Here is a 54,142-nt window from a genome sequence, read left to right as displayed (position 1 = left end):
GTACGCAACCTTACATCCAATTTACTGGACAGGCCTATTCCCGTACTCAAACCAGTGACCAGTCACTTTTGGTGAAAGACACTTGCCACCGCTCAACCTCAATAAATACTTTACAGAAACTCCAATGCATAATGACCACGGACACGGACATGGACATGACATGATACAAGACATGGCGACATGTCAATTCTAGAAAAATTAGGACAAGACATGTTGGTTGTTGGATACCACAATTAATTAATACATTTTTAGGTATATTTTTTACATTTGCAGGAATATTTATATTTTTGTTTATTTACAAGTTTTCAAAATAAATAACTATCAAAATCTTTAAAAACATATTGAAAATTAAAAGAATTATTTTTCAATAATTTTTTTTCCTCCCATCATAACTAGGACACACTGATGCAGAAGTGTCCTCGGCATGTCTTGCAAGAACATGTGTTGGACACAGGCACACCAGGGGTTTGTTTGTGCTTCTTAGGGAAGATAGCGGATCATTTGCTATTCAGTTGTAATTTTTTTTATGCAACGTGGAGCAGTGTGTTTGGAATTTTTGGGTTCATTTAGGTGATACCACATACAGCAGGGGACCTACTGGTTGGTCGGCAAAACTGGTTTGGAAAACGTTCTTTTGCTGTGTGGAATATAGCTCCATTACCTTTGGTGTGGATTTTGTGGAGGGAGCACAACCGCCAGACTTTTGAAGTGTGGACGTATTGGAGCCTCAGCTAAAGATTTCTATTTTTTGATAGGTAATAAGAGTTTATTGATAAGAAAAGTACAGTAAAATGTGTTTACAATATTAAACACAGCACTTGAATCGAGTATTAGTTAAAGATTTCCTTTGTTAGACAACTTAGTCCATGGTCAAATGTTTTGGGTCTTATCAAAAAAGTGATACTAGCACTATTACAGAGTTCACCGCTTTCATTTGTTTGTAATATTTGATATATTTTATAAGTTTTTTAGGCTACCTTATGTAAATTTTTATGCATTAGGTAGTTCTTTTGTAATAAAAATCCTTATGCAATAAAAAAAACAAAGCTTATTTAAGGTTTAAGTCAGGGCAGTCCACACTTATTAGAAACCATATTTCCCAAATTCATGTCATGTTCAATGTTACTGTACAGAAATAAAAATAAATTAGGCTAGATTTTTTTCCACTAAATCAGTACTGCATAATAAGCAACAAATGTAAAATCTAGTTATTAATTAAATTCCCTAATTTCTACGCCCACAAAACTATCACAGCACTGAAAACTAAAAATGTAGGACAACACATTGAAATTAAAATTAACTCAATTAATAATCTATTAGATACTTCACCATAGTTTTATCTAGCAAGAAAATGATTGTTTCCTTGCTATTAAACTAACCTTCATAATAGCACAACAAAAGGTTCAAAGACAAGCACATACACTAATATCGACCGATGCAACCTATATATATGTACAGAGACGACCTTAACCAATTAACAAACTATGGTTAACGTTGGTTATCATCATTGCCACTGCTCAAATAGTTTCCAACTGTGCCAACTACCAAGAGAGAAATGGCTATCATCATTGTTACTCTTATGTAGAAACAAGTTGTCAAGTCAACCAACAAAAGCTAAATTCATTCAACTCTATGTAATCAATCAAATTCCTCAAAAAGTGCTCAACAAGTACTTAGCTGATGTAAAATAAAATCCAAACAATAAAATAATCAAAAAAATTTGTACAAAAACCAAAACCAAAAAAAAAAAAAAAAACAAAAAAAATATATTTGAATTGAGAAAAGATGATGAAATCAAAATATGGTACAGGATTGGAGGAGAGATTTGAAGGGTTTTGGAAACGAAAACAGAAGAGAAATCGCCGGAAAAAAGGGCGAGATCGGAAGAGAGAGAAAGTTATTTTAGAGAGAGAAAGAGAGGGATTTGGATAATGGAAGAGAGAAAAAATAGAAATCCATAGACTATAGAATTGGTATTTTTATTTTTTTTGTGTTTGGAAAATAATAAAGTCTCTCCGATTACGTCTCTGTCTCTATAAATAATAAATATATAAGGTTTTTTTTTTTTTTTTGGCTTTAAGGAATTTGGGTTGGTTTGGTTCTCTATTTGTAGTTGCTATAAGACCTAGGAAAAACCAACCTTCTATGAGATAAAAAAAACCTCCCACACACGTCTTGTCTCTTGTCAAAGGCTGTCAAACGGTTTTCACTTGAATATCAAATGGACCCATCTCATCTCCCCCTAGCTAGCTCCAACATCCAAATACCATAATAAGCCCAAAATTAACAAAAAACCAAAGGCAAAAAAGTAAAGTAAAAGACACATTTTGTACCGTCAAGTTCATTTTGTTAAGCCATGGGTCTTGTCCTCAAATTGACACATTTTCATTCATAAAATATTTAGGACATATTTGATAGATTGTAATAAGCATTGTAATATAATAATTATTCTAATAGTTTAATTATTCTTTAGTTTAGTTATGTTTTTATTACAAAAAATAATCATTCCTTATGAATAGCTATTCTTCAAAATAAAGAATAATTATTCCTCTTTAAAATATTGTATTAATTATTCCTTAGTAAGTGCAATAATTTCAAAATTTAATATATTTCCAAATAAACAAACTTTCCATATACATCTAACAATTATAAAAATAAAAAAATTATAAAAAATAACACATATCTCTCTTTATTTTTATTTTTTTTTTTTAAACAACTTTTAAAGAGATATAATTTTTTTTTTTGAGAAAGTTAAGGAGATATAATTGTATTAGTAAGTGTGGGGCCAGAAAGTCAGGCAGCCCCGGCCCCCTTCTAACCGGGCCCAAAAGCCCATGCTAAGGATGTATGTAGGATCCAAGGATGAAAGTAAGAAGCCTAGTGTCCAAGGAGCTGGTCCGAGGACGACTCTGTCCTCGGACATCCGAGACCACAGAAGTGAACAGGCACCACACTATCAAGAGAGGTCTTCCTGAATATCCAAGGAGGAAAGAGCAAGTACCACGCGTCAACAATGGAAGCACGACGGAGGAGCAAGTCTAGAACGAGCTGTCACCTCCACATTAAATGCCCACAACTAACGTCCTGGCCACATTAATGAGGAGGTGATTACAGAACAGTGTTGCCTTGGTTGCTGCAACCCACAGGAAGAATGGGAAGGTGGCTGAAGGGACAAGTATTCAAGTAGTGGCCTGGTTGCTCAACAAATGTAGGGCTAGGATCAATTGAGAAAGGAGTATATAATGTAAGGGATCCCTCTTGGGAAAGAGGGGAGAAGAGAAAAGAAAAAGGAGGAGGAAGGCAGTAGCAATCTGCATTCTCCAGGAAGCAATTGTAACCAATCACCAAAGAAGTAATAAGAATTGCAAGCTCCCAAGAGAAAGGCCGAGGAGCATCATTATTCACTTTCATCTGCGTTCGCACTATTTAAATCCACGAGTTACCACGCATGGTCGTTGCATCCCTTACTATGGCCTAGTTCTTGACCCCGCTCTCTACAAATTCATTGCAGGGTTAGCTAGGCTTGGGTCCACTCTCTCAACACGCAGGAAGGTCCGAACCTGGTCCCTACAGTAAGATATTTTCTAAAATAAATATTAAATTTCATTTTAATGTTATAACTCATGATCAAATTAATGAATAGGTTTAGTTATTACATTACAACACACTTTATTACTAATAATAAAGATTATAATTCTTATTGTAATTCTTATTTAGTATACCAAACGTATCCTTAAAGTCTAGAGAAAAAGGGTTTGAGGTGGGAGCTCTAATCAGAAGCAGATGTCATAGGTTAAAAACTCGTTTTCAAATCTCAACTTTAGCCCTCCTAACTATCTAAATATCCAAAAAAAAAAAAATCAAATTTCATTTTGTTAAGGATTTAAGGAAAAAAAGACATTTTCCCCCCTTTTATTTATGGCTAAATTTACAATTCCCTTCTAAACTATAAAATAAATAAATTTACAATTCACTTAATCTTCTTTGTAATCTAAGTTGAAGCAAAATAAATAAAAATAATCAATAAAGAGTAATTAATATATGAAGTTAAAATGTAACTCTAGATATAAAATATTCCAAAAAATCATATGAATATTTAAAAGTAGAATGAAAAATGAATTAACTTAAAAGTATTAACAATATACGAAATTGAAAAAAATATATGTATGCCTTGATTTTTCAATGACATTTTATGAAATTTTTATTTTGAATTAACTTTAAAATGTCAATATTATTTTTTTTCTATCTTAGATTTAATTTCTAACTAAAAAAAACTTAATTGATTGTAAATGGGCTTAAAAAGTATATAGCATTGTTATGGGTGTTATCTAAGCTGCTCAAATTGTACTACCACACCCAAACCGACCAAAATTGCCAACAAGATGAAGTAATTGCACCAAATTGCAAGTGGCAATGAACTATACCACATGGTGCAGTGCGGTGTGCGGTTTATATCTCACACTCTCACTCTTCTCTCTTAATGCCCTTAGACTCTCAACTCTCAAGTATAATTGTGTATGGTTTACTGTCATGGATTATTTTTTGTTTTGTATATATTTGTGGTACTTTTAATTTACTATCAATCTATTATGGATTTTTTTTTTTGTCTTGTATATATTTATGTTACTTTTTTTTTTGTTACACATGTTTCTTTTTTTAATTTACTATCATTGTTATTAATAATAAACTAGTAATTGACCATGACATTTTGAAAATATATACTAGTACAAAACTGACAAAACTGTACATGTGACCACATAATTAAGATGTAGTATAATGATAGTGTAGGGACTCAATTTGGATTGGACCCAGAGTATGAATGGGTTTTCAGCCCAACAAGCCCAAACAATAAATTTTTAGAGCATGGGTACAAGAACTAGTACCGTTTGACAGGAAAGGTTATACTCATCAAGTAACAAGGGATATTTTAGGTTGATTCAATGAGAAAAACTCTCTTCGGCTATGTTTCAGTCCGTCTCTCCTTTCTTTTTTTTCTGGAATCTCCTCCTCTATTATCTCATTCGTTTCTATGTTATATACTCCGTTCTCTCCTCCATTTCCATCGTACACGTGTAGTTCTTATCTTGGGAGCTCCTTTCTGTCCCATCCAGCACCTACCGAAACTTTTGCTCAGTGGCCATAAAGTTGCTTAGTCACTGTTCAGGTATCACCTCCACATTAATGCAGCCAGAGGGTTAGCTGGAAAGCATTTAATGTGGAGGTGATGGCCTTGGAAGATATTTGCTACCTTCCCCGACTCCTCCTTAGGTTTATACCCAATTTCCAGTTCAGATACAACTTTGCGGAGTCTCCTGAATAAAATGAAAGTTACATTCACCTCGGACTTTGGTGTCCTCGGACGTGCGTTATGCCGCTATATACAATATCCACTCCTTTCTCCTATATTATCCATTTAATAATAATAAAATTTTTTAAGCTATCCTCGGATAACTAAGCGTCCTCGGATTGGGCCGTTGGGCCATTAGCTGGAAAGCATTTAATGTGGAGGTGATGGCCTTGGAAGATATTTGCTACCTTCCCCGACTCCTCCTTAGGTTTATACCCAATTTCCAGTTCAGATACAACTTTGCGGAGTCTCCTGAATAAAATGAAAGTTACATTCACCTCGGACTTTGGTGTCCTCGGACGTGCGTTATGCCGCTATATACAATATCCACTCCTTTCTCCTATATTATCCATTTAATAATAATAAAATTTTTTAAGCTATCCTCGGATAACTAAGCGTCCTCGGATTGGGCCGTTGGGCCCCAAGCCCACTTCTGAGGATTCCTATATCTTTTTAACTAACAGGCCTCACAGATAGTTTTGGCCAAACTGCTGTGCAAAATGCAAAGCTGAAAATGGCCTAAAACTGCACCACAAACACCCCTAAGCATTGTAAAAAATAATAATAATAAATAAATAAATAAATAAATAAATTTAAAAAACATATATAATTCAGCAAATTGATTAGGAGATATTGCTATGATGTATCATCTTACAATTTTTTTCTTTACTACATTAGGAAAGATAAAAGTTATTTTTAATAAATAAATAACTTTTGAGTTTGGAATTGTGGAATATTTTTATTTTGTAATATTAATGAAAATTTGATATCTAATTTAAAAAATAAAAAATTATAATTTTTGGGACCTTGGGTGGGGTAGGGGGTCATTTGCAATTCCGTTCTTAACTATTGAGTCATTTGCAATTCCTCCATCCAAGTATTTTAGTAATTTCAATGTGGAATATCCCAATTATTAAAAGATTCTACTACGTTAACTAACAGTAAGATATTATTTTATTTTCAATAATTAAGGGGGCATTATTCGACTTCATAGTTTATGAGAAAGTTATGAACCACCCCACAAATAAAAAGGGAAAGTGCTTTTTTCTCAAGATTTAATTTTCATAAAAATGTTGAATATGTTATTTTAAAATCTCATTGATAAATAATATCTAATTTTAAATAACATGACACTATAAATACTTACGAAATATTATGTCTTGATTATTATACGCATTCATAATGCTCTAAAAATAAGTCAAGATTTTATTCACTTAATAAAAGAAGTTAATATTTAAATATCACAAAGAAGAATACAGTTTTCTTTTTCTTTTTTTATCCGTAATTATGAAGCACCTTTCAAAAAAAAATATTATGAAGTGATTTATAAGATTATCGACATTATCACTACGATCATTGTCAAAAAAATATTATCACAACGTATCGTATTCATGAGAAAATAAAATAAAAAATTTAGAAAAACATCATAATTTGTAAAGTATATTTTTTATGAACAAAGTTTGGCAACAAACTTAGTTATAACTTAAGACTACAGCTCCACTTAATATTTTTTTTATTAGATACAAATTTGGACTAATCTACCGTTGGATTACATTTTCTTTTTATCTCCATTTTTGCAAAATGTCAAGACGATTAAAATCAATAGCTATGTCATCAATCAAATGTTTAAATTTTAAGTTTTATAGTATAAAATTATGCATAAAAAATAATTTTATAGATCAAATAGTCGATAAAATCCGATTGACACGAAAATTTACAAGTGCTTCAAGAACATAAAAAACATGCAATATTCCAACATATGGATTTTCAAAATTTGTAATTATGTTAATTTTAAGTGAGAGTTGTAGCCTTAAACTACAACTAAGTTAGTAACTAAATTTTGTCTTTTATTTATTTCTTACAACAAATTGGGAATTTTTTTTTTAATATCTTTATACAATATAAACAAACAAACAGATCCCTTGTGTGTGTTAGTTTCTTAAGACAAAAAATAGGAAATTTTCTTACACTTAAATAAAGTGTAATGTATATAGTATAACTTGTTATACTCTCTCGTAAAAGTTACGAACTTACCATAATTAACTATAGAGTATAATTTATTAATTCGTGGTGTGTCTTCGTGTTATAACCACATTTTCTCTTCCTTATCCTCTTTTTTTTTTTTTTTTTTTTTGAGAGGATTCTCTTCCTTATCCTTGTGTACGTGTTTGTATCTCAATAATAATAATAATAATAATAATAATTAAACCCATCCAAACATACATTATAGGCATCAAGACTTATTTAAGGTTGCTCTATGGGTATTGGTTTAGAAAATTTTTAGTAGAAAAAAAAATTGATTTTATTTATAACTTTTTATATTTCATAGAAAATTTCTATCAACACTTTCTTAAAACAGTCTATTAACAAATGCAAGGCACCTGTTAATAACAAAAAATACTTACTTCGGTTTAGCTTTACTTATTTTTTTCTTCTTGAGGGGAAGTTTAGCTTTACTTAATTAGTAAAATAAATTTTTCTAAAAAAATAGTATAATAAATGGCAAGAGCCGGTGGCATTTGGATTTTTTTTTTTTTTTTTTTTTTGACAAAGAGGTGGCATTTGGATTTGAAACTTTGAATTTCTCCTCCCCTTTATTGAGGAGGAAAAGGCACAATTAAATTAAATGAAAAGGAGTGGACAACTTGTAACTGTCCATATATCTTTGACCACAATTTGAGCAAAACCTTTTTTCCTCTTTTTTTTGTTTTGTTTACAAACTATATGCAGTCGTGTGCACTAAGATTTTGATGACACATCAATTTTTTTTAGAAACATGACACATCATTTTTTGTAAAAGTGATTAAAAATGATAAAACTAGCTTCTTGTCCAAGATGCAAACCGTATTTAATTAGATAATCTTACAGGTAAAAAGTTACAAATTTTGGTTTAAGACAATATTCAAAGTATACCTAAATAAGAAAAATTCAAAGTATAATGGAACATCATTATGTAAAATATAAATATAAAGTATCTAATATTTTACATTTTAAACATTTAATATTGTCAAAATATTAATTATTATGCATATATGCATAACTTAATTTCTCGTAAGACGTTTTGGTTGAAAACATCTAGAAATACTGGTTAAACTATAAGACTTTAAGCACATAATTTAATTATTGCACAAGCAAATGTTAAAAGTTTAGGACGTAATATTTTCTTAAATTTTTATTATTATTATTTTTGATATCCTTTAGTGCATAATAAAATTAATTTTATAATGAATATATATATATATATATATGAAATTTATGTTATTCTAATCATATTATCACAATGTATCATCCTTTGAAATTATGAAAAAAAAAAAAAAACTAGCATTGCTTTTAATTAATTGCAGCATGTTGAATGAAAGCAAAAGAGACTGTTTGTTAGTCTTTTATACCAGAGGAGACGTATGTAACACCCTCTTGTAGCAGTAAATGAAGGGTAAGTTTGGTGGACAGGTGTTCATTCGGGTCGTACATTTTTGTCAAATGGATAACATAACACAGACGTAGCTTTTCCCACACACCACACAGCACAAGGTCTATTGAATAGAGTCTGAGCTAGCTGGTAACAAGTTTCTTGTACCCGTGAGATTTGCGTGGAAAATTAGAGTTATAGAAATCTATGTAATGACGATGATGCTTATCCAACGGCGTAAGTCTTGGAAACACTCGTAGTTATTTTGAGTTTGTATCGACTATAATAATGTTTCCTGGACTTGGCTGTGACTTCCAATAATGGGACACAAAATATGGAATCCTATGAAGTTTTGTACGACTTGCTGTTCAAGCCAAACTTTTCTTGACAATCACGAACACACACAGTAATATCTTCCCTCGATTTTTGTACTTTTCCTTTTCTTTTTCTGGTTTATTCTTTTCGTTTTGGAGGAAAAGGTCAACCAATTTTTTTTTTTTTTTGATAGAACAGGTCAACCAATTTGGTATATTGTATTTTATTTAGTACAATTTTAATTTATATTAAAAGGAATTTACTAACAAATGCACTTAAGAAATATATTAATAAATTATTTTAGAAATTTTTATGAAAAAATAAAAAAGTAATTAATTATTTTGATAATTTTTTTAATTTTTTATAAAAAATTTACTAAAATTGATGATTAGTATTTGCCCTTAGAAAATGAAACATATCAACCCAACTCATATTAAAAAAAGGATGTAAAAAATAAATAAATAAATAAAGAAGGTTTTATGAAGATGTAAATAAATGAAGTTGTTTTCCTCGGAAACAAAATTTTAAGAAATTATTAAGTAGGGAATTTTTATGGGTTTAAATTGTATCATTTCTAATCGAGGAAAAGGACAAAAAAGAGTGATAACTTTGTGTGGTTACTCGGAGTACTTATAAAACTTTAACACAACTTGATATATTTTTCGCGAAGAAAAGAACTCCGCATTTTGGTCAACTTTGAAGTCAAAGACTCTTTTAAGCTTATTTGATTTTCAATTTTGTTTTGGTATATTGTTTTGTCGAAATATACATTTTCAGTGAAAAACTGTTTTTCCCAAGAGATGTTTGCATTCTTGAGAAAACACCAGAAAAAATAATTTCTGCATTTGGCTTGTAAAAAACATTTTAACATGTTTTATATAGATATTAAACAACTTTAATACACCACTTATACAAAACAACTAAAAGAAACTTAAAAAATAAGAACAATCAAAATAAAATTATTGAAAATTAGATTTATAAGCACAATATATATATATATATATATTAAAAGGTAAAATTTAGAGAAAATCCAATTAGATTCTATAATTGAAATCCAATTTTATGTCATGTGTCATAAATTATTTATTTTTAGAGAGTTTTATTTCGTAATTTTTGAGCCAAATGTGAGACCACATCATAAATATTTATTCAAGTAAGTTATTGAATACAAAAATTGAAGAGTCTAGAATTAGTGAACTATAAACAAATAAGAAAAAAAAAGTGCTTCACAATATCAAAAATTAAGAATTAATAAAAAATATTTTAAAAAATATGGATAATTTATATTTTCTACCTAATAATATTCTTACAAGATTTTTTAAAGAATTAAAAAAAATATAAGGATGACTATATATCAATAGTATTTAAATTATATATATAGGAATTCTACTATGCATCTTAATATATTTTTTTTAAGTATATCCATGCATATGCATGAGATTATAAGCTAGTCTATATATATATATATATATAATAGATGAAGTTAAGGGAAAATCAAATTAGAATTCTAAATTAGAATTCCAATTTTGTGCCATGTGTCATAAATTATTTATTCTTAAAGAGTTTTATTTTTAATTTTAAAATCAAATGTGGGACCACATCATAAATATTGATCCAAGTAAGTTATTAAGTAAAAAAAAAAAGAGTCTAGAATAAATGAATCGTAAAAGATAAAATTAAAAAAAAAAAAAAGTGCTTCACAATAATTAAAAAAAAAACATGGACAATTTACATTTTATACCTAATAATATCCTTACAAAATTTTTTAAAGAGTTAATAAAATATGAATTAACTATCAATAATATTTAAATTATATATATAGGAATTATATTATGCATCTTATTGTATATCTTTAAGTGTATTAATCCATATGCATGAGGTTACAAGCTAGTCTATATATATATATATATATATCAATAGGTAAATCTTAAAGAAAATCCAATTAGATTTTACAATTGAAGTCCAATTTTGCGCCATGTATCCTAAATTATTTATTTTTAGATAAAATTTTATACCTTATTGTGAAGTCAAATGCAGAGCCACATCATAAATATCCATCCAAGTGAGTTATTGCGTACAAAAACCAAAAAATTTAGAATTAATGAACATAAAAAAAATGGACAATTTACATTTTTTACAAAATAATATTCTTACAAGACTTTTTAAAGAGTTAAAAAAAAAATATATATATATATATAAGAATAAATTTTAATAATATTTAAATTATATATGTAAGAATTATACTGTGCATATTAATGTATATCTTTTAAGTATATTCATGCATGTGCATAGAGGTATAAGTTAATATATATTAATAGGTAAAGCTAAGAGAAAATCTAATTAGATTTTAAATTGAAATTCAATTAGAGTCTAATTTTGTACCACGTGTCTTATCTAATCTAAATTTTTAAATTTTTGCGCCAAATGTTAATTCAATGTAAAAATTGGATTTCAATTAGAGTTTACTTTTACGTCATGTATCCTATCTAATCTTAGTTTTTTTAATTTTTGTGCCAAATGAGTTAATTTAGTGTAGAAAATGAGGAGTCCAATATAAATAAACCATAAAAAATATATAATCATATATCTATATCTATATATACAATTAGAGAAATAGAGAATTTGAATGATTTTATATTTATATCATTTTTTTTTTGTATAACTAAAAACAATTCAAATTTATAAGTCTTTTATGTAATATACGATGACTATGTACGGTTCATTATTAACTAGGTAATATATATATATATATATATTTGCTTTTTTAAAACCAAAGTTTAAAGAAAATCCAATTAGAATCAAAATTGGATTTTGCTTTTATTAGCTTTCCATACAAATTAAATTGTTTAGATTTTTTTTTTCTCTGAACTATGAGCAAATTTTTTATATTGTTTCTATTCAGATATTTTGTATGCGAAGATATTGAATACAACAAATTGTAATTGAGCTAAATGATCCCATGCACCTATCCCAATTCAATTTAAGAGATACTATTTGATCAATTTATTATTTTATTTTGTATTATATTTAGTAGAATTTCACGACAATAATTGTGAATTGATATTGTATACATAGTATCTAATAGTAATTTTCAAAATTATATATGTAATAGTAATATAATGAGAAACTTGGTGTAGCTAATATAATGAAAATTGAAATGAAAAACTATTTTAGTACCTTCAAATGTCCTGGTTAAACTATATCTTATATATTTAATAACTCAAACTAATGTAAATGGCACACTACAATTCATCATTCCCATACGTAAACACAGGTTACATACTAATTAAAATAAAAGTACAATAGAAAAAGTGGAAAAAAAATTAATAAAAACTATCAATTAAACAATAAATTAATATCCATCGCATATTCAACTCATTTATTATATATAAGACCCAACCCATCCATTTACCTTTTTTTTCTCAACCCATCCATTTACCTAGTTACAAATACTTGATTTTTTTTTTTTTTTATGACTTTTAAAAGTTCGAACGTAATTTGATTCTAAAAAAAAAAAAGTTTGGACATAATTACTGAAGTTTTCTGGCATGTTGACCTAGTAGCGGCTTTAAGAACTTTGTTTAGGATGGTTACTAATAAATTTAAATTACCACTTGTCTTGGTACCATTTTTTAAGGAAAAATGAAATTATAAGTTATTTTTATTGAATAGCTTAAACGAGTTACAAATTTTATCCTTTTGTTTTACAATAGGTTTTTTGTTGAATAATTTTTTCACTTCTTGTTGTTTGGTCTTGTATTGATTTTGTTTGGTTTATGTTTGTTGTTATTTGGGCTAATATTTATTGTTGTTATTTAAGCTTTTTAAAAAAAGGGATTAAGAATTATGTTTGGAAGCAGAATTAATTTTAGAGTAATGCTACGTCTACAATATTTTTACAATAAATCTTATGCAAAAATCTGTTATTAGTTGGTAAAAAAACAATATTAGTATTTGACCCAAATTAGAATCAACATCTTGCCACATTAGATTTGTTGTGAAATTATTGTGAAAATGTTGTGAATATAATAACACTACTCTTATTTTTGTTGAACTTAAATTTTTGTAATTTTCAAATTCAGAGTGTTCAAAATTTTTATTAAGATAGTTGCAATAAGTTAGCTTAACATATAACGAGCACCCTGGCTTGCATGTAGAACTACCACAATGTTGACTATCTCCGGTACATACTCTCTTGAGGAACCTTTTAGGTACCTTCTCTTTGACCCTTTTTGGCAACTTCTCCCGAGGACGCTCACTCTAAACCCTTGCGGCATCTAGCTTCAGCAAAGCTTTTTCGATTAACAAATTTATCAAATTTATCGTAGAAAAGTCAACTAAATCATATTTGGGCACACAACTTATATGGTGTATTTTTTTTTTTTTTTTTTTTTCCATATAGAAATATGCATAGAAATCCGTAGACTATAGAATTGGTTTTTTTTTTTTTTTTTTAATGTTTTGAGAAATTAAAAAGTCTCTCCGATTACGTCTCTGTCTCTATAAATAATAAATGTATAAGGCTTTTTTTTTTAGGCTTTAAGGAATTTGGGTTGGTTTGGTTCTCTATTTGTAGTTGTTATAGGACCCAGAAAAAACCAACCTTCTATAAAATATATAAAAAAAAAAACCTCCCACACACGTCTTGTCTCTTATCAAAGGCTGTCAAACGGTTTTCACTTGAATGTCAAATGGACTCGTCTCATATTATATATTACATAATAAAAAGCGAGTCTGAAAACCATGATTACAATAAATGGTTATCTTCTCTATGCGACAAATGGTTAAATTCTCATTAATTAAGATAGCTCAATTTCGGCAAAAAGTCTAAAAGCTAAGTTTCAAGAAAGTTGAAATTAATTCTACTCCAACTATAATTTAGTATAGGTAAAACTATATTAGTTAAGTTTCAAGAAATTTAGAATTCTACTTCAACTAAAACTTTGTTTTGAAAAAATTTAAGAACTTTAAAATAAATTGAGGTTTTTGAAAAATTGTACATGAAAAAATAAATTTAAAAATTTAAAAGAAAAAACCAATCCAAACTCATAAAATGTTAGGTAAAGAACAAAGTAAATAATTAGAAAGAAAATTTATAATGAATTTATAAAACTACTCAATGTTAGTAGCAAATCTATCACTGAATACACTTATATTTGAGAACAATTTTTCGTCAAAATGATAGGTAATGTCAATAATAATTTCATCTAAAGCATTGATTTTTATTATATAATTTTAGTATACAAACATACATGTTGTTAAGTAATGTCATTAATATTTTCACCTACAATATTTAAAATTTTAATATAAATTTAGTATACAAACATACATTAAAAATGAGTCAATAAAAAAATATTAGTTTAAAATTTTATAATAAAGGCTTCTCCGGTCATCTTGGGTATGAGTTTGACTCACTTGGATCGATTTGGTCCAAATTGAGTGTGGATCATAAACTTATTGGAATAAAACAGATTACTATCCTATTATGCAAATCCTATGTTTTTTTTTTCAGTTTTAGACAGGTTAATCAGTTAATGGATCTGAATCTAATTCTGCGAGGATATGGAATTTTGATGAAGTTTAGTTGTTAATGCAAACTGTTAGGGAATCATGTTCATGTTTGGTGGCAATTTGAGCACCGAAGGTGTCCATGAGTCACTTTCAAGTTTCAACTTTTTCAACTATACTTTGATGCCCTTTTCAGTTCTTTCCCAAATTGGGAGCATCCTTATACCCATTTTGATGATGAATCGAGTTCATTACTAAATCAAAACAAGCAAACACGATTCACATTATTGTCACAAATCATTGCCGTTGGAGCAAAAATAAAGTCTTCCTAAATTTCCTTTTCTTAATGATGCCAGGTTCTTATCAAATTTGGCAAATTTTGTTTGAGATATATGTATGTGATTGTGATGGGTTAAGGTTCGATAATAACATATATGCAGTGCACGCAATAAAATAGTATATGCTTATGCTTAATTAACAAACTCTCTATTGATTAACTTTTCTTGCGGAATAACTTTTCATCCTTAACTTATTTTTGTCAATGGCGGCCACTTTAAAGGTTATCAAGACCTTGACAACATACAAGAGCAAAGCTAGATAAGCACTGACGTAAAAAAGCATGACTAATAACAATTTCTAGGTGAAGCATTTGAAACGGTAATATAGTATACAATAAATATAGCCTAACCCAACCCCAAAATGCATGGACACCCTAAATATTAAAATAGATCTACTGCTGCTAGATGTTTTGTAAAATAAGTAGGTAAAATAGATAAAGTAACTTTTTGTGACGCCAAATAGCTAAAAAAATAACTCCACTGCTGTAAATGTTCTAACTCCACTTTATTCTCAACTTGAGTTTTTTTTTTAATAAAAAAAAATGCAAATTCTCAACTTGAGTTTAGACTTTAGATTGGCTTATCCGTGGATTTGCTGATTTGAAAGTAGAGTTGTACTTTAAAAATAAAACATAAAACATAATAATCGGCCAAGATTAATGCAACCTAGTGGTTAAATGCATAGGGCGAGTTATGGACTTAGACATCTTGAGTTTGATTCCAACTAAGAGTTCTTCTGAATTATCTGATACATGGTTATGGCGGATGAGATTGTTTATTTGTGGTTTACTCCTCAAGAGTGGGTCCAAAGAGCCATGACCTTGGTGAGGTTCCATCTTTCATGTGTTTTAAAAAAAATGTACTTTTTAAAATATTTTTCTAAAAAATTATATTAATAGAGTGTATATATGTCAAGAGCTTTATAATTCAACTGGTTAACACTCTTAGTGTTTACAACTGATACATCCAAGGTTTAACTCCCATTCCCATTTTAACTATGAAATTATCAAAATAAATAAATAAATAAATAAAGCATATATATGCTATTAAATTAAAATATAATAAATGAAATAACTTAACATACATAACCATTATTTTAGTTTTGATTTTTTCATTCAAAATTGTAACATAGCCACAACTACATCTCTTTAAGCTTTTCTCATTTCCGTTTTTCTTGCCATACTTTTACATGTTTTAACTTTTGAACAAATAAAACACATATGTATATTCCATATTATATATAAGGTTTAATTAACGAGTGCTCTTAGAGTATTTATTAACAGATCATTTTATAAATGTTTTCATACTATTTTTGTGAAAAATATAAAAAGTTGTCAAAAAAGTTAATTACTTTTTTTTTCATAATTTTTTTTTAAAAAATAGTTTATAAACAAATTCTCTTAGGGCATCCATTAACTTTTTTTTCCTAGATATATATATATATATATATGTAGGGTCAGTTTTTGCGGCCCATGCCCAAGGAAGTATGGATTAGGAGCCCACCGAGCCCAAAGCAATAAATTTTGTAGAGAGTGGGTGAAAGGGCTAGGTTAATAATGAAAATAACAGTATTAAACGGCAACACCAATGAGAGGATTTGAATTAATGTGTTCTTGGACTAATATGAGTGCTCTGTCCGAAGAGGTGCTTTTCATTGATAATCTAGGATTACAATTCCTGGAGCTACAATAATCAAATACCTCTATTTTCCTTTTTCGCCTCCCCCCTTCTTTTCTCCCTTTCTTCCTTTATATAGCGTTGCCTTCTTACATCTCCTCCGTCCACTTGTTCATCATCCAGGCACCCATTTGAGTGCAAGTCCCATCACCCCACTTTTAGCCGTATGTGAGTGGCGGTAGCTGAGAAAACACTGTTCAGGGGTCTTATCCACATAAATGCGGCCAGGAAGGTAGGTGCACTGCATTAAATGTGGTGGTTGAAGTATGCCTCCTTGACATTTCTCTGTTCCCGTTATCTTCATGTGTGTCCGAGGTTCCTCTCCCTCTAGACACTTGTTCAACAGATCATTTGAACCTCCCGTGCTCGTGTTGGGTCAAACCTCTTCGGATCCGAGGATGTTGGACTACTCGGGCACATGATTACCTCCTCGGATGGCACACGTGCTCGTCTCAAGGCATTCCCCTTTGACGTGGGCCTCTGACTGAAGGTCACACCTCCTCGGACGAAGAGTATTCCTCATTCAGGGCCTTGGGCCCAATAAGTTGGGTTGGGTTTTTCTCCCCCCACAATATATATTTGTCTGTATATTATTACTTATGGAAGGAACTCAATAAAGTTATTTATAAAAGGAACTAAATTACAGTACATTGGAAATTATATATTTTTTGAAAAGTACTTATATGAATTTATTTTTAAAAATTTGTTAATTTCTTATCTTTTGGTAACCAAAAAATAACTTTTAAGCTTGAAATTAATTCACCGTTGTTACCGCCTACGGAATCAAGAAAGCAATGTTTACTGCGGAGGATGAAAGTGAAATTTAATATCACAGTGAAAATCACTGCAACTAAAATAATGTATGTATATCGGAAAAAAAAAATGGATATCAAATATCAGCTCAACTTGTTAATTGATACTAGCCTCATCATGAGGGTTTTTTTTTTTTTTTTTTTTGAGTTTAATGTAATTTTTCAATTTGAATTTATATACTGAGGTTACACACAAAAGAATTTTTAATAACTAAAAAAATTTTAAATGGAGTAAATTGCTTGATTTAGTGTATGCTAGTTTTTAGGAAAAACAAAATTATATTTAAATGAATAAAACTTATGTACAATACTTTAGGTGCTGTTTCTTAAATTCTCCACTTAAGAATTAAGATTGAGTCATATGGTTATTTAACTAAAAAATACACTTCAATCTTATAGGAAAAAATCCACATGATAGAATTTCAAAAAGAGAACCTAAGAAATAACACCTAAATACTGTACCTAAGTCTTGTCCTATTTAAATAGAGAGTGTCTTAATTTTTAGGAAAAAAATTTTCGGGTAGTTTTTTTTTTTTTGAATTATAATTATAATTCTATTTTTTGTTTTTTAAGAATAAGGATTATCTAATTATGTTAGGAATATTTTTGATATTTTTTAAAGTCATAACTAATTTTCTAAATTCTCTTAATATATAAAGATTAATTGAGATAGCTCGTGATCCAATTCAATTAGGAATGAGTAATTATTTGTGCCACTTTCGCTGGGCCCATAGTTTTCATTTACCAAAAATAAATATTTGGACTTATTTTGTTATGGGCATTAAGGAAAGGAGGAGATATTCTAGTTAGCTCAATTGATAAAAATTTTTATAGTTAAATAAGAGATTTGAGTTTAATTCCTACCTATACTAAAAACTGATAAAAGAAAACATCATATGTTTGAAACTCTCTAAAAAAAAAAAAAAAAGTATATTAAAAGCTTGGTAAAATATTTTTATAAATTATCATGAGATGATGTATTTAGGAGCTAGGAGGAGATCACTTTACTGTTGAGAGGGACGATACAGAGACTGTGAACAGCGAACGTCGTTTTACCATGAACGAAGCTTGAAAGAGATGGTGCCAAATGCCATGTGCCATTACGAGTTGGCATTTTCGAAGTGTCTCTGTCAATTGGGTACTTTGGCTTAAGTAGGAAAATGTTAGTATTTTAAAACGAAACTTCAAATAAAGCTGCTGGCCTAATTAATAAACTCTTATTTTCTAACACTAATTTCTCTCTAACAATCATGCATGCATGTTAGAGAGATAAAAGTTGCATGGTTTTATTTTATTTTTTTTATTTTTATAACTTTTATATATGTTTTATAATATATTGGATAGTATATATGCATATCATAGTCCAAAAGAGTTCTCAAGCTTTGTGGCTGGATTATGGGTATATCCCTATATGTTTTCTTCTCAGGAAAATTATATGAGCGACTTTACAAAGACAAGACAAACAGAGTAAAATAAAATAATCCAAGGTCTTCCATAATAAGGAAGGGAAAGAAATTCAAATGCATACATTGTAAATGATTAGTCAGAGTCATTTTCAAACAAAATTAAAGCACAGAGATCAAAATGTTTACATCAGTTTTCATTTTAATAATCCTTCATGCCTTCTTTTTTCACTTTGTTAATGCTGTCAGTCTCTCAAAAAAAAAAAAAAAAGTCTCTCACCTATCGGTTTTCACAATAAGTGTACGTTTGGCATGAATTATTTTTGCCAACTTATTTTACTATTCAGTTTATTTTTGTTATTATTTATGGATCTTACTGTATTTTTTGATACTATCATGGATATTACTGTATTATTTCAACTAATTTTTACTTTAATTTATTTACAGTACTTTCAACAAAATAAATGGACACTAAATTCACGAGTCCATTTAGCTGGACATCATTATTAAGTTAGAGAAAGATGAGCATTCTGAGTGTGCCAATAAAAGATTTATACGTGACATACATGGAGAGTTGGCCCCCCTTCCTCAAACTTAGCATGCATTGGAAATGCGGTTTATCTTAGAGGAAGAGTAATATTACGTTGTTGTTGTTGTTGTTTTTTATTTTTTTATTTTTTATTTTTATTTTTTTTACAATAAATGGAGAGGAGATTATTTGAACTTAAATCCTGTTTATGGCAGAGATTCATTTTGCATCGACTTATTTGACTTTTTGATATTTATTTTTTATTTAGGGAAATGTTAACGAATGCCCTTAGGGCACTGGTTAATAATCTATTTTAGGAAAATTTTGATACCACTTTTATAGGAAATGAAAAAAGTTGTCAAAATATTAATTACTTTTTTTTTTCATTTCCCATAAAAACTTTCTTTAAATGGATTATTAACCAGTGCCCGAAGGGCACTCGTTAGCATTTCTCTTTTATTTAAACTAGGTTAAGTATAATTATAAAAGTGAGGTTTTAAAAAAAAAAAATTTAAAAAGAGAAAATTCTTAATTTACATTGTACTAGTAATATAAACCTATAATTATCCAAAAACAAAATAAGATAAAAGTAAATGATTTTTTGCTATTTCATTTAGAATTAGCTTATTGATTATATTTTACCTTTTATTAAAAGTAGGCTAAAATATACTTATATTATAAAAAAAAGTGACATTTTAAAAAGTCATAAAAAAAAAACTAAAAGTTAAATGAAAAACCTAAAACATTTTCATTAAATAACAAAATTGTTACAGTTATTTAAGATTTTCAAATTAATTCCTCATTTCTATCAAGTAATTCTTAGGTACTCTTGAAATAAGGTAAATGATGCTCTCTCTTCTCACAATTATGGTAGGGCCACTCATTAAATTTATAGTGAGATCCATCCTGAATATGAGAAGAGGGAGCACCATTTCACTATACTCTGAAACTACCCAAGTATTTTTCCAATTCTATGTTATATAAAGAACAACATACTTAATCAATTTGATCAACTGAGATCCATAATAAAAAGAACTTATATTTTTTAAAATGCAAAATATTAGACTGCGTTTTCGCTTGCTTTGGAGTTTTTAAGTTTTGAAAAATATCCTTCCCAATTTAATTATTTTATGGGATAAAATAGAAAAAAAAAAAAAAAAAACTCATTTAAAATTCTATTATTCCAAACCATTGGTGAGATTATGATTCATTTTAAATTACAAAAGGCCTATTTCATTAATATAATTTTTCAAAATTAAAATATGTTCATAATACTGTGTCATTTGATTTTAGTTTACAAAAGATAAATAATTTTTAAATGACATGCATGCTTAAATATTTAAAAGACTATTTTTTACGATAAATGTGTTACGTCCACAGTAATTTCATAATATTTTCACAACAAATCATAGGTGGTTAAATATTATTGGTTCAAATTTGAACTTGTGGGGTCAGAGAACCTGGTAACCCGGCCCACTTTGTACCAAGCCCAAGGCCCATGCCGAGGAGGAAGGACGCTCGAGGACGAAGTTTGAAAGTCCAAATTACCCAGGAACCTTGCCGAGGACGACCTTGTCCTCGGCCAACCGAGACCATAGGTGGAGGAAGTAACGAGTCACCAAAAGCAGCCCTCCAGGGCATCTAAGGAGAAAGACCAAGCACAACGTGTCAGTCATGGAAGCATGGTGGAGGAGCAAGTCCAAGATGAATTGTCACCTCCGCATTAAATGCCCACAACTAATGTTCTGACCGCATTAATGAGGAAATGACCCCTGAACAACGCAGCTTTGGTTGCTACAGTCCACATAAAGAATGGGAAGGCGACTGATGGGACAAGCACTCGAGTAGTGACCTGTTTGATCAACAAATGTAGGGCTAAGATTATCTGAAAGAGGGTATATAATGTAAGGGATCCCTCTTGAGAGAGGGACGAAAAAAAAAAAAAAAAAAAAAAGGGAAAGGCCAGCAGAAATATAGAGCACTGTAACATTCTGTATCATCACTGAAGTCTTTGTAACCGATCACTAAAGAAATAAAAGAACTTCAAGCTCCCCGGAGGAGAGCCGAGAAGCATCATTGCACATTTTAATCCAAGTTCATGCTGTTTAACTTCTATGCATCCATGCCCAGTCATTGTATCCCTTACTAGGGCCTAGTTCTTGAACTCGCTCTCTACAAATTCATTGTATTGGGCTAGCTGAACTTGAGTCCACTCACTCAACAGTAGAAGTGCTCAAACCCAATCCCTACAGAACTTAACACTAAGATTACTTTTTTCCTTTAATAATAATAAGGGTCATGCTAGAGCACTCGTTAATAATCTATTTTAGGAAAATTTTGATATCACTTTTTATGGGAAATGAAAAAAATTGTCAAAATATTAATCACTTTTTTTTTCCCTATAAAAACTTTCTTTAAATGAATTATTAACTAGTGCCCTAAGGGCACTCATTAGCATTTCTCTAATAATAATTGTAGGGGGCCTTTTTTGGTACCAGGCGTTGGGCTGGGCTGCCTCCTGCGGTGATGGGCCCGAGTATTCTAAGTAGGAGAGTTGAGACGGGCCCAACTGTAACCCACTTTAGGTCGGCTTGTGCGCAAACTAGGTCTCGTCTGCCAAGAGTGTACTTATAGCAGGCATAGCTGTTTCAAAGGATTTACCGTAGGCAGATATAACAATAACAGAAGAACAAAAATATGGTGACCTTCTTTTAATGAAAAATGACCAAGTAATCTCTATTTATGACAATCACAGTAATAACCATAACTTTTACAAAAGAAGTAAAGGATTAAGTGATAATATGAGTTAATTGAAGAAATAATATCAAGTCAAGTTTGGGTCTGTAGAGGCAAAAACCAAAGAGGAAGAACGTCTCCTTTCAATGAAACTAATCTCCCAGGAAAAGATCTTGTCGTAGGGATTAATGACTTTGAGGGAACCGGACCTAAATGATTAGTGCCCAAATGAATCTTTATTGTTTACTTGCCTCAAAGAGAGTGGGATTTCGAGGGGGAGCGAAGGGAACTGACTTACTGGTGCATGCCCATTATATTATCTTTCTTTTGTTTTCTGTTTTCTCTCTTATCTTTTTTTCTTTCCTTTATTTTTCTTTTGTTTTCTTTTCAATTCGTAATATCTCTGTTTTTCGATCCCTTTCACAGGGCACGGCAAGGGTCTTCTTGTAGGGCCTGTCGTGAATAGATTTTACCTCTATGCCCTTTAACCGCCTTTATCTGGTCTAGGTGTACTTGCCGACCACCAAAGAGTTCGTTTGTGTACCACTTACCCTTACCAGACAAAGGTAGGTTTGTGTCGCTTATTAGTCTGTTGTGGCATCCTTTCCTGCCACGGTGTAAATGATTTCTCTCTCTTTCCCTCATGGTATGCACCTAGCGATTCTCACCTCAACCTTGCCTCTTTTGGGTGGTCTATCATCCCAACGGGACGTACCTCCCAAAAGGGTTTGGGCAGGAGCCACAGAATAGGTTTTTTCCCCTCTCTCCACCATCAAACCATACCCCCCTTACTTCTTACCTCTGACCCATGACCCTACCATGTCCCATATTGGTTAGGTACAGACTAGTGGTGCCTGGGCCTTGCGCGTACTTCCCTTTCATATATGTCTAAAATCTGCCTGCTACTCATGTGTTTGCCGCGATCTGGAGCTTTGTTTGCACAGTCTGCCGCACCTCTTCGTTCTTTTATGTGGGTCGTTTTATAATTCATTATTCCCTTTAGGGGCTGGGCTTCATTTGATACTGGGTTTTGCATTTCTCTTAACCCATTTCTTAATTGCCATAATTTCCTGCCATACTATTCTATCATTCCTGCTGTAATGACTTGGTCCTGCTGGTCTTCTTTTAGACCTGCCATTTACTCTCTTCCCCAAATAGCTTTGCATGGCCATGAGCTTTCTTACTTAGGGGCTCCTGTGTCCCTTTGGGCATCCTCGGCTCATTTACTTGTTTTAGGCCTTGCCACTTCTATTTGCTGCTTGCGTTACTGGGTTGGCCTCCTTCCTTCTATTTGTATTTTACAAAAATGACCCTTAACAATAATTAGTAACAATCTGCTACTTAAAATTTATTGTAAAAATATTAAAAAAAATGTTATGGACGTATCATTTATTTAGGATATTAATGGGCTCTCACATGTTCAATTGTCCAAAGTGTCATGGCCCGGACCCAAAAAATAATGCCTGAGCCGAGTGCCGCTACTGAATTAGGAATAGGAAGTTTGTGGCGCGTGTTTTGCAAATAGCAAAGCGCGAGTCGACGCCGTTATTTATTTATTTATGTTTTTAACTTGTAAGTACTGTTGTTGGATTGCGTCAGTTTAAGTTCTTGGTCTGATAATAAACAGCAATTATCAGGAGCGGACGCCATAAGTTGAAACTTTCTCAAAAAAAAAAAAAGTTCTTGGAAACCACAAACGTACGCAAGTTGTCGGAGATGAATGTGTATACTCATATGCTTGTTAATTAACCAACCCACCACGTGCACTCACGTGTCAGTAGCTCATATATTTTTAGCCAAAATTTTACCGGTCCTTCCTACCCACGTTGCCCAAATGATTTGTGCTAACTAATCATCCTCTTACCCTATGTTTGGTTTGAAGGAAAAGAACGGGAGAGAACAGAAAATGAATTAGGAGAAGAGAAAAATGTGAGCCAAATGATAGATTTCTTAGTAAATTTAATTCATTTCTTTTTTTATTATGATATTCAAATAACGGAAAAGATTTTGCATGTGTTTGACATTGATTATTTTTGCTAATTTATTTTATTATTTAGCTTATTTTTTCGTACTATTTATGAGTTTTATTGTATTATTTTAGCTAATTTTTATCTTTAGTTACAGTATTTTCTGTAAAAAGTTTTTAGTTTCAGCTAAATAAGTTGTTCTCAAATGGACAATTTAGTGTGCGTTTGGTAAAAATTATTTTTGTCAACTTATTTTACTATTTAGTTTATTTTTGCTACTATTCATGAGTTTCACTATATTTTTTGATATTATTTATGGGTCCTACTATACTATATTAGCTAACTTTTATTTTTATCTATAAAACTTTCAGTAAAAAATTTTCAGTTTCAGCAAAATAAGAATATCCCAAACAAACACTTAATTTCTCTTCCCTTTCCTCATTTTCCTTTCAAACCAAACAAAAGGTTAATATTAAGTAGAGTTTTTATTTTTTGTTGGCATTACATGAAAGATATTTTTTTTTGGATAGTTAGGGATGGAAGATTCAATATTGGTTATATCAAGAATTATGAATTGATCTTCAATACTCTTTGGCCATTATATAAAAAATTAAAAATAATGAATTTCATCTACACTCCACTGGGGAACAAAGTTAATTTTTGTTATCTTTCTCTCTCAATAATAGAAAAAGAAGTTTCTGGTATCTAATTCATGATTCCTATAGTTAATTATCCTATGAAAGAGATTAATAAAATGTAACTTAAAGCATGCATTTTATTCTATTACTATTAAGTAGTCATTAGTATAGAAAAAATTGATAGAAAAAATTTATATATTTGCTTAATATGTGTAGTTATTAAATCCAAATCAGCCCGGCTACTTGAACTAGTAATTTAATGAACCATTACCAAAGTCGACCTGGTTATTTAATTGGACCACTTATGCAACCCACGCAACCATGATGAGGTTTTTTTTTTTTTTTTTTTTTTTCACCCAACTGATTTTGTAATTTTCAACAACATTACATTTATAGGTTTAAAATTAGAGCATAATGCAAACAAAGGATTTTATAGTGAGGTTAATGTTGAACTTTTCAAAAAGACCATATATTAGTAAATTATTTTAGGAAACTTTTTATGGAAAAGTGATTAACTGTTTTGATAACCTTTTCAATTCCCCATAAAATCTTTCAAAAAATGGATAATTAATAAGGCATACTTTAATCGTACACTTTCAATAAAAATAAGGGTTTAAGTTGTAGCTCAAATCGTAATCAAAAGAATTAGAGTAACTAGTGAGATATGCAATATGCATAGAATATAATTCTGAGTTTGAAAAATATTTTTACTTCTAGAATTTTAATACATGTAATGTAATAGGATTTTATCTAACCACAATTTGACTACAATTTTATGATTTTTTTTTTTTTTTTTTTTTTTTGTGTTTTCTTGTATTGTTAATTGTGAAACTTGAGTTTCAATATATTAGGTGACTAGTTTTTTAGACTTAATTTTAATTAGTAATTTGGTATACCTAATTTACATATTTATACACTATGATTTCTCAAACTTAATTTTTTTTATGTATTTAATTATTTTATTTTTATTCAACCTTGTTGTTCAATCATTAACCCACTAGTTCAAGAACAAAGTTTAGAAACTCTTCAAACTTCTCATATATTTATTTTTTGGGTGTGAATTTTGAAAATCTAATTGTTAAATTTCATGTTCCTTATGTTCTTAATATGCGTATCAAATTTTGTTTAAATTGAATGTTATTTACTATTTGATCAATTAACTTATTTTTTATATACAACTTTATATCAAAAAAACTTGAAATTATAACATTTATTTGATGGCACAGCAATTAATCTTTGATCTTCTTAAAATTTTATAAGCATTAAGGATGTAATAAGAATATGCAATCTAATCGTTAGATTTTCAAAATTCACACTCAATATAAAAATATATGATAAATCTATAGGGTTTTTCTCCAAACTAGTTTGGAGAGAAACTTTGTTCCTAGTTCAACCAATATCCAGCAACCTAGCTCTTAGACTAAGTTAGCGTCTAGTCTGAGTTTAATAAATACAAAATAAACTATTTGTATACTATTCCCACTAAATAAAACACATTATTATATTTGAGCTTAAACTTGACTAATTTTCTAAATAAAACATAAACAAACCTTTTCCGCCTTTATGCATAATCAATTTCGTTCACTTTACAGTCCAATTATATGCATAAAGCTTGTCACATGTGAGTATGTGATGAGAGACTCAAATATATGAAGGAATGTAGAAACTAGAATCCACCTACTGTAGCGGCGTGAGAGGCCGGAGAATCTTATATGAGAATGTGAATGAGGTAATTTTCCATCCCCTATTTGCTGCTACACGTTTTTGACCATTTACACAAAACAACTAATATACTTCATTATACTTTGCGAAAATTTTGCGCTATCACTATGCCTACCTCGGTACCTCCTTGCTATATTTTATAGAATAGTTACACGTCGAAAGAGAATTTGATCCCAAATTGACTTCTTCCTATTAGGAAAATTTAAATTTAAAGTAAAATTTTACCCAAAAGTGATAACATTTGGCAAGTTAAATCTGTCTAGTGTGTCAACGAAAGTAAAAGGTTTAATTTAGCCTACAAGCTAAAATAGTAAAAGGAAAATGAGATTTTGATGATGAAAAACATATTTGTCACGATGGTGAGGACCAAGAGTATAGAATTAGCCAAAGCAGAAAAAAAATAAAATAAAATTTAAGCACTCAAAAAATATTAGGAACAGATCCAGATCAGAATTAAACAACTCCTAAATCCCACAAAGCTGAAAGACCTTACTAGCTGATTTCAATCCCTAAGATAAAAAAACAACCAAAAGAAACCAAATTAAAGCTCAAGACTATGGTGGAAGATTATGGTGGCCGATGATCCAATTTGGGTCGGCAATGGCCGTTCTTTGGGTTGGATCACACAGGCCGGCAAGGACAATGCGTCCAGTGGTGCAAGGATATGGCATGGCCATGATTTGACATTTTTTTAAACAACTTATTTGGTGGGACTTGGATGAGTTTGATAAGAATAAAGATTTTACTAGAGGCAAATAATGTTGATTTTGATATTATGANGCTTATCAAATTTTGTTTAAATTGAATGTTATTTACTATTTGATCAATTAACTTTTTTTTATATACAACTTTATATCAAAAAAACTTGAAATTATAACATTTATTTGATGGCACAGCAATTAATCTTTGATCTTCTTAAAATTTTATAAGCATTAAGGATGTAATAAGAATATGCAATCTAATCGTTAGATTTTCAAAATTCACACTCAATATAAAAATATATGATAAATCTATAGGGTTTTTCTCCAAACTAGTTTGGAGAGAAACTTTGTTCCTAGTTCAACCAATATCCAGCAACCTAGCTCTTAGACTAAGTTAGCGTCTAGTCTGAGTTTAATAAATACAAAATAAACTATTTGTATACTATTCCCACTAAATAAAACACATTATTATATTTGAGCTTAAACTTGACTAATTTTCTAAATAAAACATAAACAAACCTTTTCCGCCTTTATGCATAATCAATTTCGTTCACTTTACAGTCCAATTATATGCATAAAGCTTGTCACATGTGAGTATGTGATGAGAGACTCAAATATATGAAGGAATGTAGAAACTAGAATCCACCTACTGTAGCGGCGTGAGAGGCCGGAGAATCTTATATGAGAATGTGAATGAGGTAATTTTCCATCCCCTATTTGCTGCTACACGTTTTTGACCATTTACACAAAACAACTAATATACTTCATTATACTTTGCGAAAATTTTGCGCTATCACTATGCCTACCTCGGTACCTCCTTGCTATATTTTATAGAATAGTTACACGTCGAAAGAGAATTTGATCCCAAATTGACTTCTTCCTATTAGGAAAATTTAAATTTAAAGTAAAATTTTACCCAAAAGTGATAACATTTGGCAAGTTAAATCTGTCTAGTGTGTCAACGAAAGTAAAAGGTTTAATTTAGCCTACAAGCTAAAATAGTAAAAGGAAAATGAGATTTTGATGATGAAAAACCATATTTGTCACGATGGTGAGGACCAAGAGTATAGAATTAGCCAAAGCAGAAAAAAATAAAATAAAATTTAAGCACTCAAAAAATATTAGGAACAGATCCAGATCAGAATTAAACAACTCCTAAATCCCACAAAGCTGAAAGACCTTACTAGCTGATTTCAATCCCTAAGATAAAAAAACAACCAAAAGAAACCAAATTAAAGCTCAAGACTATGGTGGAAGATTATGGTGGCCGATGATCCAATTTGGGTCGGCAATGGCCGTTCTTTGGGTTGGATCACACAGGCCGGCAAGGACAATGCGTCCAGTGGTGCAAGGATATGGCATGGCCATGATTTGACATTTTTTTAAACAACTTATTTGGTGGGACTTGGATGAGTTTGATAAGAATAAAGATTTTACTAGAGGCCAATAATGTTGATTTTGATATTATGATAAATTAACGGTTGTTCTAAAAACTTAAACAGCAAATTGAACTAAGAATTTATTAACTATGAATCCATGATTCATGTGTTGTCGGTGTTCACTATCCACTTTCACTCCTCTTCCATGCAGCCTTTTTTTTTTTTTTTTTTTTTAATGAGATTCCATTCAGCCTTTTGTTCCCTCACATGTGACAAATTCAAAACTAGAATATAAAACCAAAAAATCAAAATCAAAACTAACTTCACATAATCTATCAATAAAACTAATCAGGATTCATCAAATTCTAAATGAATTTATTTGGATCTATCATAACAAATCTATTAAAAGTAATAAAAGTAAGACACGTTTCAGTACACTTCAAAATTTTAGATGCTTGTATCTGTAGCTCAAATCACTATAGCATTTTTGGTGACACAAGTTGGCACCATTTCGTTCTGCGCAGCTCTAGAGCTAGCTTCTCAGTCTTTTTATCCTACGTATGCAGATTGCAAAGTTGATAAAGCAGGGTAAATATTAGTGCATACTGTTTATTGCACACAATTGTACCCCTATTGCGTTGAAATCGTGATGATTGTGTGTGTACGGTTGTATGCAAATATCAACGTGAAATAAACATTGCCAAGAAATTAAAGAAACAAATTGAGCATCAAGAAAAGCATCTCCAATAACTGTCCTATGTACGGAATGAAAATGATCATTAATAGTAGTCCTACAAACCAAAAGATCTTATCATGAAAACGAAGTTGTATGAAACATTCTCTTATCGATGTTGTTGTTGAGCACAATCTCCCTTACAGCTTCATTGAAAATCCCCCACTGCTCCTCTTCATCATCTTCGAATTCTTTTAAGACATCCTTCTCTTTGCTCATTGGCACACTAGCAGGGTAGACCCAAAGAAGTGTGGCCCCTTTCATTGTGCATCCGTGCATTGGCAAATCCAAAACAGGCACATACCACATCTTGCAATTATAGTACAATGTTGTTGTTGTATCCAAAACATGCCAACTCCTCCTACACTCCGCAATATCTTCTTCTCCCATACACACCTTTCCTCGATTCTCCGAGTCACAAACCACGACTTTTTTAAGAATGCAGTGATTATCAGAAATTGTCTCTTTAACATAGCGATGCCTTTGTAATGCTTCTTGCAAATGAAATCCGCCAAAAGTCCAAAGAAATTGAAAAACTTCTTCACCCTCTTTGTCATTGCTATGCATTATTGTATTCTTTATAGGGTCATCATCGTTTTCTTTGTGGACCAATGGTGCAAAAAGAAAGAGGCAATAACGAAATTTAGCCCCAAAGAATGCCTTCCACATGAGGAAGCCTGCAACAAAGGGGTTTTTCACTCCAGCGGAGTGACTTTGGATTTTCAGACATTTGATCTCTCGAAAGATCTTTAACACGTCAGAACTTCTTATCTCCCGCTGCACTAGGTACCTCGGCTTGGACTTGCTGCTGAGTTTGCTTAAGATGTTCTTGAATAAACTTCGTGAGGTACCGCGGCTTTTTTTGGATTGAGGAATATTGGCAGGGGCTTCCATTTCGATCAAAACAGTGTTGGTGTTGGTTTGAGGGATGAGGGAAGCAAAGCGCTTGGAAACTAGAAAGCAACTCACTAAGGCTTTGGCCTCTAGGTCTAAGATTTTGTCGAAGATTAAGAGCAGGAGATTGTCTGGTAAATGATCAAAGGAATTAACCTCTTCATGGTTAGAATCCATTCCTTTGATAATGGTGATCAATGAGACCTAACATAGCAGACTGATAATGATATTAGATCTAGGATCTATGGAGTGGAGAGAAGACTTTTTTTGTTTAAAATTTTTTAGAAAGAGATTGGAAAGAAGACTTGGTATTAACTATTAATATGTTCTACCTCAAACTCACGTTGAGTGTAGAATATAAGGTTAAGGAGATTACTATAATGAGCCTATGAGCATGCTAGGAGTGTGTTATAGTACTTAATAAATTATTCAGTGCCCCAACAGGATTCCTCGTGAGATTGTCTAAAATGGTGCATAGCTTCTCTTCTCTTCCCTGCAGGTGTTTGAGAGAAATTAATTTTCTGCTGTTCCAAATATACATAGTCCCATGTCTCACTGGATAGTTTCATGACTAAACTCATTGGATATTTCATTATTTATATCTCTCACAACACCTTATGATGTAAACCTTAAACCTATATTAATTATGTTATAATAAATGTATAGATGCAGTTGTTTTTATGGATGAAAAAGGTAGTTCAAACTTGGGCACAGCTTATACCTTGCTTTTGAGATCTCCTCTCTAGATGGGATTTTTATTTTCATCCACTTTTCAGGAGTGGCTGGAAATTCTTTTTACCATTTTCAATAACACCAATTTTCATAATCTATCTTTAGTGCCATGTGACTATGAGAATGAGATAATTATCCCTGAAGCCTACGAAGACCCAGCTATTTCTTTTTGGGCTCCAGTCTGAAACCCATCTACAATTCATTTGGGTTGGTCATCTCGAATTAATGCAGCAAAGACTGGCCCATTAAGCTATTAAAAGTTGAATAACGTGAACTCCTTTGTAAAGCAACGTATAAGAGTTAAGACAACCCAACTTGCACCTTTAAAAAGCAGAGAGAGAATTTAGGCTCCGTGAGTAAGCATGTTACCCCAAAAAAAAAAAAAAAAACTCATTGAGTAAGCATGCTGATTCCACTATTCTACTCCATTTAAACAAATCTTCTATCTTTGGACACAAATCCCAAAGCTATCACTTTCTTCCCTCCCTTCTTTTTGCTGATACACGTTTTTGACCATTTGCACAAAACAACTCATACACACCATTATACTTGGCTAAAATTGTGGGCTTCACTGTGCCTAACTCGGTACCTCCTCGATTGCTACTCCCAAAGTGATTTTGATGAAATTGCCACCTTTTTTGGTTGAAGCCTTTGAAGGGATGTTACTTTTAATGAGAGATTGGGGCTGAAATTGGTATACTAGCACTGTCATGTGTTGTAATAAGCCTAATGATAGGTACACATTTTCTACACCTAACGCGTGGAGTGCGTTCTGGACCAACTCCTTTATTACAAAATTGTGGATTGCAAGAATAAGTTGCGAAATTTTTTAGCTCACATTGTTGTCTGATTTAATCCAAAACTGGATAAGTGTGTCCAGTGAAATTAATCCATTTAAATTGAGGGAAAGCAAAGTAAAGTTGGTTAAAAATAAATAAATAAGTTAGATCTATTTTAGCCAACTCTACACTCTCCTTCTCTTCACCCTTAATCCAAACAAGCCCTAAAGTCAATAGTTACACCCCTCGAAAATTCTTGAACAAATTTTCCTAATTGTTTGATGGGTTTAGATCATTTAGGAATGCATAAAACAAATTGGGTTTTTTTTTTACACTATTGGCTAGTAGTGTACAAATTTAACTCCAACATATTCCACTATTCCATTTTATTTTCCCATCTAATAAAATTATTTTTTTTTATACAAAAAATTTAATATAACATCCTTAAAAAAATATATAGTTTTTAATATTATCATTCGTAATTTAACTTCTTACAATTAATGTATAACATAAAGAGCGCAAATTAATACACATTGAAAATACAACTTCAGTTAAATTATGAAAACATGATTTTCAATATGCAATATACAGATATGTGTGCTTTAATTTGTTGTGTGCAAAAGAACATTATCGTAACATAAAATATATTACTTTTGTGTCAACATACATATAAAAAGAATTATTAAAATTATCATTATTGAAGTTTTCAAAATGAATAAGTATTGACACATCCTGAAACAAAAAGAACAATGAATTGGAGTTGAAGGAGATGGGTGAACTTTACTCCCCTTCCCCTCCTCCAAATATAAAATAAAGCTGATCGGATATGCAAGTTTTGAAAAAGAAAACAAAGAAGGGAAAGGAAAATGTGACACTTATCTCTGCATGTTGCATGTGCTACCCAAATCAGAATCATTTGGCACTTATATTGTGGACACTACTCCCCATGCCCATTCCATGTTTTCTTTTTCTTTTTCTTTTCTTTTTTTAATTAAAAAAAGTGGCAATTCCATGTTCTCCCACTATAATAAATGAACTTTTATTTTTTTCCTAAATTATAAGAAATGAAAAAAATTTGCCATGATTCATACGCAACCAAGAGAGAGAGAGAGAAGAATCATAGCATTAGGAATAAAGAGAAAAAAGAAAAAGGAAGGTGTATCAATTCGTACCTCCAAATTCCAATTCCAATTCCAAAGTGACAATAACCTTAAAAATCCCAACTTTTCCCAAACACGAAGCTACACCACCACCGACAAATCCACCCTCTGCACTCTGACACTGCCGCCCGCGAGAGATCCAACGCGCTTCAGTCTTCACAAACATTCGCACGTGCCACACCTCTGCACGTGCCAACTCACCCCCTCCGCACCACTGTTCTCAGATTCCCACACCTGATAATTTTCCACTCAATACAAAAAAAAAACACTTCTCTCATTTCTCAATGCTCTCTCGGACCCGAACCCGAACCCGACCATCGCCTCCGCCGACCCGCATTTCTCCGATCGGATCCACCACCACCACAACTCTCTCTATTTCTCGAAGCTTCGAGAAATAAAATAAAATAAAATGGAGTCGATACTGGCGCGAGCGTTGGAGTACACGCTCAAGTACTGGCTAAAATCCTTCTCTAGAGATCAGTTCAAGTTGCAGGGTCGGACCGCACAGCTTTCCAATTTAGGTAATTTTCACTGTGATTGATTTAATGCTCAAATTTTGGGATCATTATCTATTTGATTTTCATTAGGGTTAATTGCCGGAGCTTTTTTGTGTTTGAATTTTGGCGGCAGATATTAACGGCGACGCTTTGCATTCCAGCGTCGGATTTCCGCCGGCGCTCAATGTCACCACTGCCAAAGTCGGAAAATTGGAGATTATAGTTCGTCACTCATCCATGCCTCTCATTTTATTTTATTTTATTTTTTTAATTATAAATTTATTTACTCTAATTCTCTGTTTGGTTGCTAAGAATCACTAAGAAAATGGTTGGAAAAATGAGTTTCTTCAGTTACTAATTTATTATTGTTAACTGTTTATTAGCATGAAGATTGCAAGCATTTGAATTTCAATATCAACTCGGCTAACTTAGTGTGTAACGTTTGATTCAGTTGAATTTCCAATCATCAATAGAAAAAATTGAACTAAATGTCAGTAATTGAACCGGATTTGTTACTGTTTATTTGTTTTAATGTCTTTAGATATTTCAAGTTTATGTTGTTTCTGATTGGACTTGATTTATGTTCTTTTGTAGTTGCCATCATCGCTTGGTAATGTACAAGTGGAGCCAATTGTGGTGCAAATCGATAAACTTGATTTGGTTCTAGAGGAGAACTCTAACTTGGATGAATCTACAAGTCAGGCCAGGTATTGTATGTTATCTGCATTTTTTTTTTTTTTTATTACAATAGGTGGGAGAGGGAGAGGGGGGGTGTTTGAATCCCCATAAGGGAGACCAGCCAATGCCATTGAGCTACGAGGCACTTGGAAAGTATGGTGTTGTTAATTACGTGCTATCTTGCTTAGCCTTAGTGTTATGGTGTGAGTGAGATTTGTTAGTTTTTAGTAGAGTGATGTTTGTGTTGTAGTTAATAGTGTTTGGTTTTGCTTTCATGGCTTGCAGTACCCCAACATCTGCTGGGCTCGCAAAGGGAAGCGGTTATGGATTCGCTGATAAGGTGTGTCTCTACCTTGGCTAAATTTAAATTTATTTATTTGCTACTTAGGGTTTAGTGATTTCAGTCTGTGTAATGGAACCCGGTTATAAATTAACAAAATTAAGAGTCTAAGACCTATGCTCAGCCCGTCCTAGAGCTTTATCATTTGTGGCAAGTTAGGAGGGAAATTTAATTTGTTATGTTCATTATCTTTCATTGCCCTGGATGACTTATCCTACTTCAAATTTTCAGCTCGCATATATTCATTTTCCACTTTAAACCTGAGAGATCTTAGATCTTCCTTTACTTCTTCTATCCATGTTCCTTTTGTGTAGCTTTCCTTGTACTTTCGACTTTTTTTTTTTTTTTTTGGCTTACTGTGCTTCAGCCATAAGGTAATTAGCACACAGAACTTGATTGAGGAATTCATGTCCTTTAGGATGCTGGTAAAGGTTTTATGCCAGTTGCCAGCTTGATACAACTCTCCCTTTTGTGGTTTTGTAACTGCTCACATGCACACAAATGCAGGCATTGAATTTGAAAGAAACTTCCTATTTAAAAAGAAAATATGAAAGAAAATTCACCTTATATGATTATCAGATTGCAGATGGAATGACTGTAGAGATTCACACTGTCAATCTTCTACTTGAAACTCGTGGAGGTGCCCAAGGTCAAGGAGGAGCAACTTGGTAGGATCTTGTTGCCTTCATCTATTTTTGTGTTTAATATCTGTACTTGTAAATTAGGCATGCAACCTTGGCACGTGGTCCACGAATTGGCTGTAACTTCATTTTTAAAGTATGATTTACTTGCTTAATGTCATAAATCATATCACCTTGCCTCAATGGTAAATGTATGTCAAATTTAATAGGAATAGCTTGACTTCTGAATTATGACCTCACTTCATGCTGATGATGCTTATATGTATGCTTTGACACGTGAAAAAAGATTGGCAATAGCTGTAATTTATCTAACAATTTCAGCTCTAATGTATACTAGTGGAGGATCCACTCTGTTGCTTTGCTCTTTATTTAATTTTTAACTATGCTTCAAAGTTTGTGATATCTGTGACTACTTTTTTGTGATGATACTAGAAATTTACAGAGGTATAATTTTTCAATGGTTTTTGGCAATAAAAGAGAGTGGGTTTTTCATTGTTTCTGCACATGCTCATTATAGCTACAAGGATAATTTGGTCACATTCAAATAGTACCATCTGTCTGTACACTTAATGTGTCATGATGCTATTTGCAATTCAAATTATGTGTCAAATTGTCAATGTTTAGACCCAAATATAGGTTTGGTTTTCTTTTCTCCCACCGGATTCATCTTCCAATCTTGATTTGTGTGGAATGTTTAATGCATATGGTAGATATTGCTATTAGTGACATAACTTATAATGAATTCATATACCCTTAATGTGTTATAATATGTTAATTCTGATCAATAACTTAATTGATTTCTCTAGCAATGACCCCTATAAATTTGTGTTGAGGCTTAGGTTGGGTTATGCTATGAAGCTGTATTGCTCAATGCCTATATACACACATTTTTTCTCATATATGTATATATGTTAAACCATCCCCAGGGCATCACCTTTGGCATCTATCACTATACGCAACCTTTTGCTGTATACTACAAATGAAAATTGGCAGGTAATTTACTGATTAAGCTTATGCGATGGTTTATTGACTACTTTCTTTTGTGCAACTACTAACAACCTTTCCTAACAGGTTGTAAATCTTAAAGAGGCGCGGGACTTCTCCAATAATGAAAAGTACATCTATGTGTTCAAAGTAATATAATGATTTTCTATAATATCTATATTGATGTATCTGTCACTTTGTGTCACTTTGTGTGTTGGGCATTTTTATTTGTGGGGTGGGGGAGTTGGAGTTGGTGAGGGCTCCCACTGCCTTTGTTTGAATTGCTCTTCTGTGTTGTAAACTTATTTTTCTATGATAAGGTTGTTCTGTCCTGATCTTGCATGTTGCTCATGTTTACATGAGTATCTAACAATACTAAATTCTTTCTTCACAGAAACTTGAATGGGAATCTTTGTCTATTGATCTCCTGCCTCATCCTGATATGTTCATGGATGCTAATTTTTCTCAAGAGAGAGGAAGCCAGAGAGATGATGATGGTGCAAAGCGAGTTTTTTTTGGCGGAGAGCGCTTTCTTGAAGGAATATCGGGACAAGCTTATGTAATGTGAATCTGATATTTCAAGTTGATTTTTATATTGAACTCAGCCATGTAATACTAGAACATCTAGATTCTTGTGGGGTCCACATTACTTATCGTATCCTGACTTTGTGATGATCAGATCACAGTGCAAAGGACTGAACTAAACTGTCCACTTGGGCTTGAGGTCCAGTTACATATTACAGAAGCTGTTTGTCCTGCATTAAGTGAGCCAGGTAAGTTGTTTAGGCTTTCTTGTTCACTATTGTAATATATAACAGTGGGCTAATGTAGCATCATGCGAGCAGGACTACGTGCTCTTCTACGATTCTTGACTGGATTATATGTCTGTTTAAATAGAGGAGATGTTGATTCAAAGGCCCAGCAGGTTTTATCTTGACTTCGTTACTATTCTTCCAATAAGTCTTATCTTGCTAACCTGTTTTATAACAATCTCTCTCTCATGGAATCCTGGCAGCGATCTACTGAAGCAGCAGGACGTTCTCTAGTCTCTATTGTTGTGGACCACATATTTCTCTGCATTAAAGATGCTGGTTTGTCCCTCCCACCCCTCCTCCCTTTCCAAAAAAGGGTTGTAGCTTTTAATTTTTTATTCTATGCATTTCAATAACCCAAATATTTGAACTATTAGTTTGATCTCTCTCTCTCTCTCTCTCTCTCTCAATACCTTCTATTTTTACTGAAAAAAAATTCTTCTTCTGTTTCAACTTGCAGAGTTCCAGCTTGAACTTTTGATGCAGTCACTCTTATTTTCACGGGTATTTTTTAATGACTTACTCTTCAACTTCTTGGTGACATCATCTTACTGTTTTATCCAAGTTTTTTTTGGCTAAAAATCAATCCCATCTTACCCAAAACAAAACAGATATTGTGAGCAATGCTGAATTTGTTTTCTGTGTTATGTGTTTCACATACTCTGTCCTATATAATGTTATAACTAAGATAATCAGTGCTTGAAAAACATAGAAAAAGAGCCAATGAGCTCTAGCTCAAATGGCACCTCCTTTCCTTGTAAGAGCAAGGTGGAGGGAGAGGTCATGGGTTCAAGGTACATTGGCTGCATGTATAATTACCAATGAAAAAATAGGGAAAAGAAAAAGTGACATCAGTTTCAGATTGTGCACCATGTCCTTAGAAAGTTCTTTCATAAGATTTTATAGTTTCATTGTTTCTTTGAGATAATTTTGTTCAAAGATGATTTTCATGTTAGGACTTAGATGCTTCTTGACTAGTTTGATAATTTTCTTATGAGGAGTTCTGCTGTTGCCTTCTTTAAGTTGTTTGGACTATTGGATAACCCATCCTATAGTTTTGATCCTTCCACACGGAAGCTTTGAGATCCCTTGAATTATTCCACACGTATGCAGTAGTTTTTTGTGCAGTTCCATGCTTTTAGTGTTTTAAGACCTTATTGGAGATGTACTTTTCTCACAGGCCAGTGTCTCTGATGGAGAAAATGACAATAACTTATCTAGGGTCATGGTTGGTGGACTATTCTTAAGGTGAGCTTCATTTTATTTCTGCTTTTCCACATTTATTTTTCTCAGTAAGTACCAGTGAATATTCTTTCTCGTCAATATTCCTTGAGCTTCTTTTTTGTTTGTTGCTGTTTGAAGATTTTAGCATTTTTGCATGTAGTTTTATTTCACCCCCTTTTCCTCAGATACAAATTCCACTCAACTTTATCAAATTTGATTTTGTCATTGATATAAAGAGAAGAAATCCACGGCTCAAGAAGTATACAATGGGTGACACTGACTGACACGTGTTCTGTTGTAGAGTTTATAGATTCCCTTTCTTTTGAATGCAATTGTTGAATATTGTATGGTTTTAGGAGAGCTTTGTTTACACATCCTGCGTACATGAGAGTTGACTGTTTTCTAAAAAAATTAATTTTTACTTATGAAAAAAATAATTTTTTTTGATAAATACTTATGAAAAAAAAATTACAATATAGCATTCAAGAAACCTATAAAATCTACAAAAGGATTAGAAGTACAGTCAAAGGCTCTATATTTAGAACTTGAATGTTTGTTGATCACCTTGAGGAGTGTTTTTTATTTACTAGATGTGGATATGATCTACTCCTACTGAATTTCTTCAGCATCTTTAATCGATTAATTTGAATATGATTTTTTTTTTTGCTGGAGCAGAAACATGTCTTATTGGATATCTTTGCTGGTCCTCATTTGTGATGAGGATTATTTTTTATTTATTTGTCATTTTTATCTTGTAACTGAGATATATGTTACCTCGCTGGTGAATGCAGGGATACTTTTTCACGCCCTCCATGCACCTTAGTGCAACCATCAATGCAAAGTGTGACAAAAGATCTTCTACATATTCCTGAATTTGGTATCAGTTAAATTTATTTTATAATTTTAAGAACGTAATTTTCAGCTCAATTTATGTATATTTGGTTAGGATTTGAGTATATGAGTGATATAGTTGACATTGTTCCTGTCTGTTTGGCCAGCAAAGAACTTTTGCCCTCCAATATATCCTCTGGGAGAACAGCAGTGGCAATTGATTGATGGTGTTCCTCTAGTATGTCTCCATTCTCTTCAGATCAAACCCTGTCCAGTTCCACCATCTTTTGCTTCACAAACAGTTGTAGACTGTCAACCTCTTATGGTATTGCATCATTTTATTTTTAATGAACGATCCTAATATAATTTTTTTTAACTTCTAAGGAATACCTTCTCATTCTTTGCACAGATTTATCTGCAGGAAGAATCCTGTTTGAGGATATTTTCCTTCCTAACTGATGGAGTCGTCGTCAATCGTGGTGCTGTTTTACCAGATTTTTCAGTAAATTCCTTGGTTTTCACTCTCAAGGAATTAGTTTTTACTATTCCTTTTGACATGGGAAAATTGAATAATGGTGCTAGTAACAAGGACAGTAATATCCAGAGTTCATTTTCCGGAGCAAGGCTCCATATTAAGAACTTGTTATTTTCAGAATCCCCTTCACTAAAACTAACGATGCTGAACCTGGAGAAGGATCCTGCTTGCTTTTGTCTCTGGGAAGGTCAAACAATTGATGCTAGCCAGAAGAAATGGACCGCTAAAGCATCACAACTTAGTTTGTCTTTAGAAACGTGTAGTGACTTAAGTAGACTTCAGAATTCTCTTGACTGGAGTTCAGGCTTGTGGAGAAGTGTTGAGCTGGAAGATGTTTGCATTGAAGTAGCCATGGCAACTGCTGATGGAAGCCCATTAACAGATGTTCCTCCTCCAGGTGGTATTGTCAGGGTAGGGGTTGCTTGTCAACAATATTTGTCCAATGCTTCAGTTGAACAGCTATTTTTTATCCTTGATCTCTATGCATACTTTGGCAGAGTGAGTGAGAAGATAGCCATTGTCGGAAAAAATAATAAACTGAAGAGAAGTAATAATAATTCTTTTGGTGGAAGGCTGATTGATAAGGTCCCTGGTGATACTGCAGTAAGTTTAGCAGTGAAGGATCTTCAGCTTAAATTTCTGGAGTCTTCTGAAATGAATGTTCACGAAATGCCTCTTGTCCAGTTTCTTGGGGATAATCTGTTTGTCAGAGTTACTCACAGAACGCTTGGTGGTGCAGTCGCTGTTTCATCCACTTTACGTTGGGAGAGTGTTCAGGTGGACTGTGTAGACACTGAGGGAAAATTGGCACATCATAATGGCACAATGTCAAGTAATATTGAAGATGGTCCTCTGATTTGTGGGAATGGATACCCTCAACTAAGAGCTGTTTTTTGGGTACAGAATAAAAACTGTTCAAGTGGCAATGCTTTTGCAGTGCCGTTTCTGGACATTAGCATCGTGCATGTGATTCCATTAGACGAACAAGATATTGAGTGCCATAGTTTGAATGCTTCAGCATGTATTTCTGGTGTTCGCCTTGGTGGAGGAATGAATTATACTGAAGCCTTACTGCATCGGTTTGGAATACTTGGGCCTGATGGTGGTCCTGGGAAGGAGCTTTCTAAAGGGTTAGACAACTTACGAGCAGGGCCACTTTCAAAACTATTTAAAACAACACCTCTCATTGCTGACAATCTGGAAGAGGGTATGAACCATAATATATTGCGCAATATTGCATAGCTGGTTGCATCTGCACACCCACTGATGCACACTATTTTTCTCATCTCTGTCCGTTTTCTTCTATTTAGCTGAATTTCTTTTAACTTTCCTTTTTAATCAGATGGAAATTCAGAGGATGGAAAAGAAAGCAGCTTTTTGCAGCTTGGAAAGTCAGATGACATTGATGTTAGTATTGAATTGAAGGACTGGTTGTTTGCTCTTGAAGGAGAACAAGAGATGGCAGAAAGGTGGTGGTTTCATAATCATGAAGATGTGGGTAGAGAAGAGAGGTGTTGGCATACAACTTTCCAGAGTCTGCGGGTGAAAGCAAAAAGTACTCCAAAGCATGAACTGAATGGCAAAGGAAAGTCACAAGAAATGCAGAAATATCCTGTGGAATTGGTCACGGTAAGAATTTGATTCTTATTTATTTTCTTCTTTAATTTAACTTCTAAAATCAGGTTAAAATTTTTTTTTTTGATTAGTTAAGCACCCAGTTGGTTTAGAACCCACAACCTCATGCTCCTATTCTTATGGGAGAAGGAAGTGCCATTTCAATTAGAGTTCATTGGTGTTTTATTAGTTTTAGAATATGGTAATAGAACTTTTAATGGAACATGAATAAATGTTGCTTGTTTTTCTGAGGGTAAATTTAGCCTTAAGATGAATGCATTAGCATCATTTGTGCAGTTTTGTTTGAATTTTTGAGGAGGATGAAAAATGATTGTGTTGATATTTTGGATTATTCTTAGATGCATTGCTCAGATGATATGCCTGTTTTGAAGTTGGGTTATTGTATGTGTGTGGTTATAGGAGCATCAGGAGAGCTTTCTTAGTTGTCCCAACCATGTCTTCAATTCGGAGTGCTTTGTAGATGAGACACGACGTCATTGATATAAATTGAGGCACTTCAATTTAACGAACCCTTTTAACTATAAGTCAGTTTTAACCAACCCTTAACCATAAGTTGGTTTTTCGCTGCACCACCGTTGTGGGAATGGTTGGGATGGGGATGTCTAGAATTAAATGCGCAAAAAACTACACTGGATTTGTAAACCTTGTTTGTACAGTTAGATGAGCATATTCAGCATGCCTATGGTACACCTGGCCATGTTAGTTCCTGTGCTGATGCTGTAGACACTAGATATGTTATAACTTTTTTCTGATTATAACACAAACATATTCAACTGTTCCTGTAATTGATTTTGATTTTGTGAACCATCTAATTTCTCCCTCTCTTTAGTTTTAGAAATATTCTACTCATGATCTCACATATTGAGATGCTTGCAGGTTGGTGTGGACGGCTTGCAGACTTTAAAGCCTCAGGCCCACAGAAGCATCCATGCATCTATCTTACCTGCAAATGGTATTAAAGAAAATGCGGAGACATCTGGAGGGATAAATCTTGAACTTCGCATGGTGATAGCTGAGGACCCCATCTATGATGAACCAGCCAAGTGGGTGGTGGAAAACTTGAAATTCTCTGTTGAGCAGCCGGTATTAAAATTTTCTACTCTAGAAGTGTATCCATGCTGCCTCTAATTTTAGGAAGGTCCTTACAATGTTTTTTATTTTGCAGATTGAGGCAATTGTTACAAAGGATGAGTTGCAACACCTTGCTTTTTTGTGCAAGTCTGAAGTTGACTCAATGGGTCGAATAACTGCTGGAATTTTGCGGGTACTTAAGCTAGAAGGTTCTATTGGCCAGGCAGCAATCGATCAACTAAGCAACCTTGGTATGTTAAAGACTATTGTTAGTATTTAACAAATATCTAGTTTTGCTATTATAATTTAATCTTATGTTCTTACAAGTCTTAGACTGAAGCACTAGACGAAGCCATGAGGGCTTATGGTTTTGTTGTAAGAAAACAGTGAATGGGTACAAGATAGAGGTCATCAGAATAAGGATTCTAGATTTTGATTAGCAAGGGCTGTAAAAATTGAGTGGAAAATTATTCAAATTGAACATTTGGTATGCCAAGAGAATGCATATCGACTTGAAGCAAAAGGCATCCGGAAGCAAAATGAGTGTTTAGAAATAAATCAAGCACAACAATGAGTTACCCATTTGATCATACAATAGTTATTATAGTTTGATAAATGTCAAAAAGAGAAGAATATAGAAAGAATTAATTAAAATTAATTAAAGAACATAATTTCTGCACACTTAAAATAAATTCATGTGAATCATTTTAGAGCTATATTATTTCAAGGTATCCGTGAGTAGTAGAAGCAACTAAAAATAAACTGGGCACTGAGATAACCCAAGACATTCTTAAATGCTATCTCTGTTCTGCTGATTTTTCCAAAATGCTTTAGCCAATGAGCTCTACTCAAACTGCACCTCCTCTCCCATAATAAGGGTGGAGGATAAGGTCATGGGTTCAAACCCATTGGCGTGTTTGGAATTATTTCACTTTTTGTTGAATGTAATGATATTATTTCACTTTTAAATGTTAGTGGCCAAGCTTTGCTACTTGTATGCATATTCTTTGTTGGGCTTGTGAATTATCCTAATAGTATCTGCATGTTCCATCTTTCTTGATTAATGGTCAATTTGATAAAATGAGGAATTGCAGGAAGTGATGGCATTGACAAGATTTTCTCCCCAAAGCTCAGCAGGGGTAGTAGTGCTGGCAGTATTGGGCTCTCTCCACTGTCCCTTCCATCATCCTTGGAAGGGACAGTGGCCTCACTGGAGGATGCAGTTACAGATTCACGGGCCAAGTGCGCTGCTCTTATTACTGATGCAGGTAGTTCAGAATCTTCCATACAGCATCTTGAAACTATTAAACAACTCGGTCAGAAACTTGAAAGTCTGCAAAGTTTGATGTCGCGATTACGGAGTCAAATTTAATGAGGGTTATTTTGGGCTGTTAAGTTCTGGGATAAAAAGGGATCCCAATCATATAGTTCCCCCATTCTTTTTTGTATATAGATTATAAAATACAAATGCATGTTGAGTATATGTGCCAGTCAGGCTGAATAGAAAGCTGTTCATATGTGTAATGAGAAATTTTGTATCCAAGGATGACTTTCATTTATATCAATTTAAGATTTTGACTAATATGATGAGATTCACAAAGGCACAACAATAATAATCAATAAAAAAAACAAAAACAAAAACAAAACGAAAAAACAAAATTGCAATTAGCGTCGTAAATATATAACAAATTTGATAGCAATGGAATCGCCTAAAATGCTTGTGTTTTAATTTCCTTGTTAAGAATGACAAAACTTTTTATGATTGTCCCTTTAAATTCATGATGTCATGCCAGAAAACCCAGTCTAGAACTAGAAGCAGTATTTCAGGCAATATTGTGTTTGCGAAATAAGATTTTAGCTCTAGTGGACAAGGCTCTCTAGCAATATTGTGGAAAAGGCTAGGAATCTCCTCCAACAATTATGTGGCTATTTATTAGAACATATAGATATTATTTAAGTAAGTCCACGTGACTATTAAATTTCATGCAATTGAAAATACAAGTGGATGTCTTTTCAATTGCCTCGAGTTAGAGGAATTTGGAGGTAAACTTTAATGCTAGTCATCTACATTGATGCAAAAATGTTCTAACTTGTCATTATCATTTTAACAGTACAAAACATTTAATTTGTTGCCCTTTTTTTAGAAACAATTTAAAACAAGGTTAATTTCCTAGTCTGAACTAATTGAACTTAAAAACTGGAAAAAGTATTGCCATTAATGATTTAATCACCTGACTATGAACAGCCAGCATGAACCTTGTCCTAGGAAATTAGAATGGTGCATGCACAAAAAGACGATCGCTGTTAGGTTTTTTCGTTTTAAGAAAAAAACAAAACAAAACAAACAAACAGTACTCCTAGTGAGGGTTTCAATGGGTTGGAGAAAAAACCAAATGTGGAGCTTATTTTTGGGGTTAGATTTATCATTCCAATTGGATGTGCATAATTCAGTATCTAATGAGCCAGCCAATATTTTCACTTACGACCACCAGAAATATGGCAATTCTTTTTTATTTTTTATTTTTTTGGCTCCGAGTATCCAATAATCAAAACAAGGTATTACACATGAACAACAGCACTAAATGAGCAACCTTTTCTTTTTACAACTCCCAAGTATATACATTGCCCCTTCCATTACTGATGGCAGTGACTGTGTTACATACCCCCGGGGGGGTGGGGGGGTTTGACAACTCGGCTGAAATAAAGGTTACTAGTTTCTAGTCTGAGTTACTCTATTCAAGTTAATTTTGGTTCCTCTGAACCCCCATAAAATATGCTACAATAGTAAACCATCCCCAACCCAAACTGGGCAGCCAAAAGATGCATCTTGTAACCGAGCCAATAAACCCACCTAGAAAGGCTCAAGACATTGCCACAGCATCCCAGCGCCAAATAGTCCCGTCCTCACAGCAGCTGAGAATGGTGCTGCAACATCAAGAAAGGGAGATCGCATGTTTTGAAAGTCAATATAGTTGTCAAGATCATAAATAATAGTGAGATAATTAAAGGCTATAACTAATATATGTGGGCTTCACCTTCCATCGAATGACATGGCAGTTTGTCTAATTGGAGATTTTGATTGAGCATGTGTCAGCCTGGAAGAGGGTAAAGAGTAAGAAAACCTCATTCATATGGTACAGAAGTTGCAACTTTCTTTAACACAAACTTCAACCAAGACAAGCAAAACCAACCAACCAACCTTGCAATAAGAACAGGGGGGCTGGACTGCAATTCCCAAACAAAAATCTTTCCTTCTCTATTCCCTGGTAGATAAGACCATATTGGATAAGAACTCCACATATTGTAATGTAAAAGCTTGAAGACAATGCTTGAAATGGATGCAATTACAAGGAATTGTATCAGCAATATCTTGGCCAATAAATCTCATTTGTCTATATGTGTTTATATAGATATACTTAAATAATAAGGATCCACTTAGCATTGTGTCTATATAGATATACTTAAAAATAATAATAACAATAACGATCCACTTAGCATTGCATTACCTATTGCAGCTGCATTATAATGAAAATCACAGGAAAACTTGATGAACCAAATATCGCAGTCCGGAACAGGGTATTTCTGAAGGATGTCAACTGAACCCTAAACAGAAAACAGCTATCAACTTCTTATTGCAGCAAAAAGCTGAACTGGGATTTCACATATTCAAGTAACGTCAACAAAAAAATGCATGAAATAAACCAATGTAGACTATAGATATTCAGGAAAGACAATTCATAAGTGCAGGAATGATAAGGAATTCTAACCTCCCCAGGAGACTGGTCCTTCACTTTAGGTTCCCATAAAACAATTTCATTGTCAACGCTCTGGAAATGGCAGAACAAGAACATTAGTATGAGCACAGGTGACATCTGCAAGAAGGCATATAGAAGCAACTCCAATTTATTATGATTTCCAGTACTTTCTACTGGTACGTTTGCTGGACAATTTCCAGTTAAGCTAACTGACAGCAGATTAAGAATTTGACATGTTAATTTTTCTAGACTTATCTTTTCATAATACATGTATTGTTAAGTCATTCCACCAGCCATCAAAACTTAATATTTCTTGAAGTTGTTCCAAGCGCAACTTCAGATACTAGAGGTCAATATAACACAACAAAAATGAAACAAAGTTTGAAACCTTGAGCAAATGGTGTCTCAAGAAGCAAATAGCAAACACAAAATCAGTGGATCAAGCAATAATTTACCTTCGAAAGAATAAAATCACCAAGCCACCTATTACAGTCCACGTAGTTTGAATGAATTGAAGCTATGAACACCTGAAAAGAGTAAGGTGGACTGATATAAAATGCGCACAAATACTATCTGTAACACAAAAGATGGCTGCTACTCACAGGAAACTGAACATATTTTGTGGGGAACTTAGAAGGGATATCTGTCCATGTGAATGATTTCTCTACATACGTCCAGAATTCTGAAACAGGGTTATAAAAAGACAAAAAATTTTAGAAGTTATAATGATGTTAACTTGCCAAGATTAATTATAACTAGCTGACCTGCCTGCGCATTCAATCAAGCAGGCCAACTCACAAATGAGAACCTAACAACACACCATTTAAAAAATTCCAACCATTTGACTTGGAACATTTGAACAGATTGAATAATAAGAAGAAAGGAAAATGTTCCAATAAACTCTTCAGGCATAAAATCCATAGACAACCAACAGAGAAATTTTAGCATTCTATACTGATTGTCTTCTTAACAAGTTTTGTCCAAAAATTTGTATTCATTTTCCTAGAATCCAACATTTTTGGAACAACCCATAAATTTTAACACTTTCAAACAACGTACAGGATACTTAACACATTTCATTAAGGGTATAATTATTGCCCCCATTACATCCCAGAGCAGCACTAATGGCTCACCGAAAGATATGATGTCTTACATAGATTGTTAACTCAATATGATTACTGTTAAGATAATTAGTGATCATTGTTTATAATTTTTGACATCCTTTATCTGTGATACATATATTATTTTTTGTTTCAACCCATCCATTGTAGTGTCAAACTGTGCCCAAAACAATCATCTAAGCAGTCCAATTTTCCAATTTTGTTCAATAAATATTTCTTTTAATATAAATTACAAGAAAAACAACAGTAATGCCCTACCTTTCATTGACCAGATCTTTACTGTATTGTCCATGCCACAACTTGCAATGCGATATATGTCCGAAGGATGGAAGTCCTGCATAGCCAAAAATAGTGTTGGAATAATCCTTTTAAGTCCTTATCTTGCAACATGAGCTATAAATTGAATAGTGAATAAATAACTCAAGGGTTTTTCCCCTATAACAACTTCATAGGGAGAAGGCTGTCACTATTTCTACTCTTCACTCACCACACTCAAGACTTCATTACGATGACCCCCAGCTCCAGAAAATATCAAAATGCATATTCCAGTATGGACATTCCATAGACGAACTGATTCATCCTGGTCACTCTTGAATATTAGTGATATTTATAAAACATAAGGAAAGAAAAAAGAGAATTTTATGGTGCATACTTTGCTTGCGGATACCACCAGTGATGGTTTCAGTGGCTGAGTCCTGATTTCATTTATAGAATCCCCATGGCCAACAAAACTCTGTGGAACACAAGCTTGTCACAGGGAAAAACAAGAAATATTTATAAATAGTATATATCAGCATTACACATTTATACCATCTATAAGGTATAATAAAATAGTATTTAATGAGTTTCCACCAAATTTAAAACTAGGTATATATTTTAATTGTATATGAAAAATGGTAAATGTGAGAGGCAGAAGTGTGCACCCTAGATGGGGTGTGACAATAAAAAAGCGAACTTGAGTCATCTCTTGGCAACAGACTGTAACAGTGACAACTATTTCTAACACTGCTTTTGTTCTACAACTACTACCCAAAACAAAACAAAAAATATCAAACTGGGTAAACAAGAAACCTTGTGTATTTTCTCGCCCCCAGCATCAATGACACGGAGTATGCCATTGAGTCCTCCTGCCACTACAAAAGGCGTTCCATCAACATGGCATGCCCAGGTCACAGTGTAGAAAGACTCATCCTTCTGATCTACAAAACACATTGAATTCATATTGGTTTTTTTACATATGAACAATCATTCATTATAAAAGAGGAATCAAACACAGCTATCAAAAAAAAAAAAAAACTATGTCTTCATCAATGGGCAAATGTCTTCACATACATCTTCATCAACATAAGACTGCAAGACAGCAATGACTCCCCCTTCAAGGCATTGGTATACAGTCACCTGTGGAGAAACATCAGCAATTACAACTACAATTACACCAAAATAAATAAACTTCGTGACTTTTATAGATTCCACCAAAAATTAAGTCCTTAATAACAAATGGGTCTCTACCATTTTGGTCAAAATTGTAACTTTACCAAAGCTCTGACATTTTAAAGAGCACATAAACTGTGCACACTAATACAAAGAACAAAAAGAAACTACAATTACATGTTACACAAAAAGTCAATATAACAAAAACCCAGAAGTGAAAAAGGGAAAGACGGACCCGATTGCCTCCAACAGTGGCGAAGACGTTGAAGTAGCGAGAGTCGATGAAGTTGAAAACGACAGCGTATAGGGGGCGCTTGCCTTCTTGGAGTCTGTTGGTGACTCTGTAGTCTCGTTTCTTTGATGGGGTCAGCAATCCAATCACTGGCTCGCTCCCAATAGTGAACTTTCCTGACATAACTCGCTCACCTCTCCTAATTAACCAAATTTCTTCAACAAATTATCACACTCAGTGTTAGTCAGTGCAGTGAGAATTTAAGGAATGTATAGAATAATAAATGTCAAAACCCCAAAATTACTTTTTCTTTTCTAAAGCCATATATTTAAATATTACTTTGGGCTATGGGCCGGGCTGTGTTAGATTTGGGTATTTTTCAACTTAACCCAACACAATCTATAATAGTTCTGAAAACCAACCCACCAAATTTTGTCTCATCATTCCAATTTACAATTGACCTTTGTCCTCAACACTGAATTACTGATAAGATATTTGTTTACTCTTGTTGAGTTTAATGTTTAAAACCTTTTTTTTTTTTTTATTTATTTATATGTGAAGCCAAATTGCCTTATCTGGTTTCTTAACTTTGGTTCCATTTGCTTCCACACTGGCCTCAGTGGCATGAAGCATGGCTTCCACAGTCCTACACTTCCTATCTCGTCCAATTCCAAACCCTTTTCATTCAAGCCACCCTGTCCCAAGCTTAAACCCCCAAGCCTCCACAAACTCATCACAGTCAGTACTCATCTATAATATCCCACACAGAAAGCACTTCTTCATCAAATGCACTTCTGAGTCTAACTCTACCCCTCTGCCTGAGCCTGACTTCCCATTCCCAACTCCAACTTCTGATACCAGCAACAAAGCAGAGACTTTCCCTATTGAAAGGCGAAGAAAGTCTGAGATAATCCATGACAGGGAGTCCAGAACTGGGCTAGTACAACCTGAGCCACCAAACTTTGAGATTGGTTGGAAGAGAAGCAAAGAGATCAAATTGGATAAGCCAAAAGGCTATGTCATAGCTGACTTTCTAGAGAAGTTGGGGGATCTAATGGGGAAAGAATTTGGCTCCACGGAGCTGCTAGCAAAAGCTGGAGAAATTGTGGCTGAAAGAGCTAGAGAGGAAGCACAAGTGTTGAGCGATAAAGGAGAAGTGGAGGAGAGGATGATGACTGAGTTGTTTAGAGTGTTGAGACTAATGGAGATGGATTTGGCTATGGTAAAGGCTGCAGTGAAGGAAGAGACATTGGGTGAAAGGCTAGAGCAGGCCAAGGCACGCTGCAGACAAGCTATACTTGTAGCTCTCTCCTTTTGAAAAGGTCATATGTAGAAGATTTGAATAATTGATTTATTTCTTTTTTTACCATATATATAGATTATCTGTTCACTCTAGAGTATCATATAAAGGACCACAAGCCACATTCATATGGACTTCTTCATTGGGAGATATAGATTTAAATAAGAACTGAGTTCTGGTGAATTCTAAATTAGACTCAATTGATTTGCTTTAAGCCAAAAACTCAAAAATCATGCTTAGCATACAAGCTGCATTAGCAACATCAATCCCCTTACGCTTATGATATACTTAAATTATTCATAAAGGAAAGTTATCAAATTGTTTTGAAGTTTATATTTTCAATTTTGTTCTGCCTGCTGAGAATGAAGTAGCATTGGTTATACAAAAAGTTGAAAATCAACACCACATAGAGAAATTTATCCTAGCAGAAAATATTTGAAAGTAAAAGCAGCACTTCTATATATACTTCCAGCTTTTTAAGTGATATCTTTCTCAAAAAAAAAAAAAAAAAAAAAGAAGCTTTTTGAGTGATATAATGACAAATTGACAATGTACTACCACCATAAGCCTTCGTATGGGAGTTTATAAGACATGGAAAAGGTGATGATCACTAAAATAGTAAATTGATTTTCAACTTATTTCTGTATATTCAAGCAAACATTATGTCACGAGGAACTTATTTCTGTTGGTAATTGGTAAACCTGGTAGTCCATGTAAGAGACACTTTTCTTGACAAATCTCATGAAACCACCAAAACATATCTTAATTAGTAACAAATATCTAGGAAGTCCATCAACTATATTGGTTCCTCTCATGTTACTGTTCACATAGGGATAGAAATTAATGAATGTAGCAATTTTGGTTTCCATCACGGAGAAGGTACGATTATGAAATTAAAAGATGACAATTGCAATTTAGTAACAGATTAATTTAACGGTAATTTATTATTTAACAGCTGAATGGCACAATTCCTTTTATGGCCATATCTCAAATACTGATAAACCTCAAGTGTTCCCGTCTGTATAGCGCTAACGATGAAAGTTAGATCTAAAAATTCTTAATTTCAAACCCTCCTTTGGAAAAAAAAAAAAAAAAGACCCAAACAAAGAACTTTACATTAATTCCAAAGAATCCAAATACAACTAAAAGCAATTTCTAACACTAAAAAGGAAAAAAAAATTGCAAGATGATCATTGTTCATCGAGTTTACAACGGCAATTAGGACAGGTGTTACGCTTCTGGAGCCATGGAAGTAGACAAGATTGGTGATATACATGAGAGCAGTTCGTGCGTATGAGCTTATCCCCAGCTTGTGGTTCCTCCAAACAGACACTGCAAGTAAAACCCTCATCAAATCCTTGCCCTTCTTGACTGCTGCTCGCAACAAAGCTACCCTTTTTGACAAGCTTGTCAATTGCGCTTGTTGATGCACCCTCCTCAGTTGATGGTGCTGACTCCAAACCGAAACCATCCAACAAGTTCATAAAATTCGTAACTAAATAATCAACATCGTCAGTCGGTGTCATCCCAGCATCCACCATGTCCCTGAATTGGGCACGAAGAAACTCATCATAGTCGTTTGTTTGATCAATCTGTTCAATGCGAAGATACTCTAATCCAGCAACAATTGAATAACACTCTAAAGGGTTAGCATTGGTAGCCAAGTTGAGTGCCAAGGATATGATTTTTGGGACAAACTGAGGAGGCAGGTTGAGGGATGAGAGTGCAGCAGCAAGGTAAGCATGGTGAGAAGGTGGGTGTAAGAGGAATTGGTGTGGAATCTGCAACAGTAAGACGGGAGTGGGAAAAGTAGTCACATGATCTTCAAGTGGAACTAAGGAGTCAGAACGTAATTTCTGGTATCGCTCGGAATAAACAACTTGGAGAGTGGCCATGGGAAGGACAGAGTGGTGGTAGTTGCAGTAAAGTTTGTTTCCGACGAGGTTTAGGCTAGTAATATTAAAAGTAGCCATCTGAAGTTTCAGGGAGTAAAGCAAGAAACAAAAGACAACCAAAGAAAGAAACAGAGAATTGTTATAAGTGATGTATCCAACGATGTCCATTGTTATATTTATATTGTATATCCAACACCGCCTTCGGTAAATTACCCAGGTCGGCGCGGACTAGACAGAAAGGAAATTAACTTATGTTCCGAAACTCACTCGGTATTCGAAAGTCCGAATTCTTCTCGGATTTGGAGTATACGGTGCAATTATTCTCTTACAATATTTTTATATTATTATTATTTTTTTAAAATATTATTTTTGTCTTTAAAATGATAACTCTAAAGGGTTAGCATTGGTAGCCAAGTTGAGTGCCAAGGATATGATTTTTGGGACAAACTGAGGAGGCAGGTTGAGGGATGAGAGTGCAGCAGCAAGGTAAGCATGGTGAGAAGGTGGGTGTAAGAGGAATTGGTGTGGAATCTGCAACAGTAAGACGGGGGTGGGAAAAGTAGTCACATGATCTTCAAGTGGAACTAAGGAGTCAGAACGTAATTTCTGGTATCGCTCGGAATAAACAACTTGGAGAGTGGCCATGGGAAGGACAGAGTGGTGGTAGTTGTAGTAAAGTTTGTTTCCGACGAGGTTTAGGCTAGTAATATTAGAAGTAGCCATCTGAAGTTTCAGGGAGTAAAGCAAGAAACAAAAGACAAACAAAGAAAGAAACAGAGAATTGTTATAAGTGATGTATCCAACGATGTCCATTGTTATATTTATATGGTATATCCAACACCGCCTTCGGTAAATTACCCAGGTCGGCGCGGACTAGACAGAAAGGAAATTAACTTATGTTCCGAAACTCACTCGGTATTTGAAAGTCCGAATTCTTCTCGGATTTGGAGTATACGGTGCAATTATTCTCTTACAATATTTTTGTATTATTATTATTTTTTTAAAATATTATTTTTGTCTTTAAAATGATCAAATTAAAGTTTTATTTTTTCACCCTTAAACTTTCCAAACGGTAATTATCTTACAATATATATATTTTTTTTAAAATTCGTTTACTTATTAAAGTCTCCAAATAAACACAATATGATAAATATCTTCTTCTTTTTTTCTGGGCTTTTTTATATTAAAAATTAAAAATACCAATTCATATTTATTAGTCACCTTTTTGTGTTCAAAATTTCAAATTGGTCTTAAATATTATATTTATATAATGTGAATGCATGCATACATAATATGTGTTTATTATTTTTCGTAAGATCAAATTTTGGTTTTATCACTGACTACAATACAAACTCATTATACTTAAATTTGGTCATACTTTCCATTTTAAAACTAATAATATCAACTCATCAAAATAACAGGACGCCTTCTCTCCATCTTCCATGAAAAAGGTTGGTTTCTAATTAGAAATTTCGTTCTAACAGACAAGAATGAAATTTGTTAGCTTTATTAAGGCCTATATATATATATATTCATTCCGGTTGTAGAAGAAAATAAATTGAAAATTCAAGTTTAATCATAAATTTTGGCATGTGAATTTTAGTAGGTTGTGTTTAGGTTATCATATTAGAGTTGCATAGGATGTTTTGATCAAGTGTTGATGATTTTCATAGTATACTTTTATTTTTTTATGATGAACCTTAGTTTTGAATTGAACAAAAATGATACATTGATGAATTTCACATAAATTAGATTTAGTCTAAAGCTTAGTTTCGCTCAAGTGCACGTAGCAGCTATGGACTAGAAAAGTTCACATTAGGAAAGAAAACCAAATTTTGGATTTCTGTTCGCTTAAACTTGACTAGACACAACAAATTAACTTATTTTGAGAATTTCTATGATGTGATGTAAAAGTAAATCTCATGATTGTTGATGCCTTTTACTCAATTCGAGCTTATTGGTTTTGCATCTGATTGATGCCTTGAAATTGAGTTTTCTTTTATTTATTTCTTTATTTATATTTTGGAGGATTCATTAACTTCGATTTAATTAATCAAATAGAATTAGTTTTAAAAGTGAAAATTTCTTAGGCTTTTAGTGTTGGCTCATTCTCTCACATTTGCTTATATAATTTTAATAAGTTTATTGATGTAATTTATTCATAATTAAAGTGGGTTGCGTTTGGGTTAGAAATTACTCAAAAATAGAAAAGTTTTGATATGCTCAAAATGAGCAGTTGAGTTCTTTTACCTATATATTTTGCACTAAAATAAATTTATGAGTGAAACTTATTTCATTAGAAAGTAGATATCTGGAGCTTCAAAATTGACACGAATATGAGACAATTTAGATTTGAGAGGAGTTATGACCAATTGAAGTTG

At 32.8% G+C, this 54,142-nt stretch overlaps 4 protein-coding genes across 5 annotated transcripts; 2 read left to right on the top strand and 2 right to left on the bottom strand.

Annotated features, from left to right (window-relative positions):
* Positions 1 to 28,989: 28,989 nt before the first annotated feature.
* LOC112030638 (F-box protein At1g30200) lies at positions 28,990 to 30,607 on the bottom strand. Its single transcript, XM_024063306.2, has one exon. It carries the CDS (start codon positions 30,283 to 30,285, stop codon positions 29,293 to 29,295), a length of 993 nt encoding a protein of 330 aa, XP_023919074.1. The 5' UTR covers positions 30,286 to 30,607; the 3' UTR covers positions 28,990 to 29,292.
* A 2,094-nt stretch (positions 30,608 to 32,701) lies between these two features.
* Positions 32,702 to 43,609, top strand: LOC112030624 (uncharacterized). The gene is made up of 20 exons (XM_024063296.2): positions 32,702 to 33,300; positions 33,410 to 33,498; positions 33,871 to 33,983; positions 34,240 to 34,294; positions 34,874 to 34,962; positions 35,862 to 35,928; positions 36,007 to 36,069; positions 36,314 to 36,478; positions 36,599 to 36,692; positions 36,765 to 36,844; positions 36,935 to 37,010; positions 37,192 to 37,235; positions 37,912 to 37,979; positions 38,747 to 38,832; positions 38,954 to 39,111; positions 39,196 to 40,528; positions 40,664 to 40,950; positions 41,833 to 42,039; positions 42,122 to 42,278; positions 43,122 to 43,609. The coding sequence occupies exons 1-20, from the start codon at positions 33,189 to 33,191 to the stop codon at positions 43,397 to 43,399; spliced, it is 3,621 nt and encodes a 1,206-aa protein (XP_023919064.1). The 5' UTR covers positions 32,702 to 33,188; the 3' UTR covers positions 43,400 to 43,609.
* A 992-nt stretch (positions 43,610 to 44,601) lies between these two features.
* On the bottom strand, positions 44,602 to 48,872 carry LOC112030618 (polycomb group protein FIE1). Of its 2 annotated transcripts, XM_024063289.2 has the most exons (13): positions 48,570 to 48,870; positions 48,236 to 48,301; positions 47,975 to 48,097; positions 47,556 to 47,636; positions 47,391 to 47,483; positions 47,162 to 47,237; positions 46,385 to 46,464; positions 46,238 to 46,309; positions 45,795 to 45,854; positions 45,534 to 45,630; positions 45,227 to 45,290; positions 45,063 to 45,122; positions 44,602 to 44,952 (listed from the first exon to the last, which is right to left on the bottom strand). In XM_024063289.2, the coding sequence occupies exons 1-13, from the start codon at positions 48,747 to 48,749 to the stop codon at positions 44,889 to 44,891; spliced, it is 1,116 nt and encodes a 371-aa protein (XP_023919057.2). In that variant the 5' UTR covers positions 48,750 to 48,870; the 3' UTR covers positions 44,602 to 44,888. The 2 variants fall into 2 exon arrangements, 1 of the variants encoding a protein (XP_023919057.2); XR_002884892.2 differs by lacking the exon at positions 44,602 to 44,952 and having other exon boundaries at positions 45,073 to 45,122; positions 45,534 to 45,623; positions 48,570 to 48,872.
* Positions 48,873 to 49,113: 241 nt separating this feature from the next.
* LOC112030630 (protein CHLORORESPIRATORY REDUCTION 41, chloroplastic) lies at positions 49,114 to 50,029 on the top strand. Its single transcript, XM_024063300.2, has one exon. The coding sequence runs from the start codon at positions 49,198 to 49,200 to the stop codon at positions 49,882 to 49,884; it is 687 nt and encodes a 228-aa protein (XP_023919068.1). The 5' UTR covers positions 49,114 to 49,197; the 3' UTR covers positions 49,885 to 50,029.
* The last annotated feature ends 4,113 nt before the right edge of the window (positions 50,030 to 54,142 follow it).

This window comes from Quercus suber, unplaced genomic scaffold, assembly GCF_002906115.3.
Source record: "Quercus suber isolate HL8 unplaced genomic scaffold, Cork oak 2.0 scaffold_33, whole genome shotgun sequence".
Lineage (NCBI taxonomy): Eukaryota > Viridiplantae > Streptophyta > Magnoliopsida > Fagales > Fagaceae > Quercus > Quercus suber.
This window is presented reverse-complemented; position numbering and strand designations above follow the sequence as displayed.

Coding starts and splice junctions, on each gene's coding strand:
- LOC112030630 (XM_024063300.2), top strand. CDS start 49,198: ATGGCTTCCACAGTCCTACACTTCCTATCTCGTCCAATTCCAAACCCT.
- LOC112030624 (XM_024063296.2), top strand. CDS start 33,189: ATGGAGTCGATACTGGCGCGAGCGTTGGAGTACACGCTCAAGTACTGG. Junction 33,499..33,870: donor TCGGAAAATTGGAGATTATA/GTTCGTCACTCA, acceptor GTTCTTTTGTAG/TTGCCATCATCGCTTGGTAA. Junction 33,984..34,239: donor GAATCTACAAGTCAGGCCAG/GTATTGTATGTT, acceptor CATGGCTTGCAG/TACCCCAACATCTGCTGGGC.
- LOC112030638 (XM_024063306.2), bottom strand. CDS start 30,285: ATGGATTCTAACCATGAAGAGGTTAATTCCTTTGATCATTTACCAGAC.
- LOC112030618 (XM_024063289.2), bottom strand. CDS start 48,749: ATGTCAGGAAAGTTCACTATTGGGAGCGAGCCAGTGATTGGATTGCTG. Junction 47,484..47,555: donor TGGTGGTATCCGCAAGCAAA/GTATGCACCATA, acceptor AAGAGTGACCAG/GATGAATCAGTTCGTCTATG. Junction 46,310..46,384: donor CAAAATATGTTCAGTTTCCT/GTGAGTAGCAGC, acceptor TACTCTTTTCAG/GTGTTCATAGCTTCAATTCA.